A 72,089-nucleotide genomic window follows, 5' to 3' on the forward strand; every position below is an offset into this window, starting at 1 on the left:
TACAAGTCTAGAATATCTCTAGTTTGAAGAATTGCAAAATTATTGGAGAAAAGTTGTTGAGTTCACACCGCGTTCACAAACGCGTTCGAACGTGGGTACTTGCGTTCACACAAGCAGGTTGAGACCGGGGTATGATTATATTTGAGATACTCTTGCAGGTGGCGGGGTATGCTCTGAGCCTTCAGACATGATGTTTAGACCGAGTACCGGGTGTTGACTGTGCATAGTGGTCTAGTATGATGATATTATACCGAGATGTCGGTGATGATTGTGATGTTGAGAAATGCATATGATTTCATTATCATTTGGTTACCTGATTATCGAGTGATCAATATGCATCATATATAGTTGCATTTGATATCATAGCATGGTCATGGTCGGCATGCATTATGTGTCATATTTGAGAGAGAGTTATGATGATGGTATGACATGGAGATTTATTTATACATTGTCGAGGATTATATATTTTACCAGTTATGACATGACATGTTATCTATTTCTCATTTATGTATTATTGATGAACATTCATATACTCATTCATGACGTGATGCTCTTTCTCATTCATATTATCTAGTACATGATTTACTCTTTGTTTGGCGTCACTGATTCGGTGTAAGGTCTATTCACTGAGCCTTTTGCTCATGACTCTCTTTATTTATTTTCTAACCCCCTCAGATATGTAGTACATGATAGTGACTTGAGATATCTTGAGAATATATTTTAGAACGATGATGAGGTGAGCTATAGATGCGAGACAGTAAAACCGCTACGAATCGAATCAAGCTGGTTCGTAACACTTGACTCCCAACCTCACTCGATCTTGGGTCCGTATGGCCAAGGGGGCACTTTGGCTAGAGTCACCAGCACTAGCATCATATCTGAGGAACAGTTCGCAAAGTTCAAAGCCTCAACAACTGACGTCCTCATCATCAACCTAGTGATTCTCGAGGAAAGCTGAGCAAAATGGAAGAATGCCCTCTTCGGTAAGTTCCTAGGTAAGGTTCCTTCTTTGCATATTATTAAATCTGACCTTATATAACAAAGGGGCATGGCTGCCCCATCCTCATCATTGATAAATCGGAGGGATTCTTTCTTTTCTGCTTTAGTAGTGAGGATGAAATGATCACTGTCCTTACCGAAGGGTCATGGCTCATAAGGGGCTTTATTCTAAATTTAACCAAATGGAGGCCAGATTTTTGGCCATCTGAGGAACATAAATCAGAAGCACCTGTGTGGACTAAGTTCATGAACCTCTGTGAGGAGTACTAAAAGCCCCACATCTGAATAAATGTGGCAGCCATGATTGGTAAACCGTTAAGAATTGATGATACTACAATGGTGGTGGGTAGGGGAACCGATTAAGCATGGCTTCCTTCTTGGTCCTAAGTAAACTTATTAGGTTGTCGCCAATGAAAATATTCCTTCAGTTTGTTTTATCTATGGCATAGTTGGGCATAGAGTGGCAGAGTGCCCTTCAAGGAGGACCAAGCCTTTGGTAGCCCCTTCCTAGACAGACTGTGCTCCTATGGATATTTCGAGCCCTAGCAAGGCGCCTGCCATTGCTAACCAAGTTTCAGATGATTCCCCTCAGCCTCTACCGGTCTCGTCGAATCTGCCACCTTTGGCAGACAGTGCCTTAGAAGAGGATCATGCCTATGGGCCTTGGGTCCTTGTCAATAGGCGCTCAGCCAAGGGTAAGAAGGGGGGCCATGGAGGCCGGGTTAGAGTAGACTTGTTGGGGAGCGGGGCGGTGGTGATAGGCTGCTGGTCTCGAGGGAGAGAAATATTACCAAAAAGGAACCTACGCGGGTTAGGGTTCAATCAGACCCAGTTGCTCAGCGCAATCAGGGCCTTGTCCATGTCCTCGTTTAGGGCCAACAGAGTCAGCCAGAAGTGACTCGTGCTTTGATACGATCTCCCTTTTAGGCGAAGGTTCGATCTCTCCTGATTTTCAGATCTAGACAGGATCTGATATGGAACTTTGAAAATAGATCCCGAAATATGACGCCGTCGGATCGACGTGAGATTTTGGTATTTGTAGCCCCGAAAAAAAAATTTCCAACAAATCAAGTTTTAGGCAAATCGAATGTTGGGATCTCAAGATATCATCTGATTAGTGGACTGACATTGGGGAGTCTACCTTAGAATCTATGGATGGAGGCACGAAATCCTTGGTGATGGTAGAGGTTGGTGGACCGGCGTTAGTGGGGTGGCACCAGTGAATAAATGGTGGTGGAAGGGTTATAAGTGATGGAAGGGTTAGGACAAGGTGTTGGATAGATTGGAAGAAGGGGGAAGAGTGGGCCGCCCCTAAGGGTCTAGCGTGATTGGCCGGTCGAGGGAGGCTAGAAGCGGTGACATCGATAAATGAGAGAACGAGAGAGAAGAAGATAAAGGAGGCTAGGGCAAAACTCAATTCATTCCATAATAATGTCATGGTTGCTATCCACACCTTTAGAGACTAACCAAACAATTCAAAAATGACAATTATTAACCCTAAAATAGTAGATTTTCGCTGACAGTGTTCGAACGCGCCCGATCATGTTCGAACGCACATTTTGCGTTCTCCGTATGTGCGAACGCGATGCAGGCATTCGCAGGCACATTCGAATACAGATTCCATACTCTCTAGATGTGCGGACCTGATGTAGGCGTTCACAAGCGCGTTTGAACGCACTCCACCTGCATTCAAACGAGAAATACAGAAAACTTATTTTTTTAAGAATTAAACACTAAAATAAGAAACAAAAATATCCCTAAAGTGTATCCATGCTCGAGACGACATCGGTGAAATTCGAATCGTATCATGCCCCAGTCCAAGCGGTTATGGCTCACCCACGTCAAGGCTAGCTCGATCACATTATACCTAATCAGGGCCACCATAACCAAGTCCTTCTAACTTCCTAGAAGGCCTCCTCGAGCCACGCAGATGTGATGGGGCAACCCTCAAGCCTCTTCCCTACTAACAAGAGGATAGAAAGAAAAGGCCAACTGTCCCACCAGAACAGTGGCACTCTTATCACCCAGCCTCGTTAGATGGGCTTGGCATGGATTCCCAATAAGCCTAGATCTTCAACGGATCCTTTGGGATCCCATCATGCCACGACCCATGCCATCCGTTGGCACATGGCAATTGCATTAATATCTGTAAAGTCACTAAATTCATGATCGTTGGAAGTTTTCAGGTGGCCTACTCTGAGCCGTTGGGTCAGATGGCTCTAGAGTCCATTAGTGACCCAAACACTGCTGGCTATGGAGATATGGACATGGATACTTTGCACCTCCATCCTACCATGGCAAATGATGAGAGCCAGGAGACGATGGCAACCACATTGCTACTGTGAGGAAGGCCCAATCCTCTCTTATGGCTATGCCCCTCTAGGGGCGCCGATTCTTAGGACCTTGACAAGAAACAAGAGCATGGAGGAGTGACTAACATCCGAGAAGAAGCTTGGAAGTTTAGAAAGCACATGAATTTCCAGATGGCTCTTCAAGCCTCTAAAGAAATCATTCAAAGAAAGGACGACACCATCCCAAAGGCTCGATCCAATCCGAAGAAAGTTAAGCTTCGACACGCGGCTAAGCCACCCTTAGTGCTGATAGAGGGAAATAACTAACCTGTTTAATTAATGAATACAATTTTCTGGAATTGCCAAGGGGCTCTTAAAAGAGCCACTCGGAACAGATGTTTTGATCTCATTCTACCCTCAAGATTTTGGTTTTCTTTCTTTTAGAAACTAGAGTTAATGGCTCTAAGGCTATTGCGATTACCCGCAGGCTCAATGGAAGCTGGGAGTTATGCTCTAGAACGTTGTGGAAGTTCTCGTTTCAATTCTACGAGCTTCTCCACAGGCTATCCATGGTATTGTTACCTCTAAGATCTCAAATATCTCCTGGATGGTTACATGTATTTATGCAAGTAATTCCTATTTACATAGGAGCATGCTTTGGGATGAGTTCAATTTTTTAGGCTCTATTGACATCCCGTGGCTTTGTGCTGGAGATTTTAATGCACTGCTTAATGCTCGTGATAAGAAAGGTGGTAAGCCATTCATCATGTTGACAAGTAATAGGGACTTCTCTGGCCTTCCTTTTACTTGGTCTAACAACCATCCTAAGGAAGGTCGGATTTGGTATAGGCTAGATAGGTCTTTTGCAAATACTCAATGGCTTCACCTTTTCCCTTCCACTCGTGCATCTCATCTCACTCGTACTGGTTCTGACCATGCACCCCTTCATGTTGTCATCCCTTCTAAGAAAAATTAGGTTAATCATCCTTTTAGGTTTGAGCATTTTTGGTTTAAATATCAAGCTGTGGAAAACATTATCAACTCCACCTTTGTTCCTCTCCTGCCCTTGCAGTCTAGTCCTTCCTTGTACTCCAAGCTGACCGAGGTTAAGCACAAGGTGGGCCAATGGAACCGCCATGATCTAGGTAAGTTTGAGAACCGTATTGATGCCCTTAATGACCAAATCGCTCGGCTAGAGCAAATTGATCTTGTGGGGGCTCATTTTCCCCCTTCTCTGCCTAGTCTTCCTTCCTTTTATAATAAGCATGCTGCTCTCCTTCGTCAGTTGGAGACCAAATGGCAAGCTAAAGCTAGAGATAGGAGGATCCACCAAGGTGCTAAGAACTCCCACTATTTTCACCTTACAACTCTTATCAAGAGGCATCGCAACACTTTTAACTCCCTTTGCTTGATTCCGGTGAGCAAACTGATTACTTTGAAGCCATTAAGTAGGTGTTTATTAGCTTTTATTCAAAAATTTGGGCCAGTTCCGAGGATGTTGTTACAACTGATTGGAATCGGGAAGGTGTGTTGCCTATTTCCTCTTATTGCTATGATGAGTTATCTACATCATTTTCTGATAAAGAAATAAAAACTGTTTTATAGAGTATGCCTCTTGGCAAGTCTCAAGGCATTGGTGTAATAACCCAGATAAAAAAAAAATAAATAAATAAATAAATAAAAATATTAATATTAATATTAATAACAATAATAATAATAATATATAAATTAAATTTAAAAAAGAGACAAAAAGAAAAAAAAAATTAGTGTTGCATGGCACGAGCTCATGCCATGCAAGTTGTGGGCGCACGCTAAGGGCGCCACGTGCGACCACAACCATCGGCCCGGCCAACCGGGCCGGGCCAGCTGGCTGTAGCAGGCCCAACGCCCCCGCAGCTGCCGCTTTACCTCCTTCACCGTCTCTCTCTCTAACTCGCTTGTTCTTTCTCTCTCACTCTCTCTCTTACCCTCCTCTCTCTCTCTCTAGCCCCTCTCTCTTTCTCTCCTCGTCGACGCCTTCTCACTATCGCCGTCATCGCCACTGCATCCTTCACCGCCTCTCTCTCTCTCTCTCTATAGCTCTCTCTCTCTAACTCGCTCATTCTCTCTCTCACTCTCTCTCTCTCTCTTACCCTCCTCTCTCTCTCTATCACCTCTCTCTTTCTCTCCTTCTCGCCGATGGTTTCTCGCCATCGCGATCGTCGCCGCCGCACCCCTCACCGCCTTCTCTCTCTTTAGTGCTCTCTCTCTCTAACTCTCTCTAACTCTCTCTCTCTCTTACCATCCTCTCTCTCTCTTACCCTCCTCTCTCTCTCTCACTCTTGAGCTCTCTTTCCCTTCTCTTATCGATCGCCGTTGCTGCCGCTGCCGCCGCCACCGCCATTGCACCCCCCTCACCGCCTCTCTCTCTAAGACTCTCGTGCTCTCTCACTCTCTCTTACCCTCCTCTCTCTCTCTCTCTCTCAACCACCTCTCTCGAGCTCTCTCTTTCTCTTCTTCTCTTACCAATGCCAGCCTGCCGCTATCGTCGTCGCCGTCGTCGCCGCTGCCACCGCTGCAGCCTAGGTGAGCCTCCCTCCCTTCCCTTCTCTTCTTCTTCTTCTTCTTCTTCTTCTTCTTCTTCTTCTTTTCCTCTACTTCTTTTTCCTCTCTTTGTTTTACCTTCTCTGGCAATAAAACACATGTCTAAAATACTTATGTTATTTAGTTAATCTAAATTAGATTTTTAGATATTTAAATTTTCAAGAATATATATTTAGTAACATGGTTATTAGATAAGTGTAATTAGTGTAATTTTAGTTAATTATAATTATAGATATTTGTACATAAATATACTTTTAACTTCATATATTTTTATTATTATTATTATAAATATATACAACTTATTATACATTATTATGCATGTAATAAAATAGTAGACTTAGTTAATGTTTATATTACATGATTAAGTTAAAGTATAATTATATAATATATGTCCTTGTATTTTAAATTATATTATTGTACATGTAGCTCTTTTACGTTTTTTTTTTACTAAAAGAGATTGACTATTATATACTTAATATATAATTAGCAAACTATGGTTTTATAAATAAATCTACAATTAGAATAATAACATATTAATATTATTATAATTAAATATATGATATAGATCAAATCATTTAATAAGAACAAAAGAAGAATTTCTAAACCTAATAAATCATCATATGTTACACAAACGGATCCCAATTGGATAAATAACTAACTTTATATTATTTAAACATTTTCATATCCTAACCTCCTTATTTGAGACCTTGTGGACCTTGCTAGTGATTTGTGACGATTGATCCATGGACGGGAGGGATACATGTATTGGGTTTTTTGATCAGACTATGAGTAGTCTTATCCCCTAGACGCCTTTCTCAAATTAGGATATATTATATATTACGTATATGCATGTTTTGGCCTTCAGCATGATTATATGACTTTGTCTAGAGATGATTTCAGTCAAGCATATTTTATCATGCATTTGATTAGGCTGATCTAGGATATGAGTACATTGGTGATATATAGAGATGATTGGGGATGATTATATTGTTATGATTTTATACTGAGATAATCTCTAGTATGAGTGTGCATGTGATAGACTAAAAGGAGTATGCATGTATTAGATACATGGTTAGAGTGTGCATTACATCATTTTTCTTTTGGCTTCTTTACCACCTAAATTTCTAAGTTGTATGATCTATTGTAGTACTAGATATATGCATATGATCTATCATGTATAGAAAATCATAAAAATACTTGTGTATATGATGTGATGGCTGGATTGGTACTAGGCATTTTAGCATATGGCAGAGTATAGTGATAGCTGATGGTTGTACTATTAGCGTATGATAAGGTACAACTATCATTGATATATCCTTAGCGTATGGCAGGGTATAATTATTTTCTTCTAAGATACCCTTAGCGTATGGTAGGGTATAATTTATCTTCAGAGATATCTTAGCGTATGATAGGGTATGCTCTGAACTTGTGGCATGATATGTATCGAGTTTAGAGCCGAATACCATAGTCCAGCATGATGGATGTTATTCAGAGTTGAGACGGATGATTGTGATAGTGAGAGATATGTGGATTATATCTGGCCTCGATATCTACGATTATCTAGTGATTGGCATGCATCATACATCATCATTAATATGACTAGTATTATTGGATCATGATTGTTATACATCATATGTTGTTATACTTGGTGATGTTATATTGTAATTTCATCATGAGATATATTTTTGGTTGAGGATATAATATGCTTATTCATGAGAATTAATTCCATTTATATATATGTCGTTCAAGATAAATATATACATGCTCATATATGGCATCATATTTCTTTATGATTCATATTATCTATTCACTGAGCATTTTGCTCATTAATCTCTTTATTTCTTTTCTAACCCACTCAGATATGTGGTACGTGACATTAACTTAAGATATCTTGAGAAGATATTTTAGAGCGATGATGAGGTGAGCTATAGATGCGAGACAGTATAAATAATAATTTATATAGAAATTAAGTTGTACCAGTATTTGATATTTGTACTCCTTTGTATTAGACGATGATTTGTATAATACAGGTTGAATCATAGTACACTATTGTATTAGTTGTTTTAGTTGTATCTTGATGGTTTGTCATGGCCTGTGTGGGTCCTACCAGATTACATAGTGGTCTAGTGTATATTATTGTGGACTTAGATAGTATGATTTATTTGGTGTTAGATTATGTGAGCATAGATATGTTAGCAGGTAGTATTTGATGATGTCATGATTATATGTGTACATGAGTGTATCTGTGTGTGACAGGCCCCTCCCGTCCTGTCGCGTGAGCCGCACATGCCATGTGGGCACATGGGAGTACACGTGCCCGTGCCAGGCGGGGTGTTACATGATGGCTTCCATGTCGAATTTTTCAAACATTACTGGAACCACATTAGTGAGGAATTGTGTACGGGCCTGAGAAAATTTCAAGCCAGTGGCAAGCTACCTCCTTTGTGGAACCAAACTTTTATTGCCCTTATCTCCTTGTGTAATGTCACTTACCGCCTTCTTACCAAGCTTCTTGCCAATCGGATGAAGCCTTTGTTGGCGCAGATCATTACTCCTAAGCAATCGGTCTTTGTCAAAAGTTGCTACATTGAAGATAATATTCTCCTTGTGCAGGAAATTGTTCACTCTATCGAGCATATGTATTCTTCTGATCCTTACGTGATTTTCTTTCCCTTTATTTGTTTATTATTATTTCTCAATTGCTGTCTTGCATGCTTAACAACAAAATGAATAAGGGGGGACTAGTGGGTTTTCCGATTAACGCTACTACTAAAGTTTGCCATCTAATGTATGCCTATACCTTATTATCATTACTAAGGCATCTGTTCATCAATGTAATATTATTAAAGATGTTTTGGAAACCTACGGGGCTATTTCCAACCAGAAAGTTAACTTAGGTAAGTCTGCTTTTTATGTCCCATCTTGGACTAGTTCGCTTGTCACTACGGAAATTAGAAATGCCTTCTCTATCCCTCATGGAAACTTCCCTTTTCGGTATCTTGGTACTGATATTGGGCCTGCTAGGCCTCGCATTAGGGACTGCTCTAATGTCATTGATAGGGCTAATGCGAGGGTAACTGGTTGGAGAATGTCTTCCCTGTCCCAGGCTGGGAGGTTGACCCTGATCAATTCCTCCATCAATGCTATCCCTAGTTATAACTTCAGTAATTCTGTGATCTCTCTCAAGACCATTGATGCACATTGATAAGCGATCTAGGTTCTTCCTTTGGGCCAACAGGGACAAAAGAGGTTGTCATTTGATAACTGGAATACTATCAACTTGCCTAAAGATAAAGGTACTGTTATGTATGTATATTGTTATGTATGTTTTGTGTTAAATTAGTAAATAGTTTCCTTAATTATTATTATGAGATTTATAGATATACACTAATATTCATAATACATACATTTTAAGTAATTTTATCAGTTTATTACATACTATTGTTTGTAGAATAAGATACTAATCTTATTTATTAATTTATTTATTTATTTATTATTTTGTATAATTAAATAAAGACTATATAATTCATGATTAATCAAGATAGAGTAAGAATTACAAATTAGTCATAATTAAATTCTTATTTATACTTATACTTATAATTATATATATTTTGAGTCTTCTATCTTTTATATAGAAGAGAATAACTCTCTTTATCCTTATTTTGTAATTAACATTTTAAGATAATATTATATTTATAGTATTAGAATTATATCTATAATATAAAGAAGTAATTCTAACATAATAAATCATCATATTTTACACGAACGGATTCTTATTAGATAAACGAATAACTTCATGCTACCTAAACATTTTCAGATCCTGAATTTCTTATTTGAGACCCCATTGACCTTGCTAGCGACGAGTTGACACTCAGTTGACGAATGTGAGGGACACGTGGTTTATGTCTTCTGAATAGACAATGAGTAGTCTTACCCTAAGATATCTTTCTCAAATTAGGATATATTATATAATTATGTATATGCATATTTTAGCCTCCAATATGATTATATAACCTTATTTAGAGATAATTTCAGTTGAGCATATTTTATCATGCATTTAATTAGACTGATCTGCTATATGAGTATACTGGTGATATATAGAGATGATTGGAGATGACTATACTGTTATGAGTTTGTCGAGATGATCTCTAGCATGAGTACGCATGTGACAGACTAGTATGGGGATGCATGTGTTAGATACATGGTTGGAGACTACATTGCATCATTTTTCTCTTGGCCTCTTTACCACCTAAATTTCTGAGTTATATGATCTGTTGTAGTACTGGATAGAATGCATATGATCAGTCATTTAAAAGGAAAGCATAAAATCTTATTGATATGATAGTTGATAGAAAGCGTGAGAATACTTGAGTGTGCGCGAGGGTTAGGATGCGCTTAGTAAATGATTGAACGCTCGACGTAGTCACGATCCTATGGTCTTATGTCCAAGGTCATTAGTCTGTGTGTGTAGTAGACATTCGAACACATACTGTTCGCTAGGGCATATGTGGTGAGTTATCCTCACGTGGTTTCTATCAACTAGAAGGGTGCCCGATTTGGATGAATGTTGATACCCTTAGTGGATGGCAGGGTATGAATTATGTTTGAGATACCCTTTGTGGATGACAGGGTATGCTTTAAGCCTTTGGGCATGATGATGAGACCGGGTACCAATTGTTGATCGTGCACGGTAGTCTAATATGATGATATTCAAAGATAACATTGATGATTGAGATATTGACAAATACATACGATTTCATTATTATTAGATATACCTAATTATCGAGTGATAATTATGTATCATATGTGGTTGCATTTGACATCATAGTATGGTCATGGTTGGCATATATCATATGTAGCATATTTGAGAAAATTATGATGATGGTATAGCATGGAGATTTGTTTATATATTGTCGAGAATTATATACTTGATTAGTTATGATATGATATCTATTATATATTTATATATTATTATTGAGGATACATTTATATACTCATCCATAACATAATGCTCATTTCTAATTCATATTATCTAGTACATAATTTACTTTATATTTGGCATCACTGATTCGGGATAAGGTCTATTCACTGAGCCTTTAGCTCATGACTCTTTTTATTTATTTTCTAACCCCCTCATATATGTGGTACATGATAGCGATTTGAGATATCCTGAGAAGATATTTAATAGCAAAAATAAGGTGGGCTATAGATGTGAGATGGTATAGAAGATAGTTTATCTAGAAATTGAGTTGTGTATATTTTTGTATTCCATTACATTAGATCTTATTTTATATAATAGGAAATGTTGAACAAGTATGATGCTATTGTATTAGTTATATATTTGTTGTATCTTGATGGTTTGTCGTAGCCTGTGCAAGTTCTGCTAAATGATTTAGAGGTCTAGTGTATATTATTGTGGATTTAGTTATGAATTTATTAATATGTTTAACTTGATGATATCATAATTTATTTTTGTGATGGATTATGTGAGCACAGGTATATCTGGGCGTGATGGCCCTGTTTGTTCTGTCGCGTGCGCCGTGCGTGCCGTGTGGGCCCATGGGGATTCACGTGCTCATGATGGGCGGGAGCATTACACGAAAGCATTGACTTTTCTCCTCTAAAACTTGTATAAACGCCCATGTACATGTATAAAGGTACTTAAATTATTTTATACATAATTGCCAACATCAAAAACCTAACAATAAGCTTATTAGTCTATTTCTTATTTGATTTTAGTTACCTTAGGATTCTTTTTTTAATTCCTATAAATAAAGCCTCATGGCTTGTATTTTAGATATGCATCAACTTATTAAAGGAATTAATCTTTTCTATGTCTCTATATCTCTCTATATCTCTCTATATCTCTCTTATCAAGTCCTCTCCCTCACCATGGTGGCCTTCTTTATAGCTATGTAACTCTAGTAGAGCCATTAACCTGCCTACCACCATTATCCATATTAGCACTAGCCATCTATCTACCATATCCAAACCCTTGATCTTCCCACCACCAACTTAAGGCCTTCCACAGCCCTAATCTAGGGTCCAACCACAATCAATCAACTGCTTCCAAACCCTAGACGCACCACCTAAAATTCCGTAAGCACTAGATCATCTAAACACACCTCAACCATATGTCATGCACACTCTATGATCCTGGTGCGCACAACTTTCAAAAGACAAGATCAGCTAGAGTGCTTACCCGAGATGGTGTGCACCATGTGTGATCCCAACAGCAACTAAAGGAAGTTCTTTTACTGTCTTATGCAAATTCCGGTGTGATATTTTACTAAGACGCATCAATTTGGTATTATAACTATTTGGAATTGCATCAATTTAGTATCATATATGTTGGGACCACATCAAATTGGCATAAGAGCTAGTTGGATCCCATCAATTTGGTATTAGAGTGACTTGGATCATATCAATTTTGTATCAGAGCTAATTTATCGTGTTAGGTTTTTATTTGTTGGCAATTGTGTACAAAATATTCTAAGTGTATTTTTTTCATGTATATGAGCTTTACACAAGTCTAGAATATCTCTAGTTTGAAGAATTGCAAGATTATTTGAGAAAAGCCATTGAGTTCACACCACGTTCACAAACGCGTTCGAACGCGGAATCTGCGTTCACACATACAGAGAGCCGTGTTCACAAACGCGTTCGAATGCGGGTACTACATTCATACAGACAGAGAGTCGTGTTCAGAAACGCGTTCGAACGCGGGTACTGCGTTCACACAGACCGAGAGCTGCGTTCACAAACGCACTTGGGCTCGTTCGAACGCACCTGAGATCAAGTTATGTCGTTCGAATGCACTCGGGCCACGTTCGAACGCACCAATGAAGTTTGATAAAATTGGACTTTTGTGAGTACGGATAAGACTTGAATTTGACTCTATTTTGGAGATCATATATAAGGATTGTGATGCCCTATCTCTTGGGTGGTTGAAGAAGCATTATTGAATGAGACTTCTTGAGGCTACATCGGTTCTTCAACTAACAAGATTCCACTCATCTACAAAACTTAATCTTTCGTCTTAAGGGCTATCTAGATGAAAGATCAATCTCAACGGTTATTGAGGTTGGAATTCAATCATGAGAAGTAGTGAATCGTGGGTTCTAGCGAGCAAGACTGAGAGGAACAAAGTCGTTTGGATCGACGGGTTGTTTTGTGAGTCAGTCTTGTAACTGCTACTATTCTAGTGATTGGTTTGATCCGAGTTTGGATCCGTGGTTTTTTTCCCGTTTGGGTTTTTCCACGTTAAAATCTTGGCGTTCATCTCTGCTTTCGTTCTTAATATTTCTAAGGACTTTTACTTAAGCGAACGAGTGCTATCATTGCCTAGTATTTAGATACATACTTGTGTCTAGAGATTTTTTCAATTGGTATCAGAGCGGGTTCTCTCACTCTTTGAGAGAGATCAGATAGGCATGGATTTTCATAGAGATGGACCATCATCTATTAGAACTCCTATCCTAGATGGATCAAATTATGGATATTGGAAAGCTAGGATGAGAGCTTACTTGAAGTCTATAGATGAACGAGTATGGTTTGCCGTTATGAACGGTTGGAGTCCACCAATGTACATGGTGGATGATAAACTTGTTGATAAACCGATAGAGTCATGGGATAGGTCAGACTATGAAAATATTGGATGAAATAGCAATGCAATAAATACAATTTTTAGTTGTATTTCCTCGGAAGAATTTAGAAGAATTTCTACTTGTGAGATAGCAAAAGAAGCTTGGACGATCTTAGAAACTACTCACGAAGGAACTATGCCTGTAAAACTTTCTAAACTTCAAAGGTTGACTACTAGTTTTGAAACTCTATGTATGGAGGAGAATGAGACATTTGATGAGTTTTATGCAAACCTGAGTGATATAGTCAACACTACTAGTTTTGAAACTCTATGTATGGAGGAGAATGAGACATTTGATGAGTTCTATGCAAAGCTAAGTGATATAGTCAACTCCAGTTTCAACCTAAGAGAAAAAATTCCTGAAAACAGAATTGTCTGTAAAATTGTTAGGTCTCTTCTAGAAAGGTTTCAAGCGAAAGTTAGAGCTATTAAGGAAAGTAAGGACATCGATTCTATGAAAGTTGAACAATTGGTAGGAAATCTACAAACATTTGAGTCCAGTCTTTCAAAACCGAGGAAGTCCAAAGGGATTTCTCTATCCACAGTTGAAGAAATTATAGAGGAGTCTGATGATGAAGGTGATTTAGATGTTGAGATGTTGGCCATGTTCATCAAAAAGTTTAATAAATTCTTTCGGAAGCCAAACAAGTTGAATGCTGAAAAACTTGAGAAAAACAAAGCCTTTGTGAAAAAGAAGAATACTGCGAGTTCGAATATAAGTGTGAGCAACAATAGTGTCAAACAGAAAAATAAGAATTCTGAGAATAAAGTTCGATGTTTTGAATGTTCTGGTTTTGGACACATAGCACAAGAATGCCCTAATCGCCTTAAGAAGAAGGGTAAAGCTATGAAAGTTACTTGGGATGACTCAGATGAATCTAATGATGATTCTGGAAAAGACGAAGAAAACTTTGTTGTTTTTGCCTCTTCTCTATATCGATTCTGTTGTTGATACTGATAGTACAGATGATCAGGATATGTTACCAGCTGAGGAAGATGAATCTGAAATTCAAAAGGCATATAATGACCTGTACCTGGAGTCATTTAAACTCAAGTAAAGCAATCTTAGACTACTTCAATGACTCAAGGTAATCAAGCTAGAAAGAATTCAATTTGAGGAGAAGTACAAATTGGAACTTGAACGTGTCAAAGACCTTTCTGAACAACTTGACAATGCAAAAAATAAAATGAAGGCTGATGAAATTGAACTAGAGCGACTGAATAAGGAAGTGACATTTCTAAAAGGGAAGAACAAACTTGACGAGATTCTAAAGGCTAAGATATCTAGAAAAGACAAGTATGGTGTTGGATACACTAGTAATTCAAATAATAATAAAACTGTCTTCGTTTCTGCAGGTATACAAAAAGAAGAATATCTGAAGTCATCAACCACATTTACAAAGCAATCATGGATGAATGCTTCTAAACTGGAGATGAATCTACAAACTGGTGAATCGTCAATGGCACCAAAGGTAACTTTAGTCACACTCCTCGACAAAAGGTGAGTAGAAAAGGGTTTGTTCCGACATGCTATCATTGCGGCATTCTAGGGCATATTCGACCTCATTGCAAATTTTTGTAAAAACTTAGAACTGCTTTCATTTATGGGATGAAAATAAAGGCCATATAGGTCAAGAAAAGTGATTTGAAATGTTATGTTGTGCATACAGCCTTGAAAGCTTTAAATTCTGATTTGTGGTATTTAGACAGTGGTTGTTCAAGACATATGTCGGGTGACAAGTCGTTATTTTCTGATCTTGAAAAAGATGAAGGGGGAGTTGTGACATTCGGAGATGGTAATTTATCCAAGGTAATAGGTAAAGGAAAGGTAAGTTCTCTGGGGGTTCCTATTTTTGAAAATGTTCTTTATGTTAAGGGCTTGAAAGCAAATCTTCTGAGTATCAATCAATTTTGTGATGAAAATTATGAGGTAAAATTCTCCAAAAATGATTGTACTATTCTAGATCATGGTGGTAATGTTATATGTTATGGATCTAGAACATCTGATAATTGCTATATTGTTGGAACGTCACATAAACTGAAATGTAACAGTGCCTCTTTCGACATTGCAGATCTTTAGCATCAACGTCTTGGACATGTGAATCACAAGGAATTATTTACTCTGTCAAAACAAGAAGTGGTAAGAGGAATACCTAAGATGAAAGAAATGTTAATAGAGTGTGCGGTTCGTGTCAAATTGGAAAACAAATTCGGATTTCACACAAGAAGGTAAATGCAGTTACCACCGACCGTTGCTTCAATTAGTTCACATGGACTTGATGGGTCCAAGAAAAATGGAAAGTCTTGGAAGTAAACACTATATATTCTTAATGGTCGATGATTACTCCAGATATACCTGGGTTGCCTTTCTACGTGAGAAGTCTGAAACCTTTGAAGTTTTTAAATCACTATGCTTAAAATTGTAGAATAAAACATCTACAACCCTAGTTAGGATTCGTTCTGATCATGGTAGAGAATTTAAAAATGAAAATTTTTCTATATTTTGCGATTCTCTTGGTATTCAACATGAGTTTTCAGCTCCTATAACTCCACAACAGAAAGGGATTGTTGAAAGAAAGAACCAAGTTGTGCAGGAAATGGCTAGGGTTATGCTTCACGCTAAAAAGGTTACTCAAAGGTTTTGGGCGGAGGCGGTCAATACAGCGGTACATGTGATAAATCGTGTTTATCTAAGACCAGATACAAAAATGACTGCTTATGAAATCTGGAAAGGTAAGAAACCTAGTGTTAAATATTTTCGAGTTTTTGGTAGTAAATGTTATATCTTGCGTGATCAAGAATATTTGACTAAATTTGACATTAGAAGTAATGAAGGCATCTTCTTGGGGTATTCAAATAATAGTAGAGCCTACACAGTATTTAATCTTGACACTTCTACTGTTATGGAATCTACTAATGTTATGATAGATAAATCTACGACTGATTTAACTAAAGCTACTCCTATTTCTGTTTCTGCAGATACATATGACGAAGAAATAGGAAAGGAGCTTGATCTGGAAATTGAGAATCAGGACGAGGACAAAGTTGAAATGAACAAAGATGACTGCAACGTACCGGAACCATCTGCCAGAGTGAAATCAAATCATCCACTGTCACAAGTGATCGGAGACGTGAATGAACCAATTAAGACAAGATGACAAATCCAAAATGAGGTATCATTTACTTGTTATACATCTTCTTTTGAACCTAAAAATGTGAAGGAAGCATTGTAAGACGATTCTTGGGTTAATGCTATGCATGAGGAATTAGAGCAATTTTCTAGGAATGATGTTTGGTATTTAGTTCCTAGACTTAAGAATGTGAACGTCATTGGAACAAAATAGATTTACAAGAATAAAAGTGATGAACATAGCAATATAGTTCGAAATAAAACTAGACTAGTAGCACAAGGATATACTCAGGTTGAGAGTATAGATTTTGATGAGACATTTGCTCATGTTGCTAGATTAGAATCTATTCGTATACTGCTTGTTATTGCTTGTCACTTAAAATTTAAATTGTTTCAAATGGATGTGAAAAGTGCTTTCTTGAATGGTACTCTGAATGAAGATGTTTATGTGGAACAACCGAAAGGGTTCGAAGATCAAAAATTTCCTTATCATGTGTTTAAATTGAAAAAGGCCCTCTACGGGCTAAAACAAGCTCCAAGAGCTTGGTATGAGAAGTTGACCACTTTCATAGTGGATGCGGGGTTCACTCGACGGGGAGTAGACAAGACATTGTTCATTAGACGGTCAAACAAGAGTTTAGTTGTGGCACAAATATATGTGGATGACATTGTCTTCGGGGCAACGAGTCGATCATTAGCTAAGGAGTTTGCTGATCTTATGCATAGTCATTTTGAGATGAGCATGATGAGTGAGTTGAAGTTCTTTTTGGGACTTCAAATTACTCAGTTGAAAAGAGGGATATTGATTGCTCAAACCAAGTATGCTAAGGATCTTGTGACTAAATTCGGTTTAGAAAATGCAAAATATGCTAGAACTCCTGTGAGTACAACTACCAAACTAGGTAAGGATATTTCAGGAAAAAATGTTGATCAGACACTGTAAAGGAGCATGATTGGTAGTATTTTGTACTTAACTGCTAGTAGACCAGACATTGTATTTAGTGTCGGTGTGTGTGCTAGGTTTCAGTCTGAACCTAAAGAGACACATTTGTTTGCTGTGAAACGTATTATAAAATATGTCGGTGGCACAATTGACTTAGGTATCTGGTTTACGTATGACTTGGGAGCTATTATATCTAGATACACGGATTCTGATTGGGCAGGTTCATGTGATGATAGAAAAAGTACATCAGGTGGATGTTTTTATATTGGAAACAATCTGGTTGCTTGGCATAGTAAGAAACCAAACTCGATATCTTTATCTACTACAGAGACCGAGTACATTGCAGCGGGAAGTTGTTGTTCTCAGTTACTATGGATGAAACAGATGGTCAAAGATTACAGCATTGAACAAGATACTATGGTGCTTTATTGTGACAACATGAGTGCTATTAATATTTCAAAAAATTATGTTCAACACTCGCGTACAAAGCATATTGATATCCGACATCATTTTATACGCGAGTTAGTTGAAGACAAAACAATAGCACTAGAACATGTTGAAACGGAGAAACAGTTGGGTGATCTATGTGACACCCAAACTCTAAGCAAGTGCATGGCACGAGCCCACACGGCACGTGCATAGCACTTGACCATTTAGTTAAATACTGATAATCAAATAAACATGTAGTAACATCATGATTTTATCCACAAAATTTAAATTGAGAAAAACTCAAGTCTAACTGTCAACAGCATACAAATAACCCTACATGGGCCCCACACAGGCCACAACACATCATCAAGAGTTTTTCACAACTACATATATCAACAGTGGTATATACATCATTATACAAGTACAAAGTCACCTGCTAGAACATAAGACAATGATAAAGACATACTTGGAGGATGTCCACAGGTACATCAAATAAGAGAACTCAACTAGCGCAAAACACTAACCACACACTACTCTTTACCCACTCGCGAGGTCTCTAAGGGAGTATCCTGCTCCACTCGCTCACCTGAGTTTTTGGAAAGGAGAAAACAAAGAGAGTCATGAGCTATAGGCTCAGTGATTAGACCTTACACCGAATCAGTGATGTCAAACAGAGAATGAATCATGTACTGGATAATATGAATCAGAAAGTAGCATAATGCCATGTATGAACATATATATATGTATCCTCAATGACATATATATGAATGAAATTAATCCTCATGAATGAGCATATTATATCCTCATCTAAAAATATATCACATGATGAAATTACCATATAACATCACCGAATATAACGACATATCATGTATAACAATAATAGAACTTGTCACATCAATGATGATGCATGATGCATGCAAACCACTAGATAATCGTATATGTCAGAGCCAGATATAATCCACATATCTCTCACTATCATAATTAACCGTCTCAACTTTGAATATTATCCACCATGCTAGAGTACGGTACCCGGCCCCAAACTTGATGCACATCATGTCACAAGCTTAGAGCATACCATGTCATACGCTTAAGAGTATCTCTGTAGATAAATCATACCCTGCAAAACGCTAAGGGTACCTCAAAAGAAAGTAATCATACCCTGCCATACGCTAAGGATATATCAATGATAGTTGTACCCTGTCATACGCTAAGAGTACAACCATCAGCCATCACCATACTCTGCCATACGCTAAGAGTATGTGCAGTACCAGTCCGGACCAGATACCGTTCCAGCCATCACATCATATTACATCACATCACATACACATGTACTTTTATGATTTCTTATACATGATATATCATATGCATATATCCAGTACAACAACAGATCAGGCAATTCAGAAATTTAGGTGGTAAAGAAGCCGACAGAAAAATGATGCAATGCCGACTCTAACCATGTATACTTTTGCTAGTCTATCACATGCATACTCATGATAGAGATCATCCCGACATAAAAACCATAACAGTATAATCATCTCTATATATCACCAATGTACTCATATCTCAGATCAGCCTAATCAAATGTATGATAAAATATGCTTGACTGAAATCATCTCTATATAAAATCATATAATCATGCTGGAGGTCAAAACATGCGTGTACATAATATATAATATAATATAATTTAAGAAAGGGATCTAGGGGATAAGACTACTCACACCACTGTAAATACCAAATCACCACTCGCTCACGCTGCTACGATAACGATCAAGCCTCGATAGCTAGGTCCACAGGGTCTTGAACAGGGGGTCGGGATCTGAAATTATTTATAACAAACATGTCAGTTCTTCTATTAATTAAAATTAACTCAACAAAATGATAGTTTTTAGTTGTAATTATGTACTCTTCAATTCTATATTTGTTTTTGTTATTTATTAATCATAATTATATTATTTATTAGTGTATTTAAAATGTATTTTATCTGTCTACTATTCTCTTTGATAATTAAGAAAATAATAATTAAGTTACTGCAATTAATTATGTAAGAATATACGTACATAACCCAAAAAATTTCTTAGGATTAAAATAGTAATTTATATTGCAGGTATTTTGCTAAACATAATATAATTAGAACTATATACTAACTATGATATAATTATATTTAATTTGTATAACTTAAATACATTAAATTAACTAAGCTAAACTAATTATGCAGATATATATATATATAGAAAAAAAATAGAATTGTATATAGTGCTGGGCTCAGCCCAGCACCATGCACAGCAAGGCGCTGGGCCGAGCCCAGCACCCCTTGCAGAGTGCAGCTAGGGAGAGAAAGGAAGAAAGAGGAGGAGAGGAAGAAGAAAGAGAAGAAAGAGAAGAAGAAGAAGAACAAGAACAAGAAGAAGAACAAGAAGAAGAAGAAGAAGAAGAAGAAGAAGAAGAAGAAGAAGAAGAAGAAGAAGAAGAAGAAGAAGAAGAAGAAGAGAAGAAGAAGAAAGAAGAAGAAGAAAGAAGAAGAAGAGGAAGAGGAAGAAGGTTGGGCCATGGGGGAGGGGTGCGGCCGCTGGTGGCCACTCAGCCACCGGCCTCTCGCCGACGGCTCAATCCTCCGGCGGTCCGAGATAAAGAGAGGGAGAGAGAGAAAGAGAGAGAGAGACAGAGAGACAGAGAGACAGAGAGACAGAGAAGGAGGGAAGCTCACCGGTGTTAGTGGATGTAGCGGCGACAGCGGGTAGAGAGAGAGAAGGGGTGTTAGAGAGAGAGAGAAAGAGAGGAAGATGAGAATGAATCCGAGAGAGAGAGAGAGAGAGACGGTGGAGAGGGGGCTGCGGCGGCAGGGGCCCACCGCGCCAGCTGGCTCAGCCAGGTTGGCCGGGCGGGCGCTTGGGGCGCGTGGCGCCCAACACCGCTGCCACTGCATGACACGAGCTGTCGTGCCATGCAGTGGTGCAGTTTTTTTTTTTTACTTGGGCTTGGGTTATTACAATCTATTTACAAAACCTTTGGATTTACAGAGATTTGAGTATCTTCGTACTTCTTTAGGGATTTGTGCTTTGGATTGATTTTTTTGGTTTGGTTTGCGTGTTTCTTTTTTATTATTTTTTGCGTTTCTTTTTAGGTTTTCTTTACTCTAAACTTTTCTCTGGTTTTAGTTTCAGATTTGTCAAGAGTTTTCATAAAAAAAATTTTGATGCACTCTTAGATTAATTAATATACTCTTGACATATAAATATGATTTTTCTCTTGATTATGAGCTATGATAGTCAATTTTGTCATCTTGCAGTATATTGTATCATTTCTGATTTGTTCACTCTCTCGACTTCTATGATAATTAAACTAAATTTAATGCACTCATAACGTGTGTATATTCTTGAGTGAGTATGACATCATAAATTTTTTTTTTAAATAGCTCACTATTGATATTGATTTGCACAGTTTGACCTCATGTTTAGTCATCACAAATGTGTTCCTAAAAAATCAATGAAAAGGGCTACAATGAGTTTGTGTGAAAGCCATCTTGTTTAGAGTCCAGTTTGACTCAGTACATTGCTTGCAAATTAAATAAAATTTTTTGATATTTGTGAATATCTTCTTGCACATTGTTTGATATGTACTACAAGAAAAGGGTTACATACTCGTGTGAAAGCCATCATTGCACCTATATGGTTTATGTATAAAAAAAATAATACAGGAAAAATTCATGTTCGGTTATGGAGAATAAGTTAAAAAGTGCAAATTTAAATACTAAGTCAGTTTAACTACTATGTTGTATCATTGTTTAAATAGGAAAGTTTATTTAAGAAGAATGTTTCATGTTATGTATGCTCACCTTGCATATGTATATTGTTATGATCAATCAAGATTAATTTAATTTTGAGTGATGCATTAGAATTGATTATAATATGCTTTTGATGATTTGATTGATCTGTGTATGACTTATTTCATTCAATTGTCATATTCTATGTCTTGAATCTATTTTGAATTTTTAGAGGTGATTTTTTCTTAGATTATTTATTAAAAAAAAAGGGCGTTCGAACGCAAATTTTTTAGTTCTAACGCGGTGACTGGCGCGTTCGAACGCGCAGACTGATCGAGGATTCTTTATATATTGCATCCAAACCCAAGGGTTTTCATCTTCCATCTTCCAAACCCTAGAAACCCTTCATTTTCTCCCTCTCAAATCTTCAAGATCTTGATATTTTTCATCAAATTTCTCACCACAAACCCTTTTAAAGGGTAGTTCTCCTCCGGATCTAGCGTCTTTCAGTCGAATTTCTTAGTTTTTCTTCACTTTTGCGAGGTATGATCATCCATCAATTTTCCTATTTTTTATTCAATTAAGTCTCTTGATCTTGATTGATTTTGTGTGTTTTCGAGTTTTGATCACATTAAAGTTACTATCTTGATATTTCTTGTGTGATTGAACGTGATATCTTAGCGTTTTCAAGTGGATGATGGATTTCTTGCTATCTTTTTGTTTGCTTTGGACATGTATTGAATCTTGCATCTTGTTTCTTTCTCAAGAATGCCTAGAAAAGTTGTAGTTTCCAAAAAACCTAGGCCGCCTTCCTCACCTACTTCGGCTCCCAAGTTTTCAACATCTACGGCTGCGGGGCGTTACAAACATAATTTTGGCACCCATCCTGTTATCTATGAACGACCCGTGGTCATTTTCGATTTTTCTTCTTTGGGGATAGAACAGATATTTACTGAGCGAGGATAGTTATCGGTGTGTGGGATGAGCGAGACTGCTTATGTGGAAGTTGTTCGGGATTTTTTTAGTAATGCCACGGTCTTAGACCGTTGTATACGTTCTACTGTTCGTGGGGTGTCTATATACTTGGACTCAGATGTTATTCGGGCTGAACTTCGTCTTCCTGATGGTGAGTTACAGTATCCAACGTCTGCTCCACTTCTAGATGTCGATGAATATGCTGGCACTATACTGATCAAAGGGGAACGTTGGAAGGGAAACATGATGCCGCATACGAAGCTGACGTCCGTGGCTCGCATGCTTCACCTGTTTTGTCTGTACAATGTCACCCCTAAGACTTGACATTCAAGTATTAGTCTGGATCATGCATTCCTTCTTCATGCAATGTTATCTGGAGTCTCAGTTGATTTGGCTGCGGTGATCTATGATTCAATACTCTTAGCTGCATAGAAAGAAGCACCTCGTGAGGGGTTACCGTTTGGCATCTTTATTACAAACTTGTGCACTCAGAGTGGGGTGCGTGTGGATGCTTCGGAACCTTCTCTTACTTCGCACAAACTGTTGGATCGGATTACTCTTAAGCAGAGTCAAGCTCACGACCAATCGTCTCCTCTCATGCCGTCCTCTTCCGCCGCCGGTCGCTCATCGCACCTCGACAGTTCTGATGATAGCTCTGACGGTGACACATATCACTCTGAGGGGGAGTTACCACAATACTCAGATCGTTTCGATCAGCTTAGTACTCAAGTGCAGGACCTCCATTCGGCAGTGAATGATTTACGAGTTGAACAAGCTCGTCAGGGGACTGTACTTGACTCTGTATTGACGATTCTTCATCGTCAGTTTCCTCCGAGTTCCTAGTCTTTGGCATTTGTGTCAAAAAAGGGGAGAGTGTCTAGGTGTGTAGGGGGAGCATCGTAATAGGGGGAGTTTATTAGAGTCTTTCTGTCTTTCTAATCTTGCTTATAACTTTGCTTGGAGGAATTATGAACTTTGTCTGTTTAAGTACTTTTAAACTTATGCTCCATTGATAACTTGTGTTTGGATTGTTTATTCATTTCAAGTTATTTTCACTTGATCTTGGATTGGTATATGTTTATTTGCAGGGATTGATGTGCAAAATATTTTAGTCTTGTTGATTACTCAATTTGAAGTCTTTGTAATATCTTGTAACAGAGGTGTTTTGTCACAAATTGCCAAAGGGGGAGATTGTTAGGTTTTTATTTGTTGGCAATTGTGTACAAAATATTCTAAGTGTATTTTTTCATATATATGAGCTTTACACAAGTCTAGAATATCTCTGGTTTGAAGAATTGTAAGATTATTGAAGAAAAGCCGTTGAGTTCACACCGCGTTCACAAACGCGTTCGAACGCGGAATCTGCGTTCACACAGACAGAGAGCCGCGTTCACAAACGCGTTCGAACACGAAATCTGCGTTCACACAGACAGAGAGCCGCGTTCACAAACGCATTCGAACGCGGGTACTACGTTCACACAGACAGAGAGCCGCGTTCACAAACGCGTTCGAACGTGAGTACTGCGTTCACACAGATAAAGAGCCGCGTTCACAAACGCGTTCGAACGCGGGTACTACGCTCACACAGACTGAGAGCTGCGTTCACAAACGCGTTTGAACGCAACCTGAAGAATTCAAGTTGTCGCGTTCGAATGCACTCGAGCCCGTTCGAACGCACCTGAGATCAAGTCATGTCGTTAGAACGCACTCGGGCCGCGTTCGAACGCACCAATGAAGTTTGATAAAATTGGACTTTCGTGAGTACGGATAAGACTTGAATTTGGCTCTATCTTGGAGATCATATATAAGAAGAAGTCAAAAGATTTTTAACTCAAAATAAATACCCTTTGATCTACTTTTAGATATCATTATCATTATTATTATTATTATTATTATTATTATTATTATTATTATTATTATTATTATTATTGTTGTTGTTGTCCGTTATTACAGCCATAGAGGAGAGAAGGCTTTGAGATAATTAAGAAGTACCTGAGGTACACCCGACTGCAGTATGAGGCAAAGTCCAGAGGGAGCTTGATTCGTTGCTCGATGAATATGGGCTGCCCGTGACTGGAGATCTCGGCGAGAAGAGGAAAGTTGCCATGGATTACTTCCTGTGGCGGCCTAAAGTACCAGTTGAGCCATGCAACAAGCAATTCAAGAAGAACAAGTACTTCTTACGTTTCTCGTTCTGGTTTGGTAGGTGATTTGTTGGAGATAGTTAGGGAAGGTGGTGGAGTCTTCTATTTTTGTCTGAGTTGCATGCACGCTTGTGTTACTTCAACTCTTGTAGGGGTTTGTAAAATTATTTTGTATCCTGTAATTTAGTATACCCTCATGTATTGAAATTCCATTAGAAGTGCTTATTTTCATTATCTAACTATTATATGTGTTTTGGGGCCTTAATAGAACTCTTCCATGTTTTTGCTCAGATCCTCTGCGAACCAGACCGAACGATTCTTGTAGATGGTATTCTTGGTAGTAGTCAATAGATTTGGCAGGAGTCTAATGAAGGGACATCCAAGTATTTTTCAGTATCACAATCACAATGCCAACCCATAACCATAACCCAATTAAGTTAGATAATCCAAATGGTTAAGAATTTTGTCTGTGAATCCGTTGTCTTATATAAACCCATAGCAATAAAACCTTTTGGTGAAATATTATATATTTTTCCCTCTATGGATTCGTCCTAAAAATATATAATACTGCTAAGGGAATCCGATTCCCCTTACCAAAGGATACAAGTACCTTCTCTTCCGTTAAGAAATTGGACCAAAATTGGACTAAAATTGGTTACAAGTACTTTTTTCCTAAAAGAATAGTACGGACGATTTCTAAGAACCAAAAAGTAGACAATTAAAAAAAAAAGAACTGCCAGAACAATTCATGCTCCAGGAAGCTTTTTTGTAAAATAGTATATTCCAAAAGAATCAAATAACCAAGGGCTAAATTGATGTTACAGGAAGAGAAGCAAGTATCAAGAATGGTACTAATTTACAAGTTACAACAAATATACATAACAAAAATGTCCTACCTAATCTTTTTCTTTAAACGACTTTCGCATTCTAAGAACACAGAGAACAGACTTGTCATACACCATCATCATTGTTCATAGAGAAATCAGGTTCATCTGGCTTCATCAGCTTTGGCATCTTCATACTGGAAGTAGTAGGATCATGCCGACTAATTTTCTGAATAGCTCCTCTCTTTGTGTTCTTTGCAAATTTTGAAGCTAGTATTGTGGCTCCAAGATGTTGGATGTGATTCCCATAATCAGCTACAGCTTCCCCTGATGTGGCTTCACCACCGTCATTGTACAGGGAAAGCAGAGGAGCACCATCATGCCTGTCCATGTGGCTATCATCATCCATCACTTGCATGTAGTAGAGGCTTTCTTGTGTGGCCAGCTCCTTGGCCAGTTTTCGTTTCTTATATCGTCTCCATGCTGCTTGCACAAAGCAAGCTCCCCAAGTTCTCCAATGATGAGAGTAGAATCTGAACGCATGCTGAAGCTTCTTGCTGTGAAGACGCTTGAATTGATTGGCTACAAATTTGAGGTCCTCAGCTCGGAGAGCAAATGCCTCGACTTCACTAAGAGACCTAACTGTCCGAGTGGATGACGGGAAGTTGACGCTTGGATTTGGCATTAGTGCCCATGTCAGTAACTCTTCACCACAGAAATCACCTGGTCTGAGGGTGATAGAGTTGAAGAATCCAGTTCTTCCACCATTCGTAGTAGAGCTTTCTAGCGTACCACGGATGATGAAAAGCATCTCATTGACTGGGTCGCCCTCACGTACAATATAAGTGTCTTTGGTGCTAAGAGATGAGACTAGACGTTCACAAATGGCATCCAAAAGCTGACCATCCATTTGTGAAAAAAATGGAACCTGCAAAATGATGGTATGAAATGAAATCAGCAAAGAGGTACACACATAAACTGGCAGGAATTCAAGCATTTAAATAACTAAAAGCTCCTGTAATTCATTGATGACTTAGTAGGTGCGGAAGCCAATACAAAGTGTTCATGGAGACAACTTCATACATAACTACAAAATGAGAAGCACCTCAATTGTGTCTTAATTTAGTAACAAAAACTAAATCTCGGATTGTACCAAAAGGTAATACTCACACGTCGAACAAGGGCAAGACATAAATGGCGTTGAATTTCACGACGGAGATCCAGTGGTAGAGATTGCAAAATGGATTCCTCATCAACGCCTCTAGTAGCAAGCCATTTATATTGAACAAAACGCCGTACTCGTTCCTGCAAATCTTCTGGAAGTTGCCGGTGCCTCATCCACTCCTCGATATCTCGGCGCTTGACTCTCCACTCTTCAAGTCTCACTGTAATTGATTGCAAATAGGTCTGGAAACACAACATTAGGCAACTATGTTACTGCAACCTGATGATAATGTAAGAGCAGTATCTTGTGACAAAGGAATTATTGTTTCAAATCCATACAATGTATCAACATTCCAGCAGACAACCTTGACATAATACTAATAAACATTAATTAAACAAGTGAAAAAAAGAAGCAAAGAGAAGAAATTTTGTGAGGCTATAGATGTTTCTGGGCAAAGAGTAAAAATAGATAAGCTTGTTGAACAACAATGGACTAAAATTGGAACAGGCGCTAAATTATAAGGAAAAAGACTGAAAATATGAATACTAGCAGTCACCTAAGTTCAAAAAAATGTAGCTTGAATTAAAAACGCATCAATATAAGTTAAGAACTTCGGCGCTTAAACTAAAAAATTAATTATTTTCAAAAATAACCTTGAACAAATGCAAGTAATTATTCAGTTTTAATACTTTCATTGTTGAGCAGACAACAAGAGAATACTGTCTTTAAAGTGCCACAATATCTCACCATTCTGGGGATTTGTAGTATCAAACAGTAGAAGTCCCAAATGAGTTAATCATTAAGAATTGACTATTCTATTTGTATTTGTCAGTATTGACTTGCATATACAATAGAACTCATTAAGTATTGACTAATCTATCAAATTTTGCAATGAATTATTTAATTGCTTAATATCAAACTTTTTGGCATTTCTGGCTTGAGATGACAGATGGGAAGTCAAAAAGAAGGGCCACAAGCATTACCTGCATGTTTCCAATCAGATCAGAAAACAAGACCAGACCCAGAATACATATGAAGATGGCAAATGATGTTTCTCCAATATAAGTGCTAGTTGCCAAATTTTGTCCATATGAACTGAATAAGAACAAAAATAAAATTGCAAAATGAGTGTCCAAATAACAAGATTTCAAGTGAATCTAATACAGAGGAACACATAATGAAATTCATTCTCCACACACTATAAGGCACGTTCAAAAATTACATTCACATAATAAATGACTTTCTAGAAAAATCAGTATACAAGTAAGAAACCATACAGAAAAGTGCACTTATTTCTCACTAACCTAAAATATCTTATCCTTTGCTAAACTAATATTAAAACCTCTCAGGATAAACAAAATATTATCCCCATGATTTCATTCAACAACCAAATGCAACCAAATGATTCAAAAACCATCGAAACAAGTCTAAGATCCACCTTATAATTAAAAGTTGATTGTATGTACTTTCATTTTACATAAAAGATTAAATAGAATGGAAGTTCCTTGTATTTCCAAATCATATAATTGTTAGAAGGAACGAATCTTCAGGGGTCTATGCAAAAGTTTTCCAAGATGACGAAATCTATGATGATACCTCAAAATTTTGGATTGCTAATCTATTTTCATAGGCCAGAAAACATCATATAAGATACAAAAACAACGTCATCTCTCTATAAGGTCTCGTTTACTTTAGAAATGAGGTCAATTCTAAAATAGGTATTTCTTTTTGTTATTCCCAAAACGAAATATTTATTCCAGAAATAACTATTCTTATATTCACATATTCTAGAATAAAAATGTAATAATTACCTTTGATGTAATATAAAGTGAAAGAAAATATGAAAATATGTATTTTGTTTTTTATAAAATTACCATAAATATTCTCTTATTTGATATAAAGTAGATTGATAGAATAGATATCAAAAGTAAATTAGTAATTGGATTAGTATGTGATATAAGATGTAATTTTGATAAATAATGTTTGTATTAGATAATAGGGTTATTATGTTGTTTAAATGTTATTCTGAAATAAGAAGTTGTATTCCATAATAAGAAAAAAATTATCCCAGAGGTGAACGGGCTAAGAGATTGTGTTCCCAAATCACAAAGTATAGTACTCTTAAAAAGACATGGCTTCTTTCCCAATACTAGAATAATTTAGGACATTGAACCAATATTAAACTCAGGTTGGTGCACCTATATATTATACCATGCAAGTCACAAAAGAATTTCATTGAGATATTGCACTTAACCCCCTGAGGTACCAACAGCTAAACAATTGTAAGAATTTTCATCCAACTTAATAGAACCATTATCCTATCCAAAAATTAGATATAATAAAAATAAGTCCTTTGCACCATTAAAATGCTTAAGCTCTTTTCATTAAATCTATCAAATCTCACCACCAAAACTGGCAACATGAGAACCATAAGAAGTGAAGGAGTTGGGAGATTCTAGATGATTTCTCAAACCTTAGCTGTTGATTTAAATAACGCAAACAATAAAATAATCTTTGCCAACATTTGATGACTAGAGGTTTTAGCCTCTCAAAGAAGACATTGGCATTTTGCTCTTTTTCAACATTTACACCACAGTTGCTGATAAGTGCTCACCTATTGGAACCCTAGCGGTTAAGTTCTTAACAAATTAAAATTCAAGAGGCTAGCATTTGAGCATAAATGCAAGGGACTAAATTGTATTTAACCCAATATTATTCTTCCCTACTTTGTCTTCCTCATCACATTATTATCTTTTTTGTATAAATAAGATAGTTTTGCCACTGAAGATCAAAACCAATTCCTGCTTGCGCCTCTTTCAAAATAATGTTTCCAATTAAGCTAAAGGACGAAAGAAGAAATCAAGTTAACAATACTGAAAGAAGGATTCAACAATCATAACAAGGATAATGTGTGTTAAATATTTACCTTAAATTTCGTAGACCCCACCAAAGGCAGTAAAGATATTTCTCCACGAAGGTAGCAGCAATAATCTCACTATTCAAGGCATCAGCAAACATACCAAAATTAAATCTGACAGGATTAGTGGCATCACAATAAAGGCTAACATGGCTGGAATCGAGCCAAGTTTTTCGTTCAGGTAACACCAGACTACTACAATCCAAAAACCTAGGATTGCATATCGGTGTACTCATGGTGCCATTTTCTTTTGCACACTCCGTTACCCAACAAGTGTACTGGCGCTCAATTGATAATAGATACCACAAAGCCCCAAGAACCTGTCCCAATCATTTATTAGTCACAAACTGGTGCTAGTACATTGACTGTTGCTTAGTATAATATACTTATATATTTAGTAACTAGAACATGGCAAAAACTACCGTACGTGACTAGCCAGCATATAGAGAAGCAGATTGTATGCAGCTCCTGCCCATGCAGTCTTTGTCACTAATCCAGCTGCCTTGACAATCCTTGCATGCAAAGGGAAAATGAGAAGCAACCTTGGTATATACTGGATCAAGACGATCAGGGAAAGTGTATTGTTCGTGTGATTAGCGGAAGAGGTGCTCACAGCTGGTATCACAAACCAGACAATTATCTGCAAAATGAAAAAAAGAAATGATGTGTACTTTTATGAAGTTATTATGCAACTATCTCTGTCTATCAAACAGAAGGAACAAATTCTATTTAAGAAACTAGGTAATATTCAGTTATGTCCAAGAACTATATATGGAGGTTTCTGTGTTGTGGTAGGCCCAATACTTCATCAAGTAATGTATTGACCTAGTTTAAATCCTTCCGAATTTCTCACCTCAGCTCTTAACAATAGGCATAACCCAAAATGCTAATGATTATACACATCACCATAGTAAGAACATGAAAGAACCTAGTTTTATGCTGTTTTCAGATCAAAAGATAACCGTTACCAACAATTAACAAGATTAGTTTCAGCTTTACTGAACAATTTAGTTCATAACATTATGATGTAACATAAGATTTGTAAATGTAAATACAAAACCAGGAGATTTGAAGCGAAGCCTCTAGTGAATAAATTAGCAAAAATAATGGTCCCAACGAATTGTAATGAACCTAATATCAACCTCTCATGGAACAAGAAGTCCAACCATTTTGTGCAATTCAAAAGCCCAAAACGCCACAAACTCACTTTGCATGTTATGGTCATACAATCCTTAGAGAATCTGAACCTTACTAAATGATTGCTTGCGTAATTTGGAACTTTTTGAACATGTGATGTTCAACACACATTTAGAAGGCAATATGGCTGTGGAATGGGCGGCCAACAGGTAGTAGGCTACACAGGATAAATAAATAAAAAAAGGCTCCTTCCATCTGAGGTTAATTATAGTTTATAAACATAAAACTGCTATAAGAATATATTGCACTACTCTAGAAACTAAAACATGATAAAAGATACTACGATATAATTAAATGGAGCCTAGTTATACTTTATCTAAGATGATTGCCTACACAAAAACGCTTAATCTAATACATATTTATAGAACCCACCAATAATCATCAAAAATCAAACAACGTCATGAGTTAATTTAACAAACTTGACCTTAAAAAATAGCTTACCTGTGGAATCGGAAGCATAGCGATGAGATCGAAGACGAAATCCCCCTTGAGGTACCTCATTGCAATCTGATGCGGGTCCTTCACCAACTCCCCCCTTCCAAACACCCTTGAGCTGGGCGCGACGAATGCAATCCGAAATTTAAGCAGCATGTGCGCGAGATAGAATAGATCTGCCACCGTCCTGAAGAAAGTAACCGCGATCCCGAGCCCGACATCTATGCGGACACATGCAGGCCCGCCGATGTAGAGGAGGTAGAAGTACAAGGGGTCAACGAAGAGAGCGACGAGGCAGGAGACGAGAAAGATGCGGTTCCATTTGAGGACGGCGTCGCCGCCGGGGTCAAGGATCCGACGAGGTTGCCATGGCTTCCGAGGGCGAAGAGAGGAGGAAGAGGAAGAAGGGAGGAAAGGGCGGAAGAAGGGGAGGAGGGGCCACCGGAGGGGGACGATGGCGCTCATCTTCCATGCCGAAGAAGGGAGGTGGAGGAGGAGGCCATGAGAGAGGAGGAGAAGAGGAGATAATAGGTTTAGAGTTAGGGTTAGGATTGGGGTTAGGATGGTTGTGAGATTTGCGGGGAGACGGGAGAGGCGGAGAGAAAATAGGGGGCATGGCTGATGGACACAGAGGGGGGAGGGGGGGAATCGAGAAGAAGCTAATTTTGGAATGTCTCTCGGAGGGACAAAATTAGTAACAAAAATACTCTATATACGAACTGTCAGGGAAATTTGCGTTTCAATCATTTAGCAGTTCTGCACTTCACACCCTATTTTTCAATATATGAATCACAGATGCCTTCTACAAGAATATTCGTTTGGATGCAAAAATACAATAGCTTTTCCGCAAACTTAATTTTAAAAGAGGTCTGTTTCACTATAATTGTTAAGAAAAAAACTCCGATAAAAGCTATTTTATATATTTTATATATAAACACTGGCGAGTTCAATGTTTATATCTTAAAAATAAAATATTAATCTTATCAATGCTTTAATATATATAATATTGAATTTAGCAATAGTTTACTTGAAATTTTCTAAATGACATGTTAATGAATTTAGCTAACTCTGCTTTAGTTTTTCTTATCACACATGAATTGTTAATTAGATCAGCGACTTATATATTAATAGAAGATGTTGAACTCATTAATATTTCTCTTTTTATATAAAATATTAATAAGTTTTATATTTTACTGACAACGAAATAGACTTCTTTTGATATTAATTTTATGGTGTGGTTTATTTTGATAAAGAGAAAGAAGGTTTAGAATAGGGCTAGTTTGGTTGAAAACTCTAAAAGGTATTATTTTTTCATTTGCAAGTTATCTCTTAATATTTATCATATGATTCTTCTACTATTTTCTCTTTTCTATTGTATCTTTTCTCTTTCAACTCTTATCTCCATCTCTCCCTTTTGCTCACCCTCCTCAACAACTATGCTAGTAATAGGAAAGGGTGGTGTTCATGCTTCATCTGATAACAATGATGATAAAGATAAACAAAAAGAAAATTTTCAAGGTGTGGTTGGTGCGATAGACAAAATGTGTTATAATCACAATTATAGAAATGCATGTTATAAAGCTAGTTTGCTATATATATTATTTAATTATTATTGTAGTAGTAGTTATATTGGTATTATCAGTTAAGAATAGAGTTGTGATGTTTAGTTATTTAAATATATTGTGTTTCAGTTATTTTTTTATCAACTATATATATTTCAAATCTAGCATAACTACTAGATTAGTAATGTATGTGTTGTGTGAGATAGGAAAATCAAGTTATATTTTATGTAGTAAATTGATATTGAGTATTTTCTCCCAAAAAAAAATTAAATTATTTAAGTTGTAAAACAAGGAACTCACGTACTTAAAAACAAAAAATTAGAAAAAGAACGCAAAAGTATTAAAGAACAAGAGAAAAGAGACACATAATTTTTCTTGCTTTTAGATTATTCATTTATTCTCACCTCTAGGTCCCTTATATAGATTTACAATAAGGTACCCTAAAAGGTTGTAAGTTACTACCATTAAAGCATAAAAATTACAATCATTTATGACACTCCACCTCTAGGTCCCTTATATAGATTTACAATAAGGTACCTTAAAAGGTTGTAAGTTACCACCATTAAGGCATAAAGATTACAATCATTTATGACACTCCACCTCCAGGTCCCTTATAATATTTATAATACTCTCCTTGGATGACCACTACACAAATTATGTCTCGTTGAAAACCTTTCTATATAAAACTCTAGTAGAAAAAATTTTAGCTAAAAAAAAAGAATACATAATACGTGTATATTATAATGGGTATAGTTTCTCTATATAAAGCTACTCACTAAAATATTATTAAGTAAATCTAAAGGGAAAAAATTTTGTGAAAGAAAATTAAAAAGTACGATGCACAAATATTCACTAAAATATTATTCAAGTGAATTTCATTCAAATGTTCTTCTCATATTATATAAGTGAGCTCTAGAGAAAATCTAAAGACTTACATTATAAAAAAATTACTTTCTCACAAATTTGTCAATCACAAAAAATTAACAACTGTTTCTTTGGTAATTTGGTGGCAAAAACAAAATTCTCTTATATATAATTTTTTTAAGAATACAATCAATCTAGTAGATCAAAGCACAACCAATTTCAGCAATGCGCTTTTTCATTATCTAAAATAGATAAATTCTAAATCACATACATGTAAGTAAGGAAGATTTAAATAAATGATATTTAAATATTATTTTAATGAACTCAAATATATCTCCATCTTTCCTTACAAAATTGACAAACAAATTTCTCCCTTTGTATGATAAAAAATAATTATAAAAGTATTATTACAACCAACAAATTATGCAAAAGAAGAACATCAAATGTCCGTTTAAATAACATGAGAATGCATTCGAACTCCAAAGATAAAATCAGTCTAGTATAATTTGAAATACACATGAAGACACCGAATAAAGATTTTGAAGAACAAATTCACATGAATCACATATAAAATAAGACCGGTCAAGTAAATCAATTTCGAAGCACATAAAAATTAAAAAACAAAAACAAAAATATTTATGTTCTTTTTAAAATCAAATATATTTGTGGGGCTGAGTCTCTCACTAGATGTAATCTCTTGCATGAATAAATTTATTAACATATGCGCAAATATATTAAAGAGCGGAGATTTATAAATATCACTATTAACCATAAAATAAGTGCTTATGTTTAGAAACAACACACCGATATTTATTTTGAAACATGACACATAATTATGTAAGTAACAATACAAAACAAACTAAAAGTCCAACTTGGTAGCCAAACACCATAATCTACATGCATATAATTTTTTGGCAATATTCCATACTCAATTTTTTTTAATGCAGTAACGACTTTCACCCTATGCGGTAGGTAGTCCTTTTCTTATAGTACATTTTTTTAATATTTTAAGATATTAATTTCAAAATGGCTTTCATACTAAACAAAAGATAGCCCTTTCTATTAATCTTTTTTTACACTAGACATACGTATCACAAGTAAATTTTATAAAATAAGAAGATAGAGATACGTTGTAAGGCTTTCTTAGTGATAATAAAGTTGAAGCTTCGCCTTTGTATCATATCACTTGTTTCTTCATCCCATCCTTTTGAGTTCTAAGTAGATGGTTCAAGCTTTTTGAATTACATCAAATCTATTAAACATACTTATAACTTTTTGTAATTCAAACTCAAGAAATTAATTTTTTTAACTAAATTTTCTCACAAGGCAACTTGCTAATGTAGATTCACTTCTAAAAATTTAATTTATCAAGTAGTTTTAAAAGTTAAAATTCGAGAGATAAAAAAAGAACTATCTAGTTTCTCTTCTAATTTATTTTTCTCCTCATCTAAATCATTCATAATGTTTTTATATTACTCTACTATCTTGTTTAGTTTGTTTATTGGTATTTTTAACTTTCGTACAAGCTTTACAAATGTCTTTTATAGTTTATCATAGGTTATTTAAATACTCTATCACCATCAGAATTGTTTTTCTTTTTATGCACTTGCAATAAATATCCCACAGGAACTATTAGTAAATAATAATGAAATAGTAAAAATAATAAACTTTTCTTGATCGGGATTAGGACCATCATCCTCATATCCATCATTATCATCCCAAGTACAAATTTTCTTCTCTTTTCTTATGATTGACACACTCTTTAGCAAAGTGACAATAACCTTGATGTTCATAATATTGAATCTCTTCCACTTGACTTTTACTCTTAGAGTTTGAACCTTTAATAATAGAGATAGTGGGGGGATTTGCTAGAATTTTTATTATTTTTTAGGACTTTGGCCTTGAGCTTATTGCCCATGGCACCTCTTGAATTTTTTAAAATTTTCTTAAATTTTTTCATAAACTTCATCATCTCATCTCAGGATCAAAGTCCTTATCAAACTCATCATTATCTCTCTTGATGGACGCTAAAGAAAATCTTTTACCCCTTTTAGGGGGCCGAAATGTAGTCTCATAGGTCTGAAGATTATTTACAAGTTGTTCAATTCTAAAATAAGCAACATATTCGCTCTCTTCTATAGCAATTACTTTTGCTCTCTCGGGCAAAGATTTATTTTTATAATTTTTTAATTATTTATTCTTATAAATTAAGCTAGATAGTTTATAGCTCCTACATAAGCAATTGTATATGTTTCTGGATATATATTGTGGCCTTTGATCTTATAGGCTTTTTTGTTTGTATTATTTGTGAAAATGTAAAAATTTTTTGTATATAATGTTGAAACATTGACCAACAGATCACGTGGAAATCACATGGGTTCCACCCACGTGAAGAGCACATATATTTGGTGGCGGGTGTTACAGCAGATGTAATATCCTGAAAAGAAAATTTTGCTCATTAAGATTAAAATTAAAATTAGCAATATTAGATAGTTTGTCATAAAAACCATCAAAGATTTCATTCTCCGCCATTTTGAGAGTCTCAAAGCTAGTAGTTAGCCTTTGAAGCTTTGAGAGTTTAACATTGGGAGTCCCTTCATGGGTAGTCTTAAGAATATCCCATACATCCTTAGCTATCTCATAAGTACATATTTGACGAAATTTGTCAAGAGTGACCCTATTGAAAATTACATTAATTGCTTTGCTATTAAAATTAGAGTTTTCATAATTAATCTTAATCCACTCAGAAATATGTTTTTCAATAACATTTCTATTTTCATCAATAATAGTAGGAGATTTATAACCACAAAGAATAGAAAGCCAAACATGTTCATTAATCAATTTTAAAAATATTCGTGTTCTGGCTTTCCAATATAAATAGTTTGATCCATCGAGTAATGGAGATCTAAGTAGACAATCCTTCTTTAGGAAGTTTCTAAGGTAAGAGTTTTGCTTTGGTACTAATTGAAAAAATATTTAATTATTTTCTAGAAGTTTTCTTAATTAGAATGTTAAACAATAGCTAAATAAAAAATATAAGAGCACACACAAACACAATATTTTTTAACGTTGAAAACCCCCTTATCAAACACAAAACTATGAATTTTTTCTCTAGAATCAAACCAAGCACTATAATAATTAACAATTATAAGATACTTACAGACCATTCGTTGTTACCCATAACCATCTCTAAAGTGATTCGCTTGACTCGCCTTTCAATACATCACTTTCTGTGCTTTATGTCCAACCTTAGTAAATCTTAATGTTAAAACCTGCCTCTATGACCCTTGAGGTAATGACAGACAATTTTGAATCTAGCTGAACTTCATCAAAATGTGATACAAAAATCTCACCATTCAACTCTTCCAACTCTTCTCCTTTGAATCTCTCAAAATATTTTCATTAGCCTCCAGAAGCTAGATGATATTTTAGTAAAGACTTCCTTTTTATAATCCCAAAAGATAGGCCCTAATTTAGTGACTCAGACGGAAAAGGTGAAGTTTCTATGCTTCGTTCAAATTGGTTAAATCTTATTTTTAATATCCAAGTGTTCTAAGTGAATCTCGTTTAGACGCTCTTCCCACATAGGATCATAATCGAGCCTAGCTCTAATTAAGCTTGATTTAAAATTAATTTCGAGCCTTATTGAGCTGACTTGATCGATCCTTATCGAGCCGACTCGAGATTAAACTCGGCTTGAAGTTAATTTCAAGCCTAGTTTCAAGATCAAGCTCGACTCGAGCCGGCTTGATTATTTTAACAACCATATTCCTACATTGGGTATAATGAACTCTCTAAAAAACCTCGTTTAAATGCCTTTCTCACGTTGGATACAAGTGAGTTCTCTGAAAAATCTTATTCGAATGCCTTTCACACGTTAAATACAGTGAGCTCCTAGAAAATTCCAGTTGAACAAATTTAAATTTTGCTTGAATGAATTTCGAACATAATTCTTGCAACATTATTCTTCAAACTAAAACAGCTCCAATTTTGAATTCCAAATGGGAAGAGATTGTGCTATTGATTTTTATAAAAAATCTAAATTTTACATTATGAAAGACTTTGTTTTCTCACAAATTTGTAAATTAGAAAAAAAAATATTGCGATCTTCTGATACTCATATCTCTTTAAATTCTTCAGTTATTTAGTTTTCAACTCTTTCATAAAGATGATAGTGATGAAAAATCGTTGCTTTTGAGCAATCCTACAATGATGCTTCATTTTCTTCTTTTATAGTATTTCCTAGATTCATAATATCAGGATGAATATCAGCATTAAGAATACAAGATAAATAATTTTTCATTGAAATATCAAGCACAATAAATTCATATTTCGTAATATTTAACATTGTCGAAGTAGAAAAAAGTAGATCTTGTCCTTGATAAAGTGAATATTCATACCAATTTGCATAGAAGAAGAAAAAAGAGGTAGAACCTTGTGCTAAAATGTATTATAAAACAAGGAGCAACCTACTTAAAGCAAAAGGAATTATAAAAAGAGCACAAAAATATTAGAAAACAAGGGAGAAAGAAAAAGGTAATTATTGTTCTTCGAGTAATATATCTCTTTTCACATCTAGATTCCTTATATAGGTTTATAAAAAGGTATCCTAAAGAATTTTAAGTTACTAATATTAAAATATAAAAAGTGAATATTAAAAGAGAGTTACGAAGAAGTGAAGATTCTCTGAGATGGTCATCCACCTACGTTACAATATTTATAGTAGTTTGAGAATTTTATCTTTCTACTCTTGGTCCTCCGAATGTTGACAATTTTTGGCCACGGTCAAATTGATAGCTAGAATTAGCTTTAATTAACTTCCAGAAATATTAGGCAAGTATTTCATACTAATGGGATTGTTCATGCAACGTATATGAAGATTTAGTTTCCTTGATTTAGAGAAATATATATATGGAAGTAAATGAATTGAATGACGAGATGGATTTACTCTTCTTAGCATTTGGCACTTGGCACTTGGCAGACTGATAAATATGAACCCAATATTCATCACTGATTATCGGATTCAAACCGTGGAGTGGTTTTCGGATCCAGATCCGAGAAGATTTTGCTCGTGAGATTGCAGGTCAACCGACACACTTTCCCGCGAAATATACAAAGCAGACGAGAGAGAGAGAGGACTCAAAAATTAACTCCAAACTAATTCCCGCCAAAAATGGTTTCCCCGCCAAAAAGAAAAAGAAGTCCAACCCTGATAAGAACGAAACCGTAACACTATCACGGGAAGAAGGCAACAGAGCAAGACGATCGCAATGAAAGGCCGATCCCTTAAGCTTCGAGAGGCGCACAAGGGTACAAGCTCCCCTTCCCTTTGCTCCGTCGTCTGGGGCCTTGACGGCTGCCACGTGGCCACTGCCTCAGCCGCCGATACAGCCGTGTCGATCCACGACGCCGCCGGGCAGCCGCCAGCATCGGTGACGTCTCTCCGCCACCACAAGGATGGGGTGACCGCTCTCGCCGTTAGCCCAAACTCTGGCACCCTCGCTACCGGCTCGATTGATCACTCCGTCAAGGTATATAGCTTTCCAGGTACTATCTAGCTTCTTCTCTGTCTTGATCTGTGTGAGATCACGTTAGGAGAGATGTTGTTTTAGCTTCATTCTCGAAATTCCGGTCGCTTTTGTTGATTTCCGTGATAAAGGAGGGATATTTGCTGACCGAATGATGATTTCTCTGTAGAATCTCCCATTTCCTATCGTCTTCACTGGACTTGTTTAGACCGGTAAATGGCTTTGTGCAGTTTAGGGATCTGATGAATCAGTCATGTAATTTGACCTGCTTTTTTCCCTTTTCGGGTATCATATTGTCAAAGAAAGCTATTGGAGCTGCTAATTTCATCTGCCTGCTAAAACAGTTCCCATTTTCAGTTTCTGCGCTGATTTAAGTTGTGATTTTTTTTTTTGAATTCTCAATATTGCATATCTTATTGTGATTATTTTAGGACATTTTGATTTTATGGCCTTATGTGAAGCGTAATGGATACGAGTAATTGATGGGACGACTTGATTTTTCAATTATCATCATTAAATTTCCCTTACCTTTTCAACTTCTACAGTCCGGCTGCTTATCGTTTGTTGCAGAATTTGTTTTTTGTTTCCTTTACTCGCCCTCCTCTAAGTTTCGTTATTTCTTTTGGTCAGATGGAGAATTCCAGAGCAATGTTACCAGGTTCACCTTGCCGATCCGCTCTCTTGCTTTCAATAGGTCTGGTAGCTTGTTGGCAGCAGCTGGTGATGACGATGGCATCAAGTTGATCGCCACCATAGACAGTTCAATCTCAAAGGTGCTCAAGGGGCACAAAGGCTCTGTCACGGGATTATCTTTTGACCCGAAAAATGAATTCTTGGCATCTGTTGATGGGTTTGGCACTATAATCTATTGGGAGCTCTCATCAGGAAAGTCAGTGCATACGCTGAAAGCTGTAGCCCCCAGTTGTGATTCAGATGCCACACTGTTGAATGTTTTGAGCTGGAGCCCTGATGGAGAAACTTTAGCAGTGCCAGGTTTGAGAAATGATGTAGTAATGTATGACAGAGATACAGCTGAAAAGTTGTTTACTCTGAAAGGAGAACATGAACGGCCAGTATGCTGTCTCTGTTGGTCTCCAAATGGGAAATACATGGCCACTTCTGGGCTAGATAAGCAGATTTTGATCTGGGATGTCGAATTAAGGCAGGACATTGAAAGGCAGAAGTTTGATGAAAGAATATGCTGCTTGTCTTGGAAGTCAAATGGGAATGCTATAGCAGTAATTGATGTTATGGGTAAATTTGGAATCTGGGAACCTGTAGTGCCTTCATGCATGAAGTCTCCTACAGAGGGTGCACCTAGTGCACAAGCCAGGCATGCAAAGGGACTCCTTTTATTTGATGATGTTGATGAAGATCCAAGTACATCTGGCAGCTTAGATGATGCTATTGATGAAAGTCATGGGGAGTCAGCTCCAATTAGCCACAAAAGACTGAAGAAACAGTCTTCTTTTGATGACCATTCCAATGAGTATACTGATGGGGAAAAGGAGTTGGCGCATCAGATAGAATCTCGTAAGAGAAGTACCTCTAAACTTAAGGAAACTACTGGTAGGGGGAAAGAAGAATGTGCAATTTCAAGAAAGTTGACAAAGGCAAAAACTCAGGAGGCTTTCCAGCCAGGCTCGACACCTCCTCAATATGGGAAAAGGCGATTTCTCTCCTACAACATGCTTGGGAGCATTACCACAATTGAAAATGAAGGATATTCCCACATAGAGGTGATGTAGTTTGCTATTACATCTTTTGTTGTGGAGCAGTATGCTGTTAATTGAGTACTGGCTTGTCAAAAGTAAAAGTTCTGCTTCTGTTAGAAGGTCAATGATGGCTGATTGCATATTACTTTTAAAATTATATGCATTTCGTTACCATACTAATTATGTATTTATGGTGAGTAACAGGATTCTGACATATAACCTTTTGTATACAAACATGAAGGTTGATTTTCATGACACTGGAAGAGGTCCTAGGGTTCCTTCTATGACTGACTATTTTGGTTTCACAATGGCTTCACTGAGTGAAATGGGAAGTGTCTTTGCAAATCCATGCAAGGGTGAAAAGAACACGAGTACTCTAATGTACCGCCCTTTTAGCAGCTGGGCTAATAACAGTGAGGTAGAATCTCTTGTATGAAACCTAAGTAGATATCACTGTCTATCTATCTATATATGTTTACTACTAATAGATTCCTTCAACTTTCCATAAAATGCTGATGCTCATTATCTGTTTTAAATGTAGTGGTCAATGAGATTTGAAGAAGAAGAAGTGAAGGCTGTGTCCCTAGGCACTGGCTGGGTGGCTGCAGTTACCAACCTTAATTTCCTTCGCATCTTCACAGAGGGTGGCTTGCAGGTTTGATACATATATAGTTGTACATTTTGCCATAAGTTTTTAAAGCATATCTGGTTAGGATTCAAAGGCAAGATATTTCTATGTTCACTCTTCACCTGCCTGAAAAATATATTTGGAACAGCCTTCCACATGAAGCCATGAAATGATAGAATAAGACCAAGTTAGTAATTCCTTTTCCATGATGATATAATTCTTTTCTCAAAACTTTCTTGTACAAGTTCCTTGATGAATGCTCCCACTTACTTGAAATGGAATCTCATCTATTTTTTGAATTGAACTTCTGAATGATGCAAGGACGGGCTTCCAATTTAGGAAAAGTGGTAAATTTTTGGGGGATATTGGTCAACATATTTTTGACCAGCATGATATTGCTCTTTTATGTTTGGATGTCCTCAGACAAGTTTCTGTTCTTACTGGTCTCTTATTGGTATTCTAAACAAAATTTGCAATGTTATTGGAGCTTGAAGGCTTTCAGATTTAATCAGATTTACATGAATGACTACAAGGGAGTAGAAGCTCCAGTGAGGTTACTGCTGATGCAATGGCCAATTGCCAACTGATATGTACATCCACATGTAACTCAGCTATTATGATATGTGAGGAACCTTGCTCATTTCAATGATGCAAGCAGTGAGTTTGATATGCAGTGTCTTTCCGTTGCCTAATATTAAGTGGCAAGATGATCAATAAGGCAATAAGTACATGGATTATGTATTTGAGAAATAATATAGCTTAGAGAGTCTGACCATGTGTCCTGACGAGGAAAATTAGCTTCTTCATTCCTTACTTCCTACCTTTAATGGAATTTGAAATGAAAAAAACTTCATATCTCACTCTCAGCTTCTCTTCATATTGTTCCATTTCCTTTGCTTCATGGCCATGCTTCACAAATGCAAATGCTACTATTTCTATATGCTCCTAGGAATGTATAAGAAGAAAAATTACAGATGTTTTTTTTCCAGAAATGATGGAATAACTTATTTGAACTAGATCACTTGGATGGATACATCTCCATATTTATTCATTCTGCAATCTCACTACTTAAATGAGATTTGCTACAATAGCTTCTTCATCTATTTTCATCAGCAATGCCCCTTGAATATGTCATAACCAGATGTCCAAATTATCTTATTTGTTATTTGATTATTGCAGAGACATATTCTTTCTCTCAATGGTCCAGTGGTTACTGCAGCAGGTTTTAAAGATGAGTTGGCAATTGTTACTCATGCTTCAGACTGCCTTCCTTCTGGGGATCAGGTTTTCAGCCATCTAAATGAGTGAATTAGCTCTTAGATCTCTGTTTCTCAGTTGTTATAAATGTAACAGTAATATAATTGACTACCATGTTTATAACTTCATTGGACTTAGTTATTATAGGTGTATTTCAGATTAGTAATCGGAAGCTATAATCTGCCAGTAATTTTCTCCTTCTATGTTAATCTGAAAATGCTATCCTAACATTATGACTACACTGAAGTTAATGCTAGAGATATCTGACTGGCAGGTGCTGGAAGTCAAGGTATTTAATATTTCTGAGGGAACCCAATCTGTTGAATGCCGTCTTCCCTTGACACCCTCTTCTCATTTAACATGGTTTGGCTTTAGTGAAGAAGGCCAGCTGAGTTCTTATGACTCTGAGGTATGTCCTACTTGTCCTCTGAGAGACTTTATGCATCCATTCTAATGTTCTTTTTTTTTCTTTTCAAACAAGCTTAACACGGATAATGATATGTACAGGGGGTGCTTAGGGTGTTCTGTGACCATTATGGTGGCAGTTGGCTTCCTGTTTTCAGGTACTGATGATATGCTGCTCATTTGATACTTGTCAAACTGTAGGAAGAATCTAATTATGGTTCCTAATGCAGTGCTAGGAAGGCAAGCAAATCAGAAGATGAAAGTTATTGGGTAGTGGGTTTAAACGCAAGCAAGCTCTTCTGTATTGTTTGCAAGTCCCCTGATTCTTATCCCTCAGTATGATCCTACTCATGTGCTTCTCTCCATAATGTTTTTTCATCATTAGTAATTCATAATGTTTGTTCACCTTTAGTAACTTGTAAGGTTTGTTCATCAATGGTAACTTGTTTTGCTTTGCTTTAGGTGATGCCTAAGCCTGTACTTACACTACTCAGCCTTTCAGTCCCTCTTGCCTCTTCTGATCTTGGTGCTGCTGATCTTGAAAATGAGTTCATAATGAGGAATCTACATCTCTCACAGGTTCATCTATTTCTTATAATACTGATGATTTGTTGCTTGTATCCTTACTGAGTCCTCCTCAATTTCAAACATCAGATACAAAAGAAACTCAGCAGAATGGCAACTGCAGATCTCGATACAATTGCACTTGACGACGAGGCATTTAACATGGAAGCTTCAATTGATCGTTGCATCTTGAGGCTTATTGCAAGCTGTTGCAATGGTAAAAAGAACTCAAAGTCATGATATCATTGTATACTGTATTAAAGTTTGCTTTATTGTCTAACAATGAGCTCTATCTGTTTGCTCTGTTGGCCTATTAAAGGTGATAAGCTTGTAAGGGCCACTGAACTAGCTAAATTGCTATCACTGGAGAAGTCAGTAAGAGGTGCAATAAAGCTTGTCACTGTCCTGAAGCTTCCTATATTAGCAGAGCGGTTTAGTAACATACTGGAGGTCAGTACATTTTAACTTTATGTAGTTTTTTCTTCTAGTTTTTCAGAAGCTGTTCTTACAACTTGACATCAATAAATTTCATACACTTGCAGGAAAGATTGTTGAATGAACTGAAACGACCAGCAGTAGTTACTGGTCTATCCTCTAATGGTACCTCCACCAAAAATGCACCACTAATGAAGGCTTCTATGACATCTGAAGCCACTGAAGTTATGCAGCCTGAAAGTACATTTCAACCATCTACATTGCCTAAACCTTGCTTAACAAAACAAGACAAGACTGAATCCAAGAAGGTTGGGATGGCAGAACCTCACAATGATCCAAAGGAGGAAACTGCAATGGCAACATCCACCAATAGATGTCATCAGCAGATGGATCCATTTGCAAAGATATCAAAAACTCAAGAGGTGGAAGAGAAGGATAAAAGGGAACAACACATGGAATTATGCAAGAATGCAAGTGAAGGAACTGCAAAGGAAGGGGTTAATCAGGTGAATACAAGAAGTGCAGGCGAAGGTAATTCAAATGAAGCGGCGAACCAGAGGCAGTCTCATCGACCAGTAAACCCCTTTATCAAGTCCGCAAACAACCAGGGAAAATCATCTCTTCTAGATTCAATTAAGAAAATGAAGAAAGCAGATCATGAGAAGGATGAAAAGCTCAATAACAAAAAAGCGAGGGTGTGATAGTCTTCCTTCTTAGTCTGCCTAAATTAGTTAGCAGGTTGCAGGTTACCATCTCAATATTTAGATAGCAGGTTACCATCTCAATATTCTTTTGCAGCCTAACTTTACTTAATTTGACTTCACTTGCCAATGCTCATTAATTGGGCACACTTTGTCTATAGTTCATGGTTGTTGTATTTTAGTACTAGTTAATTGTTCTCTGCTGCAAGCCTGCAATGTAGAATGTGAATGCTCTCATAATGATTTTCTTAAAATACTGTCTAAAATATATCTGCAAATCAGTGAATTTTTGGAATTTACTGCCATGGTTTTTGACTGTTAAAATTGGTTGAGAGGTAGTTTAATTCTACTTCTAAGTGCACTAGGGTTATGCAAGACCTTTATAGTTCAATAATGGAGAAAAACTCAAGATGCATACCTTAAAGCAAAGCCCAGATAATTACTAATTACTGGAATTTCAAGTACACTTGACAAGTAAAAATTCATAGTCAACAATAATGACATCTGGATATAATTTAGGCACCGGAAATTACCAACTTAAGTTAACCAAGAAATCTAGAAATTAATGCCTATATATAATTTTTTTTTTTGGCCTCTCTCTCCATTCTTTTCCCCTAGACCTCTTCAAAACAGTTGTTGTGTAATAAATTATTCGAAGAATCACAAAGGACATACAGGTCCAATGGCAGCATCGCTTTTGTGCTCCACGGTGAAAGGATCCGGAGACGAAAGGCTATGTGGATTTTGATCCGCATTGATTGCAAGTGATAAGAACTTCTACATGAATTCTAAGGCCAAAAGAACGTCCGTTAATGCAACATTAAGAATGTTTCGACAACATCAACTTAACTAATTTATCTAGGACTAAGCAGCCCAAACAATTTGCTATATTATTATTTGGTTTTCTCCAATGTCTCATAATATCAACTAATGGAAAATATCATTATTGATAAATAGTTCGTGTTGTTCTATATATACATGCTCTTGTAGGATCCCCGACCATTAAATGCTCCACTTTTTGACTGGTTACTAACCATGTTAATCTTTCTCATCGGTTCAAGTAATGTGTTCTCACTCTATTGGAATGACTCAAGTAACACGTAAAAAAGTATGTCGTCACTCTTTTGGATAATATTTCAACTAATCAATCACACGAAGGCATGCGTTAGTCAAGATATATCACAACTTTTCTTATAAGCTCGCCAATAGGGGTAATTGGAACCATACAAAACTGGAAGACGTGAATTCTTTAGCAATATGCTACTTTTCTATGATATCATATCTTGAGCTAGCTCATTCAAGCTATGCTACTTTTCTATGATATCATAGCTTGATCTAACTCACTCAAGCTCTGCTCGATTAGGCTTAATATTATAGCAATATATATATATATATATATATATATATAATATCAAATGAATTCTTAATGCTAGATTGGCTCGATTAGGCTCTAGTTGTCTCCTCTTCCCTCTTCCCTCACCATCTTTCCCATTTCATCACCCTCTTCCCTCTTCTCTCAATTCTTCCCTATGTCACTAACACTTAGTCACCGAGCATATTCTCCTCTTCCCCCACCGGAGCCACTCCTTCGTCATCACCGAGTGTCTTCTCCCCCCTCCTTCTGTCTTTTTGTCAAATCTTAATGGCCGAGTCTAGAGCGGTACTGGGGTGAGGGTTTCGATGGGAGCCTTCGCGGGGCCGTTGTGGAAGCGGGCATGACCAGTGTGGTCGAGGATGGAGACTCCTTATCTTCTAGTGGTGTTGATGTTGGTGGTGTGAGATAGTGAGAGCTTTGCTCTAGCCAATGTGAGAACCCTATGAAGACTCCTCTGACTGGCTCTTCACCACCGAAACCCTCTTCAGTCATCATCACCAAAATCCGAAATGGTAAAAGTTCCTATTGGCCAAAACTATGAAACCCATCTTCACCAACGAAATCCTAGCCTCCATCACTACGAAACCCATCTTCACCACCGACATCTATCTCCATCTTCACCACCGAACCCATCTCCATTGCTCAAGCTAAGTTTGTTTACACCATCTCCAAGCTCCTAGTAAGGCCAGTTAATAATATTTAGTTTGATTGACTTGGTTTTTCAAATTGGATAGTTCATATTCAGTTACAACTATCATGTTTGTTAGGTTTTTAGTGTTGGCAATTGTGTACAAAATATTTTAAGTGTTTTTATACATGTATATGAGCATTTATACAAGTCTAGAAAGTATTTGGTTTGAAGAATTGCAAGATCAAAGGAAAAAAGCTTTCGAGTTCACATCGTGTTCACACCACATTCACACCGTGTTCACAGTGCGTTCGCACAGACAGTGACTGGTGTTTTCAAGCGTGTTCAAACGTGAGCGCAGGTGTTCGCACAGACAGAGAATGGCGTTCACAAGTGCGTTCGAACGCGAACGCAGGCGTTCACACAGATAGAGAATGGTATTCACAAGCACGTTCGAACGCGAGTGTAGACGTTCGCATAGACAGTGAGTGCTGTTTCTGCACACATTCGAACGCAGTCATGGGCCGTTCGAATGCACCTTGCTACGTTCACAGCGCGTTCACACATCTAGAGGAGTGCACTTGCCCATTCGAACGCAACCTGTGAAAATCAAGTCGCCGCGTTCGAATGCACTTGGACCCGTTCGAACACACCTGAGATCAAGTCAGGCCGTTCAAACTCGGGCCGCATTCAAACGCACCTACGAAGTTTGCAATTTTTGAACTTTCGTGAGCTTGGATAAGACTTGAATTTGGCTCTATCTTGGAGATCATATATACGCATTGTGATGCTTAAACTCTATGAGGGTTGGTGAAGCAATTTGAAAGAGAATTCTTGAGGCTACATCGTTTCTTCAACCAACAAGGACTGACTCTTCTACAAGGCTTAATTTTTCGTCTTAAGGGCTATCTAGACAAAAGATCAATCTCGAGGGCTATTGAGGTTGGATATCAATCATGAGAAGCGGTGAATCGTGGGTTCTAGTGAGCAAGACTGAAAGGAACAAAGTCGTGGGGATTGATGGATTGTTTTGTGAGTCAGTCTTGTAACTGTTACTATTTTAGTGATTAGTTTTGATCCGAGTTTGGATCCGTGGTTTTTTTCCGTTTGGGTTTTTTCATGTTAAAATCTTGACGTCCATGTTAAAATCTTGGCATCCATGTTTGCTTTTATTTTTTTTAATATTTCTTCCGCTTTTTACTTAAGCAAATGAGTGATATCATTGCCTAAGATTTAGATACATACGTGTGTTTAAGTGTTCTTTTAATTGGTATCAGAGCAGGTTCTCTCACCTTTAGAGAGAGATCAGATAGGCATGAATTTTCATAGAGATGGACAATCGTCTATTAGACCTCCTATTCTAGATGGATCAAATTATGGATATTGAAAAGCTAGGATGAGAGCTTACTTGAAGTCTATAGATGAGCGAGTATGGATTGCCGTTATGAATGGTTGGAATGCACCAATGTACATAGTGAATGATAAGCTAGTTGAGAAACCGATGGAGTTGTGGGATAGGGCAGATTATGAAAAAGTTGGATGGAATAGTAAGGCAATAAATATAATTTTTAGTTATGTTTCCTCGGAAGAATTTAGAAGAATTTCTACTTGTGAGATAGCGAAAGAAGCTTAGACGATCTTAAAAACTACTCACGAAAAAACCATGGCTGTAAAACTTTTGAAATTTTAGAGGTTGACTACTAGTTTTGAAACTCTGTATGAAGGAGAATAAGACATTTGATGAGTTCTATGCAATGTTGAGTGATATAGTCAACTCTAGTTTCAACCTAAGAGAGAAAATCTCTGAAAACAGAATTGTTCGAAAGATCCTTAGGTCTCTCCCAGAAAGGTTTCAGGCGAAAGTTATAACTATTGAGGAAAGTAAGGACATCGATTCTATGAAGGTTGAATAATTGGTAGGAAATCTACAAACATTTGACTCTAGCCTTTCAAAACCTAGGAAGTTCAAAGTTATGGCCCTAACCACTATCGAACAAAATTTAGAGGAGTCTAATGATGAAGGTGATTTAGATGTTGAGATGTTGGCTATGTTTGTTAAAAAGTTCAATAAATTTTTTTAGAAGCCAAACAAGTTAAATGCTAAAAAACTTGCGAAAAACAAAGCCTTTGTGAAAAATAAGAATCCTGTGAGTCTGAATACTGGGGTGAGCAATAACAATGTGAAATAGAAAAATAAGAATTCTGATAATAAAGTTCGCTATTTTGAATGTTCTGGTTTTGGACACATCGCACAAGAATGCCCTAATCGTCTTAAGAGGAGGGTAAATCTATGAAGTCACTTGGGATGACTCAGATGAATCTGATGATGATTCTAATGATGATTCTGAGAAAGGCCAAGTGAACTTTGTAGCTTTCGTCTCCTCTCTTTTTAATACTGACTCTGTTGTTGATTTTGATAGTATAGATGATCAGAATGTGTTACGAGCTGAGGAAGAAGAATTAGAAATATAAAAGACATATAATGATTTGTGCCTAGAGTCATTCAAACTCAAGAAGAGCAATCTTAAACTACTTCAGTGACTCAAGGTAATCGAACCAGAAAGAAATCAATTTGAGGAGAAGTACAAATTGGAACTTGAACGTGTCAAAAACCTTACTTAACAACTTGATGATACGAAAGATAAGATGAAGGCTGATGAAATTGAACTAAAGAGATTGTAGAAGGAAGTGACATTTCTTAAATGGGAAGAACAATCTTGACGAGTTTTTAAACGCTCAGATTTCTAGAAAAGACAAGTATAAAGTTGGATAGACTGGTAATTTAAATAATAACAAAACTGTCTTTGTTTCTGCAGGTATACAAAAGGAAGACAACTTGAGGTCATCAACCACATTTACAAAGTAATCCTGGATGAATGTCTCTAAACTGAAGATGAATCAACAAACTGGTAAATCTTCAACGGCGCAAAATGTAAACTTTAGACATACTCCTCAACAAAAGGTGAGTAAAAAAGGGTTTGTTCCGATATGCTTTCATTGTGGCATTCTAGGGCATATTCGACCTCATTGCAAATTTTTACAAAAACCTAGGAGTGCCTTCATTTATGGGGTGAAAATAAAGGGCATATGGGTCAAAAAAAGCGACTTGAAATGTTCTGTTATGCATACTGCTTTGAAAGCTTTAAATTCTGACTTGTGGTATTTACATAGTGGCTGTTCAAGACATTGTCGGGTAACAAATCCTTATTTTCTAATCTCGAAGAGCATGAAGAGGGAGTTGTGACATTTGGAGATGGCAATTCATCAAAGGTAATAGGTAAGGGAAAGATAAGTACTCTAGGTGTTCCTATTCTTGGAAATGTTCTTTATGTTAAGGGCTTGAAAATAAATCTACTGAGCATCAGTTAATTTTGTGATGAAGATTATGTGGTAAAATTCTCTAAAAATGATTGTACTATTCTAGATCATGATGGTAATGTTATATGCTTTGGATCTAGAATATCTGATAATTGCTATGTTGTTGGAACTTCACATAAACTGAAATATAACAGTGCTTCTTTTGACATTGCAGATCTTTGGTATCAACGTCTTGGACATGTGAATCACAAGTAATTATTTAATCTGTCCAAATAAGAAGTGGTAAGAGGAATACCTAAGATAAAGGAAATGTCAAAAAATGTGTGCGATGCGTGTCAAATTGGAAAACAAATTAGGGTCTCACACAAGAAAGTAATGCAGCTACCACTGACTGTATGTTACAATTAGTCCACATGGACTTAATGGGTCCAATAAAAATGGAAAGTCTTGGAGGTAAACGATATATATTCTTAATGGTCGATGATTACTCCAGATATACCTGAGTTGCCTTTTTACATGAGAAGTCTAAAACCTTTGAAGTTTTTAAATCACTATGCTTAAAATTGTAGAATGAAAAAACAACTACCCTAGTTAGTATTCGTTCTGATCATAGCAGAGAATTTGAAAATAATTTTTTTTTCATATTTTATGATTCTCTTGGTATTCAACATATATTTTCAACTCCTATAACTCCACAACAAAACAGGATTGTGGAGAGAAAGAACCGTATTGTCTAGGAAATGGATAGGGTTATGCTTTATGCTAAAAAGGTTTCTCAAAGGTTTTGGGCTGAAGCGGTCAATATAGTGGTACATGTGATAAATCGTGTTTATCTAAGAATAGGTACAAAAATGACTGCATATGAAATCTGGAAAGGTAAGAAACCTAGTGTTAAATATTTTCGAGTATTTGGTAGCAAATGCTATATCTTGCGTGATCGAGAACACTTCACTAAATTTGACACTAGGAGTAGTGAGGGCATCGTCTTAGGGTATTCTAATAATGACAGAGCCTGCATAGTATTCAATCTTGACACTTTTACTGTTATAGAATTTGCTAATGTTATTATAGATGAAACCATTGATGACAAAACTGAAGTTACTCATATTTTTGTTCCTACAGGTACACGACGATGACATTGAAAAGGAGCTTGATCTATCAATTGAAAAACATGACGAGGATAAGGTTGAAAAGAACAAAGATGACTGCAGTATACTAGAACCATCAGCTAGACGTGAATGAACCAATGAAGATGAGATGACAAATCTAAAGTGAGGTATCATTTACTTGTTATACATCTGCTTTTGAATCTAAAAATATCAAGGAAGCATTGTTAGATGATTTTTGGGTAAATGCTATGCATGAAGAACTAGAGCAATTTTCTAGGAATGATGTTTGGTATTTAGTTCCCATACCTAAGAATGTAAACGTAATTGGAACAAAATAGATATATAAGAATAAAAGTGATGAACATGGCAATATAGTTCGAAATAAAGCCAGACTAGTAGCACATGGATATACTCAAATTGAGGGTATAGATTTTGATGAGACATTTGCTCATGTTGCTAGATTAGAGTCTATTCGTATACTGCTTGCCATTGCTTGTCATTTAAAATTTAAATTGTTTTAAATGGATGTTAAAAGTGCTTTCTTGAATGGTATTCTGAATGAAGATGTTTATGTGGAACAATTTAAGGGTTTCGAAGATCATAAATTTCCTTCTCATGTGTTTAAATTGTAAAAGGCCCTCTACGGGCTAAAACAAGCTCCAAGAGCTTGGTATGAGAAGTTGACCACTTTCATAGTGGATGCGGGGTTCACTCGAAGGGGAGTGGACAAGACATTGCTCATTGGACGTGAGAACAAGAGTTTAGTTGTGGCACAAATATATGTGGATGACATTGTCTTCGGGGCAACAAGTCAATCTTTAGCTAAGGAGTTTGTAGATCTCATACACAGTCATTTTGAGATGAGCATGATGGGTGAGTTGAAGTTCTTTTTAAGACTTCAAATTATTCAATTAGAGAGAGAGAGAGATTTTTATTGCCCAAACCAAGTATGTTAAGGATCTAGTGACTAAATTCGGGTTAGAAAATGCAAAACATGCTAGAACTCTTATGAGTACAACTACCAAACTAGGAAAAGATATTTCAGAAAAAAATGTTGATTAGACACTATATAAGAGCATGATTGGCAGTCTTTTGTACTTAACTGCTAGTAGACCAGACATTGCATTTATCGTGGGTGTGTGCTAGATTTCAATCTAAACCTAAGGAGACACATTTGTTTGTCGTAAAATGTATCATAAAATATGTTAGTGGTACAGTTGATTTGGGTATCTAGTTTACTTATGACTCGGGTGCTATCATATCGGGATACACAAATTCTGATTAGGCAAGTTCATGTGATGACAATAAAAGTACTTCAGGTGGTTGTTTTTATGTTGGAAATAATCTGATAGCTTGTCACAGTAAGAAACAGAACTCTATATCTTTATCTACTACAGAGACCGAGTACATTGCAGCGGGCAGTTGTTGTTCTCAGTTATTGTGGATGAAACAGATGGTCAAGGATTATGGCATTGAACAAAATACTATGATGTTTTATTGTGACAATATGAGTGCTATTAATATATCAAAAAATCCTGTTTAACACTCACGTACAAAACACATTGATATCCAACATTATTTTATACTAGAGTTAGTTGAAGACAAAGTAATAGCACTGGAACATGTTGAGATAGAGAAACAGTTGAGAGATTTGTTTACAAAACCTTTGGATATACAGAGATTTGAGTTTCGTACTTCTTTAGGGATTTGTGCTTTGGACTGATTCCTTTAGGGATTTGTGTTTTGGTTTGTGTATTTTTATTTCTTTTCATTTTTTTAGGTTTTATTTTACTTGGAATTTTTTTTGGTTTTAGTTCTAGATTTGTAGAGAGTTTCTTTTAAAAAAAATAATGCACTTCTAGATTCAAAAATATATTCTTGACATATAAATATGATTTTTTCTTGATTATTAATTAAGTTATTATAGTCAATTTTGTCATCTTGTAGTATATTGTGTCATTTTTGATTTATTCACTATCTCGACTTCTATAATAATTAAATTAAATTAAATGCACTCATAATGTATGTATATTCTTGAGTGAACATGACATCATGAAAATTTTTTTAGATAGCTCACTATTGACCTTGATTTGCACAGTTTGACCTCATGCTTAGTCATCAGTAAAGTGTTCATAAAAGATCAATGAAAAGGGCTACAATGAGTTAGTGTGAAAGCCATCTTGTTTAGAGTCTAGTTTGACTCAGTACATTGTTTGAAATTTTTTTCAAAAAAAAGAGTGATATATGTGAATATCTGTTTGCACATTGTTTGATATGTACTACAAGAAAAGAGCTACCTACTCATGTGTGAAAGCCATCATTGTACCTATATGGTTTTAGTGAAAAAAAATATACAGGAAAAATTTCTGTCAAGTTCTGGTGAATAAGTCGAAAAGTGCAAAATTATATACTAAGTCGGTTTGACTACTATGTTGCATCATTGTTTAAATAGGAAAGTTTGTTTAAGAAGATTGTTTCATGTTGTCTATGCTCAACTTGCATATGCATATTATTATAATCAATCAAGATTATTTTATAATTTGAGTGATGCATTATAGTTGATCATAATATGCTCTTGATGATTTGATTGATTTGCGTATGACTTATTTCATTTGATTGTCATATTCTATGTCTTGAATCTATTTTAAATTTTAGAAGTGCATCTCCAAAAATATTTTTATATTTTCTTTACTGATTTAAAAAAATGATGCCGTTTGAACGTAGGATTCTTGAGTTCGAACGCGGTGATTGGCACGTTCGAACGCGCAGACCGGTGCGTTCGAACGCACTCGAGGGTTCTTTAAATATTGCGTCCGAACCCAAGGGTTTTCATCTTCCTCCTTTCAAACCCTAGAATCCCTTCCTTTCCATTCTCCCAATTCTTCAAGATCTTCAAGTTTTTCACAAAATTTTTCACTCCAAACTCTTTCAAAGGCTATTTCTCCTTCGGATCTAGAATTTTTTGGACGAATCTTCAAGTTTTTCATCACTTTTTGCGAGATATGATCATTTTTGAGTTTTGATCACGATAGAGTTTATATTTTGATGTTTCTTGAGTGATTGAATGTGACAAATTTCCTTTTTCTAGTGGAAGATGGATTTCACTTAGGGCTTTCATGGTTTCTAGGATTTTTTGGCTTTCTTGTTATTTTTTGTATGCTTTGGGCATGTGTTGAATCTTGCGATTTGTTTTTCTCTCTAGAATGCCTAAAAAAACTACAGTTTCCAAAACGCCAAGGCCGCCTTCCTCACCATCTTTGTCTCCTAAGTTCTCTTCATCAAATGCTGTTGGGAGATACAAACACAATTTTGGAACTTGTCCGATAATCTGTGAAAGGCATGTTGTTATCTCTGATTTTGCCACCTTGGGGATAGAAAATATGTTCACTAAGCGAGGATAGCTGTTAGTGTGTCGGATGGACGGGACAACGTATGTGGAGGTTGTCCGGGAGTTTTTTTTAGTAATGCCACTCTTTTGGAACGATGTATACGGTCCACCATCCGAGGGGTATCCGTGTACTTGGACTCCGACGTCATCCATGCTGAATTCCAACTTTCTGATGGCGAGTTCTAGTATCCCTCTTCTGAGCCTCTTCCTGCTATTCAAGATTTTGCTAGTGATGTATTAATACAAGGGGAAGAGTGGATAGGTAACATTATTCCACATGTGAAATTGACATCTGTGGCTTGCATGTTACATCTCATCTGCCTCTACAACACCACTCCGAAGACTCGACATTCTGGTATCAGTCAGGACCGAGCCTTCCTCTTTCATGCGATCTTGGTCGACGTTTATATTGATTTAGCTGCTATTATATATGATTCTATTGTGACAGCTGCACAAAAAGAAGCTCCTCATGAAGGTTTACCGTTTGGCATTTTCATCACCAAACTGTGCACGCAGAGTGGTGTGAGAGTGGACACCACTGAAGCATCTGTTACTGCAAATAAACCATTGGATCGGATCATAATTAAGAGGAGTCAAGCGCATGATCCACCGTCTCCTCACAAGCCGATCTCCTCTTCCACCGCTGAATGTCGATCACACCGAGACAATTCTGATGACAGCTCTAACGATGACTTACACCCTGAGGGAGAGTTTCCACAGTTCTCTAAACGGTTTGATCAGCATAGCACTCAGGTGCAGGACTTACAGTTGACTGTGAATGACTTACGGGTTGAGCAAGCTCATTAGGGGACAGTGCTCGACTCAATTTTGTCGATCCTCCATCGTCAATTTTCTCCTAGTTCTTAGCCTTTGGTAATTTGTGTTAAAAGGGGGAGAGAGTTTAGAAGAGATCGTCTATTTAGGGGGAGTAAGGAGAGAGTTTAGGAGTTTAGGGGAGTTTATTGTATGATAATTTGCTTAATAACTTGTGTTTGCTTGATAACTTGACATGCATTATTGTGTTTGAATTGTTTAGTGAATGTATGAACTTTCACTTCAAGTTATTTTCACTTGATCTTGGATTGGTATGTTTTTTATTTGTAGGGATTGAAGTGCTAAAATATTTAGACTTGTTGAATGCTCATTTAGGATTCTTTGTAATTATTGTAAACTAGATGTTTTGTCACAAATTGCCAAAGGGGGAGATTGTTAGGTTTTAGTGTTGGCAATTGTGTACAAAATATTCTAAGTGCTTTTATACATGTACATGAGCATTTATACAAGTCTAGAAAGTATTTGGTTTGAAGAATTGCAAGATCAAAAGAGAAAAGTTTTTGAGTTCACATTGCGTTCATACTACGTTCACAGTGCGTTCATACAGACAGTGATGGGTGTTTTTAAGTGCGTTCGAACGCGAGTGCAAGCGTTTGCACAGATAGAGAATGGCGTTCACAAGCGCGTTCGAATGCGAGCGCAGGCATTCGCACAGATAGAGAATGTTTGTTAGGTTTTTAGTATTGGCTATTGTGTACAAAATATTCTAAGTGTTTTTATACATGTACATGAGCATTTATACAAGTCTAGAATGTATTTGGTGTGAAGAATTGCAAGATCAAAGGAAAAAAAGTTTTCAAGTTCACATCGTGTTCACACCACGTTCACAGTGTGTCCGCACAGACAGTGACTGGTGTTTTCAAGCGTGTTCGAACGTGAGCGTAGGTGTTCGCACAGATAGAGAATGACGTTAACAAGTGCGTTCGAATGCGAACGCAGGCATTCGCACAGACAGAGAATGGCTTTCACAAGCGCGTTCGAACGCGAGTGTAGGCGTTCACACAGACAGTGAGTGCTGTTTCTGCACGCATTCAAACGCAGTCATGGTCATTCGAATGCACTCTGGTACATTCACAATGCGTTCACACATCTAAAGGAGTTTACTTGCCCGTTCGAACGCAACTTGTGAAAATTAAGCCGCCGCGTTCGAACGCACTTGGACTCGTTCGAACACACCTGAGATCAAGTCAGGTCGTTCAAATGCACCCGGGCCGCGTTCGAACGCACCTACGAAGTTTATAATTTTTAAACTTTCGTGAGCTTGGATAAGACTTGAATTTGGCTCTATCTTGGAGATCATATATACACATTGTGATGCTTGAACTCTATGGGGGTTGGTGAAGCAATTTAAAGGAGAATTCTTGAGGCTACATCGTTTCTTCAACCAACAAGGTCCGACTCTTCTACAAGGCTTAATCTTTCGTCTTAAGAGCTATCTAGACAAAAGATCAGTCTCGAGGGCTACTAAGCTTGGATATCAATCACGAGAAGCGATGAATCGTGGATTCTAGCGAGCAAGACTGAAAAGAACAAAGTCGTGGGGATCGACGGGTTGTTTTGTGAGTTAGTCTTGTAACTGCTAGTATTCTAGTGATTGGTTTTGATTTGAGTTTGGATCTGTGGTTTTTTCCCGTTTGGGTTTTTCCATGTTAAAATCTTGGCGTCCATGTTTGCTTTTATTTTTTAATATTTCTTCCGTTTTTTACTTAAGCAAAAAAGTGATATCATTGCCTAGGGTTTAGATACATACGTGTATCTAAGTGTTCTTTTAATGTTGCTATAGGCGTATTTGATGCTACTACTTTTCACCATTAATGCTTCATCTAACTTTTTGCCATTTAGCCCATGAGGTGTCGAGCCAAGCTCGAGCCTCATTGAGCTAGGCCTAAGTTGAGCCAAGCCGAACTTTTTCAGCTCGAATCAAGCTTGAGCAGAAAAAAAACCTCTCGACCCAAGCTGGTTTCAACTCGCTCAAGCTCACCTTGTTTACACCCCTAGATTTGACCCTCTCAGAACATCCATCATCATTAAAACTAAGAAAATAAGAACACAATAATGATATACAAATTCAAATAAGCTGCTCAAGACTAAAAAGCATTCTAGCAATAAACTATACATGCAGCCAAGCAAATAGACTAAGTGGCACAAAAGTAGCACAAAAGTAGCACGAAAGTAGCACAAAACTAGATTAAACCCTTTCTAATCAAAATAAAGAGATTAATCCTAGAGTGACCTACTATGATACTAAAAACCATAATATGCCCTAGGAGATCAAATCTATCATATGCTGTTAATAATAAAATACAAAACAAAGTCGTGAAATGAACAATCACAGACACAAATTTTTACGTGAAAAAAAAATCTCACACCGAGTAAAAAACCATTGATGTAAATTCAGATTGAAATCAATTACTAAAATCTTTATAAGTTATAAGAAGCTTACGAATCACTTATTAATCTCCATGACTCAATTTGTAGCAACTTTGCTTGTTAAATCCTTTGATATACTGCTTCCCGTGATTGAGTTCCCTGACCTCAGTGACCCTTAAAATTATTTCTTCCATCTCAATGACCCTTAAGACATAATTTTTTCAGATCTAATGTAGATGTGTTGAATTGAGAGTGATTCAGCATATTCTATCCAAAAGCTGGGAGATGATCTTCAATAGCCTCTAAAGATGAAAAGAGATAATAGACAGCTGCCTAGAGTTAAATTACAACTTTATTAAATGCCTCTTCTAGATTTGGTATATATTCTCTCAAAAATTCTCTAGTGATTCTATAAATTTGAGAAAATCCATTCTAGTGACTTGGAAACTCAAATTTTGGATTTTTCTTGGATTGAAGTTTGAACATCTTTGAGAACTTCTATTACGATTTTGGATTTCGGACATTCTCATTTGTGTTAGAACATGTTGACTTAAAAATATATTTTAAGTTTAGAAATTGCAATCATATCTTCATATACTTTTATAATATCTTCTTTTTAATAAACCAACGCAATAGATCGAAATATTTGACTTTAAAATTAATCTTTTATGTCAATATTCTTCGTCAACATCTCATAACTTGTGCATATGCTTATATATAAAATTTAAACAAATTATATAAATAAAATATATTTGGAAACACAATTTACTAACTACATAAGTATAGATAAAACCTTACAATTCCATTTGACAATTTGTGACAAAATATAATTTTTTTAAAATATAAAATATTTACTAATAATGTACATATCTTAATAGAGCATAGCACAAATTTTGTTTGCTGAAAATACCCTATACAACTACAATGCTCATATCAGGTGCAATATGAGTTTATAAAAATAAATTAAGCAATATGATGTATATTCATAACAAATCAATCCCAAATGACTATGACACTATACTACTCTATCTATTTTTATTATAAATTGACAAAGAATGCAATCAATATAAGAGGATAGCATTGAAGCATGAAAGAAAATATGTCATTCGAAATTGCATTTGATTTATGTAATCATTCAAAGACTTATACTTCCCTTGAGAAACACAATCTAATCCACATTATGTTTAGCTAATAAATTCTAGAAAATGCATAGAAATATTTCAATTGCCAAATCCAATTTTTAAGAAGTATATCTCACAAAAATTTCAAAAACTCAGCTGAAAGTTCCAATAAACTCATTAAGACAAATTGTTGTTCCTCATAGAAAAACACAAGTCCTTAGTGTTTTCTAAGTGATGCATTCATAGATAGATTTTGAATGACTATAGAAAAAAGTCAAAAACATTATACTTTCATAGAGAAAATATGCAAGATTACAAGTACAAGTATATTGAACACTTATAACAAGAACATACTCTAATTATAGGTTCTCAAATAATCACTCTAAAAGACATTAGACATATAAGATCAACTTTTAGACAAAACTAAGCACACAGAAAAACTCTCTTAAAGTCAAAAACTAATATTAGTTCACTAAAGTTTTCTTATTATACTCTTTATTTATTTAATAACTATTAGCACAATGGCGTCTTTCACACACGGCATAGATAACCCCTTTTCTTGCAATGCACACTATATATATTTTTTAAAATTTTCATGAAGACTAATGTACTTCAAAATTGTGCACGGTGTCAAGCTGGACACAACCAAAATGACTTTCACATTAAACATGTGGTAGTCCTATCCATTGGTCGTTTTAATTTAAAGGAAAAGAACGTGTTATACTATATTGTAAGGTCAATTGAGTAAGTCTAGATTGATATTATAGTTGTCAAAGAAAAGTCATTCTTGGATCAGTGCCCACACCAAGAGACAAACATGACATCTAATGCGTGTTACTACACCACAATGAATTATAGTGTGGTCTAACATATCCTACTACACCACAATGAAGCAAGTTGTAACAACCCAATCTTATTAAAAAAAAAAATTGACTGCATGGCACGACAGCCTCGTGCCATGTAGTGGCAGATGGGGAGGGCGCCACGCGCCCCAAGCACCGGCCCGGCCAACCTAGCCGGGCCAGGTGGCGTAGTTGGCCCCGCCGCCACCGCCGTGTCCTCCCTCCCCACCGCCTCTCCCCCTTTTATTTCTCTCTTTCTCTCTTTCGGTCTCTCTCTCAAACACACACACTCTCTCTCTATCTATCTACTACCGCTGCCACTCCGCCGGCCTGCCGCTATAGCCGCCACCTCCACTAACGCCGGTGAGCCTTCCTTTCCTCTCCTCCCTCCCTCTCTCTCTCTCTCTCTCTCTCTCTCTCTCTAGGTTTGAGCCGCCGGCAAGAGGTCGGCCGTTGAGTGGCCACCAGCGGTTGTACCCCTCCCCTGCAGTCCAATCCTCTTTCTTCTTCCTTCTTTCTTCTTTTTCTTCTTATTCCTCTTCTTCTTCTCCTCCTCCTCCCCTTATTTCTCCTCTCGGTGCATGGTGCTGGGCTCGGCCCAGCACCTTACTACGTGAGGTGTTGGGCTCAGCCTAGCACTTGCTAGGTTAAGGTGCTGGGCTGAGCCCAACACTATATATATATATATATATATATGCATATTATTCATACTATTTAAATTATATTTGATTATATTATTAATTATTTAATTAGTTTAGTTAATCTAATATATTTAATTTATAAATTAATTAAATTTAATTATGCCATAGTTAGTAAATAAATCGAATTATATCATGTTTAATAAAATACCTGCAACATAAATTATTATATTAATCCTAGGTAGGTAATAATAATTATTAGGGTTATGTACGTATATTTCTGCGTAATTAATGGCAGTAACTTAATTCTTATTTTTTTCTTAATTATCAAAGAGAATAATAGGCAGATAATTATGTTTTTAATACATTATTAAATAATATAATTATAGTTAATAAATAACAAAACAAATATAGAAATGAAGAGTACATGATTACAACAAGAAATTATTTTCTAGCCAAGTTAATTTTAATTAATAGAAAGACTGACATTATTTGTCATAAATAATTTCAAATCCCGACCCCCCGGTTCAAGACCCCATTGACTTAGCTATCGAGACTTGATCGTTGTCGTAACAGTGTGAATGAGTGGTTGTTTGGTATTTGCAATGGTGGTGAGTAATCTTATCCCCTAAACATCTTTCTCAAATTAGGATATATTATATATTATGTACATACATGTTTTTGCCTCCAGCATGAATATATGACTTTATTTAAAGATAATTTAGTCAAGCATATTTTATTATGCATTTGATTAGGCTGATCTGGGATATGAATACATTGGTGATATATAGAGATGATTTTATCATTATACTTGCATACCGAGATGATCTCTAGCATGAGTGTGCATGTGATAGACTAGCAGAAGTATGCATGTGTTAAATATATGGTTGAAGACTACATTGCATCATTTTTCTCTTAATTCCTATTCCACCTAAATTCCTATTATGCATTGATTTACTATCGTACTGGATATATGCATATGATCTAGCATTTAGAAAGAAAGCATGAAATGTGATTGATAGGATAGTTGATAGAAAGCGTGAGGATACTCGAGTGGGCGCGAGGGTTAGAGCATGTCTGGAGATGATTGATCGCTCGACATAGTCACGATCCTATTGGCCTTACGTCCGAGGTCGTCAGTGTGTGTGCGTAGTAGACATTCGGACACATGCTGTTCGCTAGGGCATATGTGGTGAGTTATCCTCACAAGGTTTCTATCAGCTAGGAGGGTGCCCAGTCTGGATGGATGTTGATACCCTTGCGGGTGGCGGAGAATGGTTATATTTGAGATACTCTTGTGGGTGGCGGAGTATGCTCTGAGCCTTCAGACATGATGTTGAGATCGGGAACCAAGTATTGACTATGAACAGTGGTCTAGTATGATGATGACATATAGAGCTGACATTAATGACTGAGATGTTAAGAAATACATATGATTTTATTATCATCTTATTTCCTACTTATTGAGTGGTCATTATACATCATATATAATTTCATTTGATATTATAGCATGGTCATGGTTGGCATGCATCCTGTGTCATATTTGAGAGAGAGTTATGATAGTAGTGTGTGGTTAGTGCTATGCACTAGATGAGTTATCTTATTTGATGTATTAGTGGACATCCTCCAAAGTGTGTCTTTATTCTTGTCTTATATTCTAGCACGTGACTTTGTACTTCTATAATTATGTATATACCACCGTTGTGTATATGTTATAGTGAAAAGCTTTTGATGATGTGTTGTGGCCTATGTGGGGCCCAAGTAGGGTTATCCGTATATTGTTGACAGTTAGATTTGTGTTATTCTTAGTTTAGATATTGTGGATAAATTTATGATGTTGATAAAAGTTTATTTGATTGTTAGTAACTAATCAAATAGTCATGTGCCACGCACGTGCTATGTGGGCTCATGCCATGCACGTGTTTAGGGTTGTGGGTGTTACACAAGCAGGTACAAATTTTATCATTCTTACCTCGTGATGGGTTTTGATACTAGGATCTTTCATCCACTTTCGCAAATACCCACCACCAATGTTGTTTCATGTACTCCTAGATACAGGTGTAAACAAGCCGAGCCTGAGCGAACTGGCTCCGGCTCAGGCTCGGTTTAAAATTACTTTTGAGCCTTATAATTCTACTAAGCTCAACTCGAGCTGAGCTCGAATTGAGCCTAACCAAGCCCGAGCCGAGTCGGTCCAGCTCAGGCTCAAGTCAATATTAATTTCAAGCCGGTTTCAATGGCTCGGGCTCGACTCAGCTCTGACCAAGCTGAGTTAGACTCAAGCTTCAGTTGAGCCAAGCCCGAGCTGTCAAGCTCTACTCCTAGGTTTAGGTTTTGTCGTACTTTATGTTTTGTCTTGGCTTTATCATCCTTTTAATACCCTGTAGATACAAAAATAGTTTTAAGATTATATGAATTTTCAGCATAACCAAGACGATACTTTGCTTGTGATTTGGGCATTTAAGACCTCATCGAGTTTCATCTTCCCTTTTAGGAAAGTACCTTTCTCATTAGGCACTCTCATTCTTTTTCAACATCCTTGAGTTGTTCCTTCAATTCAACTTGGTCAAGACTTCAAGTTAATCTTTTTCAACTTGTATGACTTATGATATTTTTTCATTATAAGCTCTCTAAAGTTCTAGATCATCTTCATCATTCAACCTAAAAATCTAAATCATTTTTATTATCCTATCTATCTAAATCATATTCATTTGTATTTAAAGAGTCATTAGAAATTTCAGCATATAGCAAATAGTAGTGAAATATTTATAATATTTTTTCGGATTTAGAGTCATTATCATAATTATTAGTATCATTCCACGTGACTTGTAAAGCCTTGCCCTTTTTCTTAATGCAATTTGGGTGTTCATATGCAATGTGGCACTTTTATAACATTAAGTCACTCCCTTTTTACATTTTTGATCTTAAGCTTTGAGCTTTTAGAGTTAGGGACAACAGAGGGTTTACAAGAATTACTGTTCTTCTCTATGACTTTGCCGTTGATCTTGTTACCCATGGCAGTTTTTTTTTTAAATTTCTTAAATTTTTGGACAAAATGATCTATCATCTCAAAGTCTAGTTCACATTCCTCATCAGACTCCTATCTTTATCTTTAATAGTTCTCAAGGCCATGCCTTTAAACTTCTGAGGTTTAGGTAGAGAAGATTTAAACGTTTATAAATTGCCCATAAGTTGCTCAGCTTTCATCGCAACAAAGAACGAGCTTTGGACAGTTCTTGAACTGAAACTTTGGAGGGTAATGCCAACAGATTTACCCATCCAAATAATATAAAACTCTAATAGCTTGTTCCCCTATAAGTCATGAATCCAACACAACTAGAATCAGAACGATCGGAGGTGTAAATTAGAAGTTATGGTAGAAAAACTGACCAAGGATCAGTAGGTGGCGATATGGATGTGGAAGGTGGAATAATGGCTAGGGTCAGGGTTTTGGAAAGTGGATATGACAGCGGTAGTGGGGATAAAGCATAAAGCTAGATGAAGGAAGAGAAGTGGTATGTACACTTAGGAACGAGAGGGAACAATGAGACGTAAGGGAAGGGTGGCGGCAGCGTTAACCACGGCCCAAGATGAAGCTCGGCAAGAGAGGGAGGTTGCACAAGAGGGAGAGGTGGTAGAAGAGTCTTGCAGCAAAGCCAATGGGTTCAATATTCATTCGATAATCAAAATGTGGTCAACACCTAAATATTATAGATGGCCACGATACAACTCAGTTCGGCTAATCCGACTGTATTAGTTAAGAACTAAATGGCAAAAGCAAATAAATCTAATTAAGCTAAGGGGTTCTGGCTCCTATCTGGTTAGCTCGAGATGAATGGGTTGACCCAAGTTGTATCATTAGAGGTCCATATAACTATATTGTTCTTAGTTTAGGAAGAGTATGTCGGTAATAGAAAAGTTTAGTGAGTGTACAGGCAAAATAGTGATAGTTCAGGGGTCTAAGTATGATTATCCCTAAAAGATACACATGACTCATGAATAATATATTAGTGAGTAATGTCAAACTAGATACTTTCAAGATAGCTTTCATAGAGGTAGCCCTTTTTACCTTTTTATTGCTCCTTGGTTCGACCCAGATTGAGCCGAACCAAGGATTGGAGACTCTGGGTTCGATGCCCAAAGACCTAGCACTGATTTACATTTTGAACCCTATGTTATATTTAATTAATTTCAGCTTTATTAAGAGTTGTAATCGGTTAGGTCTCTAACCTAACCTATTTATTTGATGCATTAGGACTTGGTTTGAGTCGGTTGGACCTAAGCTAATCAAGATAGGCTGACCAAGTCAATTAGGGAGCCACTACATGTGTTATGCACCCAATCTGAATTATATTGGATTATTGAATTATTCTCTTAAGATCAACCTTCTTCCTCCTTGTTCGACTAGCTCCAAGCCATGGTCACCCTAACCACCATCGATGCCTACCTCCCTGTTTGGCTGCACCCCCTTAACCCCAAGGAATGACTCTACTTCTACTCTATCACCTTCACTACCAACTACCTTGATTTCCACCATCACCATCGCCACCCTAGGCTAATAACCACCATGCCCATTTCAACCTCCCTATTCCATAATCCACTTCAATAGATTTGTCCTCTGTCTTGAATTTATCACAAACCTAAAACCACGTATCTATCTAATCGTTGAACCTTGTTACGACTCAGCTAGTTATGACTTTTATTTTAGAAATAACTTTTGTTTTGGAAGAATAAGATTTCTGGCAGTCGTGTTCGAACACCAAGAAGTCGCGTTCGAATGCTTGCACACGTTCACACAAATAGAGAACGTGTTTAGTGCGTTCAAACGCACTGTTCGAATGTCTGTGATAAGATCTGGAACCAATTTGATAAGCTCTAATATCAATCGATAGGTTCTCGAACTAAAGATAGGCTACGCATCGATTCCTTCAAGATTTGGATGTATTATAGGAATGAGTCTGCGCAATCGAGGAAAAATATTCGTCAAATATTCTATGGTAGTCATAAAATTACGAAACTAATTGAGCATAACTTCCTGATATATAACTTTTGTATTTACTCCCTTTACTGATTAGAACTGTAGTAGGGACAAAAATACGGAATAACGTTGGTGATGGTGGTGGTGACGGGTGGAATGGATGTTAGGGTTATGGATGAATATGGAGATGAAGGTGGATTGTGGAAGTGATTAAGGGATATAGACGAAGAGAACAAAGTGGCCGAGATCCCAAAGAAGAGGGGTGGTTCGACAGTCGAAAAGATTAGAGGTTAGAAGAATTCTTGCCAATGATAGAGGTGAAACTCGTAATGTCCGTCCGGAGTCCGAAATGCAGTTTTGTGCACATCCGCAGGGTGAACTCTAATTTGATGATACCCGGCCCTCAAGTCAAGCTTACTAAATATAGTCGCCCCAAGCCGCACATCTTTGTTTCTTTGCTTAAATTTCATCCACATGCTCCGGAAATCAAAAGTGACGAATCTCAAGCTTTGTAACCACTGAGTGCCAAGGACAATGTCCGCTCCTCACAGTGCTAACGGATACAAGTCCACATTGATGTCATGTCCTTGCACCCGTATACCGACCCGGCGACACAAGCTCTCCGCCTTAAGCTTCATGCCGTCTCCAATAGCAATGTCAAATGTCGTGGTCGGTTCAGCATCCAAACCCAATCTCCTCACTAACCTTTCATTTAGAATATTGTGTGTACTTCCCAAATCGATGAGGATGTGCACACAATGCTTCCTAACGAGTTCATCTACTCGTAACATCCTCGGCGTGAAAGTACCCGAATATGCATGCATCAATATTTTAGCTTGGATATCTTCCTCCGTGCCCTCCTCAACAGCCTCCTCATGGACCTCCTCTAGACACTTTCCATTATCAACAACTTCATCATCCTCTTTGAGACCATCGATGAGCATCACACTCCCGATCGGTTTAGAACATCGATGACTGGGGGTGAAACGCTCATCTCATCTCATCAAAAGCCCTTCGCTCTTCGCTCCTCTACCTGGGCAAGTGTGAGAATTCGAACGGGGGGTCTTGTGCCTCCCCTAACATCGGAGGAAGGCCCGATCGGTTTAGAACATCGATGACTGGGGGTGAAACGCTCATCTCATCAAAAGCAAAAGCCCTTCGCTCTTCGCTCCTCTACCTAGGCAAGTGTGAGAATTCGAACGGGGGGTCTTGTGCCTCCCCTAACATCGGAGGAAGGTCTCAAAAGTGGTCGTGGTCTAGTACTCGTAGCCATTGTTCTTGAACCCGTAGAATTTTTAGCCGGCGTTCTAGACGCAAACCGCCCATCTTAGTTGCCCCAACTTGATTTTGCTGCTATCTGATACGATCCTTCCTCGGCTATAGGCTCTGATACCAGCTTGATACGAACCCTCTTTTGGTGCTATGGCTCTGATACCAGATTGTTACGATCTTGCACGTATCTTTAAGATAAGATCCCGAAATATCCCGCCGTTGGATCACTGTGAAATTTTGATATGTTGTAGGCCCGGAAAAGAGCTTTCCAACGGATCTAGTTTCAGGCGAATCGGAGTTGGGGATCTCGAGATATCGTTCGTTTAGTAGACGAACGTCAGGATACTCTGTTTTTGGATTCCGTGGATGAAGGCACGAAATCCTGGGTAATGGTGGATTGTGGAGGGCCAGTGTTGATGGGGTGGCACCGGTGTAAAAGTGATGGTGGAAGGGTTATGGATGATGGAAAAGTTAGGGATAGCGATGGATAAATTGGAAGAAGGGGGAGGAGAGGGCCACTCCTAAGGGACTAGGGTGATTGGCCTGTCGAGGAGATTAGAAGCGGCGTCGCCGGGAGATTGAGGGACGGGAGCGAAGAAGATGAAGGAGGCAAGGCAAACTCAATTCTCAATATTCAAATCCTAATTTTGGTTGCCCTACACATACTTTTATAGGCTAACCAACAACTCAATCTTATCCTAAAACACAATCTTATCCTAAAACTCAATCTTATCCTAAAACACAATCTTATCCTAAAATTCAATCTTATCCTAAGGTAAATCCAAGCTCGAGACGACGTCGGTGAAGTCCGAATCGTATCACTATCTTAAGAGCCTTATATTTTTGCTCCATCCTCACGGCCTTCTCAAAAGCCTCCTCAAGAGTAGTAGGACATAGAGCATGAATATCCGCTTGTATCTCCTCTCGCAGCCCTGAAATATATGTGCTCATCAATGTCGGTTCGGGCCAAGGTGGCTCACAATGACTACTAACTCTTTCAAATTCTACTTAGTACTCCAATACGGTCGTCCTTTGAACCATCTTGCTTAATGTGGCAGTAAAATGTTCATATGCCACTGTCCCAAATCTGTGTATAATCCTCCTACAAAAGTCAGCCCAATCGATAAATCCTCCACCATGAATAACCGATCTATACTAATGCAATGTTGTTCCTTGGAGGTGAAAGCTTGCCATCTGGATCTTTACGTCCTCACTGTCCCTTGACAATCAAAATATTGTTCAACTTGAAACACCCAATCTGTTGGATCACCGTCTTGGAATTTTGGAAAGTCTAAGCGTGCAGTTCTCCCGTGAACAACATTATTGGGTTCGCAAAAGACCCTTGGTTCAGGTCTAAACCTTTGCTCATGTTGATCTCCTTCTCTAAATCCTTGAGCACGTCCATCACCATCTCCAAAGGGATCAACCTCATCCTCAAAGTGCCAATCCTCCTTATCGACGAAGTACACTAGTGCCGCACGCCTCTCGGGTTCCACCATCGCCGGTCTTAGGTTTTGTAACGGATGTGGGGGATGATGTGTAGGCATAGATAAGAGGGGATCATTGACACTCACATGACGCACCCGGACCTATGGGGTATCGAATCAATGAGGTCCCACTACTAGTCCTTCTTGAGGCTTCGATCGTTGTCGAGGAGATGACGAAGTCGATCGGTTCATGATATATATTCTTTTAAATCATTGTGATCCTTTTGAATTGCGTCTACTCTATGCAGCAATGTTTGGAACATGCCCCTATGTTCATTCGCCAAGCCCATGTTCACACCCATGGACGTTGGTTCACTCAGTCCTGCCGTGATCGCTCCAAAGGAATTGGCCTCACGGTTAAGATTATCGTGGATTGAGTCTTCCCTTATCGATGTGCTCTCCATTGGTCTCCTTGTTGATGTCATCTTTTTTGTTTCAACCATTAATGGAGGTCTAAGGTTCACCTGGCTCTGATACAAAATTGATGGGTTACGGTACCAAAGATAGGTTGCGAATCAAAATTGATGGGAAAATATTCGTCAAATATTCTCCTGTAGTCACAAAATTACAAAACTAAGTGGATTAGATTTGTAACTTCCTGATATACAACTTTTGTATTTATGACCTTTGCATATTCGAACTTCAACTAGGACGAAAATATGAAATAACGTGGGTGATGGTGGTGGCAACGGGTAGAGTGGATGTTAGGGTTATGGGTGGGTATGGAGATAAATGTGGATAGTGGATGTGATTAAGGGATATAGACGAAGGGAACGAAGTGGTCGAGATCCCAAACAGGAGGGGTGGCTTGATAGTCGAGGGAGATTAGAAGTTAGGAGAAACTTTGCTAACGATAGAAGTGGAAGGTTGGTGAAGAGGGAGGAGGGATAGGAGGCAAGAAATTAATAACCCAATTCCATAATGAATTTGGCTACCATCCACATATTTATAGATGCTAGCCAACAAGTCCTAATAACAATAAGTAACCCTAATTCTAGAGGATTCCTGCTGATCATGTTCGAACTCGCCCGATCACGTTCGAACGCATAAAAGACGTTCTCTATATGTGCGAACACGATGCAGGCGTTCTAACGCGGCGTTCGAACTCGCCTTACCGCGTTTGAACGCACATTATGTGTTCTCTGTATTTACAAACCTGATGCAGGCGTTCGCAAGGGCATTCAAACGCAACCCCATCTGCGTTCGAACGCAACCTACATAAATTTTATTTTAATGAAAATAAATAACTAATGCAATAAGAAAATATCCTAACTAAGTGTATCACTATCTTCTTTAGTTAGGACTAACAGGTGATGAGCCTTAAATGAGTCCAGGTACTACAATTAATTGGTCTAATGTTAGGTAAATTAGTCTATTTAGATAATTAATTATTTTGATAATTTATACTCACTAATATAATTTTACTAAGTATTTTAGTATAATAATTTATTAATTACAATTATAAATATTGCCTATAAATTTAGTTATAGTTTAGTTATTATTTATTAGTTAATATATGTAGTCTTATTGATAATAATATTATATTTCTATTTAATTTATATTTTATATGACTATTTTTAGTATATTATTATTGTCAAATAGTTTGTATAAAATGGAATACTAGACTTGCAGATTATTTTTGTATAATAGGATAATGATTAGTTTGCATATAATTTATGATTAGTTAAATAAGAGTAGGTATTACAAAATAATTATTAATAATATTATTTTATAATTATATTTATCATATATATAGTCATCTTTGATTATTTATAGAAAGGAGATAAATTACTATATACTTATTACTTATTCTATAATTAGCAAACTAGGATTTTTATTAAATAAATATAAATTATGGTAATAGCATATTAATGTTATCACAATTAAATTTATCCTATGAATCTAATTAATAAACATAATAAAATATCATATTTTACTCGAATAGATTATAATTGGATAAACAACTAACTTTATGTTAGTTAAACATTTTCAGACTTTGAACCCCCTTATTCGGTACGCCGGGAATCTCACTAGTGATGAGTGGCGATTGATTGGTGGACGTGAGGGATATGTGTGTTGGGCCTTCTGATCAAAGTGAGTAGTCTTATCCCCTAGACACATTTCTCAAATTAGAATATATTATATATTATGTACATGCATGTTTTGGTCTCCAGCATGATTATATGACTTTATCTAGAGATGATTTCAGTCAAGCATATTTTATCATGTATTTGATTAGGCTGATCTGAGATATGAATATATTGGTGATATATAGAGATAATTGGAGATAATTATACTGTTCTGATTTTATACCGAGATGATCTCTAGCATGACTGTGCATGTGATAGACTAGCAGGAGTATGTATGTGTTAGATACATGGTTGGAGTCTATATTACATCATTTTTCTCTTAGCTTCTTTACCACCTAAATTCTTAAGTTGCATGATCTGTTTGCAATACGAATATATGCATATGATCTATCATGTATAGAAAATCATGAAAACACTTGTGATGTGATGTGATGGTTGGAAAGGTATCTGGCCCGGACTGGTTGCAGGCGAATCGGATGTGGGGATCTCGAGATATCGTCTGATTTGTGGACAAAGGTCAGATTGTCTGTTTTGGATCCGTGGATGGAGGCACGTGATCCTAGGTAATGGTGGTTGAAGGTGGACCGGCGTTAATGTGGTGGCACCGGTGAAAAGTGATGGTGGAAGGGTTGTGGGTGATGGAAAGGTTAGGGCAAGTATTGGATAGATTGGACGAAGGGGGAGGAGAGGGCCACTCCTAAGGGACTAGGGTGATTAGCCGGACGAGGGAGGTTAGAAGCGGCGTCGCCGGGGATTGAGAGAACGAGAGCGAAGAAGGCGAAGGAGGCAAGGCAAAACTCAATCTCAATAATCAATAATCAATTTGGTTGCCTACCACATCCTTTTATAGGCTAACCAACAACTCAAATTAACCCTAAAAACACAATTTTCGTCGACCGCATTCGAACTCGCCCGACCGCGTTCGAACGCACCGAGTTCGTTCTTCTGGATTTGCGAACGCGATGCAGGCGTTCGAATGCGCGATCGAACGCGCCTGTTGGTATTTGCGAACGCGATGCAGGCGTTCACAGTGCGTTCGAACGCACAGTACATTCTCTTCACCACGTTCACAACCCCGTTCACAAACCGCGTTCGAACTCACTCCACCCGCGTTCGAACGCGACTTACAGAAAACTTATTTTAATAGAAATTAAACACTAAAACATGAAATAAAAACACTCCTAAAGTGAATCCATGCTCGAGACGACGTCGGTGAAGTCCGAATCGTATCAATTCACCACGCTTCTGCAACCTTGTCCTCAAGGTTTGAAGTTTGGAAAGCGATCCATGATATCGACTCTAGCTCCCGGGTAGACTCGTCGCAGATTTGCCCACCCACTCAATTAGCACTTCAGTCTCTAATCTGGTCCCATGGCGTCTTCTCCTGCGGCCTAATACTCGGACCGGTTCAATGGGGCCATCCTCCTCCATTAGTTCGGGTAAGGCCAAACCCACCACATGGTTAAGCCCGATCTTGGCCTTCAATGCTGATACATGGAAGACCGGATGTATCCTGGTTCCTTCAGGTAGGTCCAACCGGTAA

At 37.1% G+C, this 72,089-nt stretch overlaps 2 protein-coding genes across 2 annotated transcripts; one reads left to right on the top strand and one right to left on the bottom strand.

Annotated features, from left to right (window-relative positions):
• Window positions 1-25,633: 25,633 nt before the first annotated feature.
• Window positions 25,634-32,061, bottom strand: LOC140794485 (cyclic nucleotide-gated ion channel 18-like). Its single transcript, XM_073146551.1, has 6 exons — window positions 31,444-32,061; window positions 30,233-30,445; window positions 29,815-30,125; window positions 27,872-27,983; window positions 26,894-27,130; window positions 25,634-26,651 (listed from the first exon to the last, which is right to left on the bottom strand). Exons 1-6 carry the CDS (start codon window positions 31,900-31,902, stop codon window positions 25,851-25,853), a joined length of 2,133 nt encoding a protein of 710 aa, XP_073002652.1. The 5' UTR covers window positions 31,903-32,061; the 3' UTR covers window positions 25,634-25,850.
• A 7,046-nt stretch (window positions 32,062-39,107) lies between these two features.
• Window positions 39,108-45,401, top strand: LOC140793313 (protein ENHANCER OF LHP1 1). The gene is made up of 12 exons (XM_073144721.1): window positions 39,108-39,410; window positions 40,022-41,130; window positions 41,348-41,524; window positions 41,648-41,761; window positions 42,914-43,018; window positions 43,266-43,400; window positions 43,499-43,554; window positions 43,627-43,732; window positions 43,859-43,975; window positions 44,051-44,177; window positions 44,280-44,410; window positions 44,503-45,401. The coding sequence occupies exons 1-12, from the start codon at window positions 39,134-39,136 to the stop codon at window positions 45,094-45,096; spliced, it is 3,048 nt and encodes a 1,015-aa protein (XP_073000822.1). The 5' UTR covers window positions 39,108-39,133; the 3' UTR covers window positions 45,097-45,401.
• The last annotated feature ends 26,688 nt before the right edge of the window (window positions 45,402-72,089 follow it).

This window comes from Typha latifolia, chromosome 8 (genome assembly GCF_019914945.1).
Source record: "Typha latifolia isolate L0001 chromosome 8, TyphaL0001v2, whole genome shotgun sequence".
In the NCBI taxonomy this organism is placed as follows: domain Eukaryota; kingdom Viridiplantae; phylum Streptophyta; class Magnoliopsida; order Poales; family Typhaceae; genus Typha; species Typha latifolia.

Coding starts and splice junctions, on each gene's coding strand:
- LOC140793313 (XM_073144721.1), top strand. CDS start 39,134: ATGAAAGGCCGATCCCTTAAGCTTCGAGAGGCGCACAAGGGTACAAGC. Junction 41,525..41,647: donor GCTGGGCTAATAACAGTGAG/GTAGAATCTCTT, acceptor TTTTAAATGTAG/TGGTCAATGAGATTTGAAGA. Junction 43,401..43,498: donor TGAGTTCTTATGACTCTGAG/GTATGTCCTACT, acceptor TGATATGTACAG/GGGGTGCTTAGGGTGTTCTG.
- LOC140794485 (XM_073146551.1), bottom strand. CDS start 31,902: ATGAGCGCCATCGTCCCCCTCCGGTGGCCCCTCCTCCCCTTCTTCCGC. Junction 30,446..31,443: donor CTATGCTTCCGATTCCACAG/GTAAGCTATTTT, acceptor TTCATTTTGCAG/ATAATTGTCTGGTTTGTGAT. Junction 30,126..30,232: donor TCTATATGCTGGCTAGTCAC/GTACGGTAGTTT, acceptor TGATTGGGACAG/GTTCTTGGGGCTTTGTGGTA.